The sequence below is a fragment of the Acipenser ruthenus genome, chromosome 2 (assembly GCF_902713425.1).
Source record: "Acipenser ruthenus chromosome 2, fAciRut3.2 maternal haplotype, whole genome shotgun sequence".
Lineage (NCBI taxonomy): Eukaryota > Metazoa > Chordata > Actinopteri > Acipenseriformes > Acipenseridae > Acipenser > Acipenser ruthenus.
The window spans coordinates 56,902,090-56,974,178 of NC_081190.1; the positions used below are offsets into that span (position 1 = coordinate 56,902,090).

General features: G+C 40.8%; 1 protein-coding gene across 2 annotated transcripts; it reads right to left on the minus strand.

Moving 5' to 3' along the window:
* Positions 1-2,753: 2,753 nt before the first annotated feature.
* On the minus strand, positions 2,754-27,564 carry LOC117408570 (vascular endothelial growth factor receptor 2-like). Of its 2 annotated transcripts, none has more exons than XM_034013685.3 (30): positions 27,217-27,564; positions 25,124-25,220; positions 23,494-23,708; positions 21,639-21,760; positions 19,636-19,804; positions 18,890-19,029; positions 18,172-18,340; positions 17,838-17,955; positions 17,536-17,711; positions 17,280-17,436; positions 16,362-16,491; positions 15,448-15,556; positions 14,414-14,761; positions 13,187-13,333; positions 12,930-13,061; positions 12,266-12,372; positions 11,741-11,876; positions 11,092-11,196; positions 10,890-11,003; positions 10,603-10,691; positions 10,152-10,308; positions 9,391-9,488; positions 8,746-8,868; positions 7,848-7,959; positions 7,652-7,751; positions 7,364-7,469; positions 6,287-6,432; positions 5,620-5,701; positions 5,261-5,346; positions 2,754-4,839 (listed from the first exon to the last, which is right to left on the minus strand). In XM_034013685.3, exons 1-30 carry the CDS (start codon positions 27,311-27,313, stop codon positions 4,623-4,625), a joined length of 4,104 nt encoding a protein of 1,367 aa, XP_033869576.3. In that variant the 5' UTR covers positions 27,314-27,564; the 3' UTR covers positions 2,754-4,622. The 2 variants fall into 2 exon arrangements, with proteins under 2 accessions (XP_033869576.3, XP_033869575.3); XM_034013684.3 differs by having other exon boundaries at positions 5,620-5,704.
* Between the last annotated feature and the right edge of the window lie 44,525 nt (positions 27,565-72,089).

Genomic DNA, 72,089 nt, shown 5'->3' on the forward strand with positions numbered 1-72,089 from the left:
TGCCTTTCGGCTGTTGATCTAGGCACAGAGGCACTTATATCCCTCTGGGCTGTCCATCTCCCGTGAGTGGTGAACTGGGCAGCAGACCTCCTCTCGAGGCAGGGTCCTGACCCGTCAGAATGGTGACTGCACCCTCAGGTGGGATCGCATTTGGTAACGCTTCGGGGATCTCTTTGCCACGGCAGAGATGACCCATTGCCCCCTGTGGTTCTCCCCCCGCAGCTACAGAGGTCCACTAGGCGTCGACGCCTTAGCCCACGAGTCCCCCAAAGCACTTTTGTACGCTTTCCCGCCGATACTGCTGCTCTCTGCCTTCCTCAAGAAGGTCAGGAGAGACAAGGCGACAGTTCTCCTGGTGGCCCCCAGATGGCCCAGGAGATTCTGTTCAAACCTCTGCCAGCTGCTGCAGGGCCAGCCCTGGGAGATCCCGCTGTGCATGGATCTCCTCAGTCAGGTGAAAGACACCCTCTGGCACCCAGAACCGGGCAGACTCCAACTGTGGGTCTGGCCCATGAATGGGACAGTCTGTCCGCCTTAAGACTGTCAGTCGCAGTCGTCGGTACACTGCAGAATGCTAGGGCCTCCTCCACAAGAGCATTTTACGCCTATAAGTGGAAGTATTTTCAAAAGTGGTGCATGACCATAGGTCATGACCCCATTTATTGCCCTATAGCAACTATTTTGCAGTTTCTGCAAGATGTGTTAGAGGCGGGCCGAATGTAGTCTAGACGTGGTACTGGAGGCTCTCACTAAGGCTCCGTTTGAGCCTATACATTCCAAAGAGTTGAAACATCGCTCTATGAAGACAGCCTTTCTTAGCTATCACCTCCTTTAAGTGGGTCAGTGAGCTACAGGCTCTGTCAGTGCACAGTTCCTGTATGCATATTTGGGACAATGGAAACAGGGTATTGTTGCAAACATGAACCCTGCTTTTCTCCCTATGGTGATTACGGCTTATCACTTGAATCAATCAGTGGAACTAGAGGCTTTCCATCTGCCTCCTTTTGCAAAGGAAACGGACAGGAGATTGAATTCCCTCTGCCCTGTTAGGGCATTGATTGTGTGGATAGGACGAGAGTGCTGCGTCAGTCTGACCAGCTCTTCGTCTCTCATGGTGAAAGGTTAAGCCCTCTCAAAGCAGTGACTGTCGCATTGGATTATGGACACAGTCTCGACTGCGTATACTAATGCTGGCCTGGGAGTGTGGTCGCGCACTCTACCAGAGGTGTGGCTGTGTTATTGGCTCTCTTTTGAGGTGCCTCATTGACTGACATTTGTACTGCGGCTAGCTGGGCTATGCCGCATACATTCACCAGGTTCTACTGACGCTACACAAGGGTCCTTGAGGTTGTATGCAAACACCACAAACACTAGTTGGCGGTAGCGAGGCGTCCCTCGTATGCTGTCCGCTCACGCTCCCTAACGACGGCTCCGGTATACTTTCCCAAAAGTATTGGTTGGTGGTCATCTTCGAATTGAAAGGGAACATTAGGTTACTTACCATAAACCTGGTTCCCTGAAAGACGACCACCAAACCTTGCGAGGTCGTATCACTTGCATTCACGGGCTCGATGCAAAAGAGGAAGTGAGCTCAGTGGAACGACTACTTATTCCCGCAGCAGGCAGGACTGAGGACGCCACTCCATGGAGGGGCCTATTGGCAGCTCTGACATAAAATGTTCAGTGAATACCTACCTAAGGCAGGCATATCCCAAAAGTATTGGTTGGTGGTCACTTCTCTTTCAGGTTACCAGGGTTACGGTAAGTAAACTAACGTTTTCTTTAACAGTTACTAAAGAACTAATTATCAGTTAGTAAAGTTAGTCTTTCTTTTCCAAACACCATTAACTGCCTCTTAACTGGAGAGGTCAAATGTTTATCTTCCCACACAAATCCAACCCATCAACTTAGGGAAGGTCCCATAGGACATAATCAGTGTCAAATGTACTCACGCTGGAGGCCTAGCTGCCCTGCCTGAAACAAAACACACATCTTTCTATTGATTAATTTACCTGCTGGTTTACACTATTCCTTATGGTTCAGATTTGGGGTTAAAATATCAACCCCTGGAGGGGTTCAGACACACATAAAAGCCACAGCAAATTAAATGAGTTCAATGACTTCAATGGATAACACAGAAAATATAACTGAGGGATAATTTTAAAAACAATAAAGAGTTCTATACATTACCAGTTGACTTGTAGTATTTCTACAAAACATTTTTTTTATCTACAAATCTGTCATTGATGTGGGTTCAGTATTTATTTCCATGTATACCTGCTCAGTGAATGAAACCACAAACTTGAGGATTCTGTTCACCCACCCTTCCTGAACCCAGAAAAATATTTGCCTATGCCCAACTCTCGCCTAATATGTTGTCTCCAAGAGCTGTTGATAAAGTGGCTAAGGATCACATAGAAAATTGCACACCTCAGTAAGTGACAAAAAGAGAAATATGGGATTAAAGGGTACTTTTCCAAGTAGTGCTTTTTAAAATGTGTTCAGTGTTTTAAAAAAGGGCTCGTACATGTGTCACAAAAGTCAATGAAATGTTAAGCCAAATCAAATACAAAAGGTTTGACCAGCAAAGGCATTCATTGTATAAAACTAGTTTTATTTCCCACGTTTTAGATTACATAAAAACATTTTAATACTGTTTTGTTCAAGAAAGTTTAGGCACTCCAGTCTTTTTTTTACGTGACACTGTTTCTTTAAAAATATGTGAAAATACATGTGATTCCTACAACAGATGCCAGTTAGTAATTTTATCTTTAGTTTATTTTCACAGAATTAAAATCATGAGAAGGGACTTGTTCACTGTTCCCTGTGCTATGAAGCATGTACTTCTAAAGTATATTATTTTTCAAAAGTAATGTGAACAGTTTTTATTAGTAAAAGTCCCCAAATTGTCCAGTTCTGGATAAATGTGCACTTTTGTATTTCCAGTTTCTTATTTTTCTTCTTTTTCATGTAAAAAGTAAATCAGATGCAAACAACATTAATGTATTTCTAGGCACTTGGAATATTAATCATATATAAAATATTGTGCTTATACTTTGTTTTTTTCACATAATATATTACATTTATTTAAAAAAAGAACATGTTGCAGTATAAATATGTGCCAGATTATGCATCATCGCAAAGCATACATTAAGTAATATACTACAAAGCTGCAGTTCTATTTAGAAGAAGAAGAAGAAGAAGAAGAAGAAGAAGAAGAAAAAGAAGAAGAAGAAGAAGAATTCTTTTTACAGAAAATGAATGGATAAATTCAGTGTTTTCTACTCCTTAATGCTTCTTGAGCTCCAGATTCAGTCAAGAGTAAACCTGGGAGGATGTCATGTATTTTCCTGGAAAAGACCAGTTCTGAATTTTCGAATACAAACCTGTTAAATAGTTTCTAACAAATAAAATGTATGAGAAAAAAAAAAATAGTGCTCTGCTGCTGTGAGGTTTGCACAGCTTATTTTGCTGATAGAAATAAAAACAAAAAGACATTTATAGTAAAAACACACTGTCATTCTTCTTTACAGTCTTTAGCCCTTTTGAGCCTGGAATCGGAAGACTTGTACAGATCCATCTGCATGGACACAGTTTGCATTCACTTGATAAGACACCAAGGGGTAGGTGTACTAAGATGGGCCAGTCGCAGCGCAAACATACCACAATTTACATTTTTGTTGCGACACAGCAAAATAAACACTTTGTCGTATGTACTAAGAGAAAATATGTTAATGAAAAGAGCCGCACTGTACTAATTTAAATATTTGTTGTGTCTTCTTAGCAAGATCTCTAGCATTATACATTGCGAGGGTCATGCGACATATATATATATATATATATATATATATATATATATATATATATATATATATATAAATGAAAGGCAGTTTAATCCCATCAGGTTCAATAGTGAGGCCCCCTCCTTCACACTCATACAGTAGCCCCTCACTAAACCAGACATGTTTATTAGACATATAAAATTCAACATGATCACAAAATAGATCATGGTCCTATACAGATGCTCAGAATGAGCTGGAAGGGGTTAGTGGCACCTGTGTGAAGTCTATTGCCCCCTAACACGTTGGGGAAACCAGACATGTCATAGAAATTTGTTTTCAAGGCTTGTAAGTACACCCTACCATTCGTGAAAATTAGGTACTTGGGTGTTTGCCTCAAAAATGCATTGAGCACAACTGGCAATGCACGAGAAAAAATGGACTGGGAAATGCCAGTAACCATTGTGACTGTTTAAAAATGCTTTCAAAAGTTCTTAACAAATTGATGCAATTGTAAGTGTCACAATTGCCGGGAGCTTTCGTACCTCTCATTATAATATTTGACAACCGCCCATAATGACATATTCATCTAAGGTTGAACCGCAAAGTAAAACTGCTGCCGCAAAGCATTCCCTAAAAAGTTGTGAATAGCATTGCTCTTGTTTAGTACATTTCACCCAAGATTTCCGACTCGTTTGCAACTGGTTTGCGACTATTGTGACCGGCGCAGCACTTCAGTACACCTACTCCCAAGTGGCAACAGTTCATCATCCTTTGCAATGTCTTTCAAAAGACTACAGTGAGCAGGCTACACAGCAGGGCCCTCTGATTATTCTTTTCCTTCTACACCGGAGGCGCGCTGTAGCGAATGACAGGGCTGTACTTCACAGGCTGCACGCAGCCGGATTTAAGAGCTTCCTGCTTGTGTAAGAGTTCTGTTTCCTCATTAGTGTACATGGCTGTGTCTGTGTCGTCAGAGTGGTATCCTGACTGGTAACCGCTCGTCTGGTTGGAGGTTTCTGACGCCACTGATTCTTTGCTCTTGCAGGGAACCATGGGGCTGTGGAAGGAACAGAATTTCAGGAATTAAGGTTGGTCATGGAAATGTCATGGTATCTTTATTTCTATCCTCTCACTCTTAACACAAATCTATGTATATAAACAAACCATTACAGTTTATAGGATAATTATTAGAATGTTATATATAACCTATATGATTCCATTTAACATTTTTGGAATGTTATTTCCATTTCATCTCTGTAACAACTATTAATACAGTAGTCAGTACATTATAAATACAATTGTGAAGTGAAACATTAATGAACAAAGTCATTAAGTCAAGCAGTTACTTCATGTATAAAGATACGTTAGTCTGAAGTCATTTGTGTATGACAGTGCGCATAATAAACAGTACCTTTTGAATAATTGCATGGATAACCTTGACTCACAGGACAAAAATCTGTTTGGAAGCCTGCACTCACCTAAAGGTCAGCGTTTGGTTTTGCCGGTTATCCAGAGTTTTCAGTTCCTCAGATGAAAGTACCATTCCACTGTCTGTCTGATTGTCCTGTTGATATAACAACCTTTTAGCAACAATCTTTATGTCTGAGGCCCTGCACAGGGGTTGTGTTGAGTTGGCAAGGACAGAGTTAATCTCTCCCTGCCAACTCCACCTGAGAATGTGGCTGGAAGTGAATAGTGGAATAATTGATGATTAATTAAGCTCCAGCCACAGCTGTAAACAAACTCTTTGTTAGAGAGAGGGAGGCTGGGTGTGTAACCTGTGTGCTGTTTTTGTGATTTGTGGTTCAAATGTAAGAAAAATCAAAACCAGACTTACAGTTGCTGTTTGTTCCACAGGGACATCCTCAAAGGTTTTAACACTCACGGGCCGGCTTGCCCTTTTACCCCCATGTTCGTACCTGCTACAGAAACAACAAAGGACAGTGTTGTTTTTCAGCCTGAATAAATACTTCCCTGTCAGCATTTTATTTTGTCAAATTGAATTAAAAAAATTCCTCTTCACATGCATAAATATCATTGCTAGTAAAGCCATCTAGAAAAACAGGGATCTAAATCATATTTTCTGATATTAAGCAAACAAAATGATTCATTTGATATGAGCTCTCTAGATCAACAATGGATTAAGTAAGTAAGCTTTTTTAAAAATTTGTTGTACAGTTGAGTGACCACTGTTATTCTAGAAAATATTCAACCTTAATTATTATTTTTATCAGCAAATAAATACATTTGAACTAATTTAATCAATTTATTTTCTCAAGCAATTGTTTGCTTTTTTAACAATGTTTTTTTTAAGCTGAACATGTAATATGTTTATTCTGCATCTGGCGGGGGAGGGGGGGGGGCAGTATTTGTTCGTGATATTTTTTATAGTAATTTTGATCCTCCCACTTAAACACACAAATCCAAACTGTCTTTTTTCCGTTCCTTCTCCAGCTCCCTTCACACTGTGTAAGCCTGACATGATTGTAAGCTGATGTACGTACCTAAACCCTGGAGCATTATCATAGTGGAATTTTGGGTCACAACATTCTTCCTCTGCAATGCAGGAAGCCGGTGATGTGGGGAGCGACAGACCAGAATCTTCCTCTAAGTTCTGTGACGTGGTCAGAGGAATATAGTCTTTCCCGTCCTAAGATACACCCAAAGACGTTAATCACTTTTTCAAACAAACTGTGCTAAAAAGGCAACTTATAAATAAAATAAAAAGAAGGTTTAAATAAAAATGTAGTGAGACATACATTAATCTGTGGTTGTATTTGTGGTATAACTGTGGTATAATTTTAGTGCTGGGACAAATATCCGAATATTTGCACAAATATTTTTTGACATGTATTCAGATACAAAAATCAGATATTCGTATTCGCTACAAATGACAAAAATACCTTGCTCTTATTTACCGTCTCACCAAAATTTGTGCGACAGTTTTAAAAAATGGCAAATGAAAAAGAGCTCCATGTGATATGTGAGATTAATATATAAAAAAGCACACATTCAACATAGCAGCTCTTGAGCCTCTATTTAAAAGTTTTAGACAGCAAAAAGTAAACACACCAGATTATGCGTGTGCACACATAGTGATCTCTATGCAAGGCCATCTGGGAAGGCCATTTTCTCTTTATATGTATGTCTTCCTTGTTCTTTATTTGAAAAATGTTCCAGACTATTTTCTTAGAACGTCTTTACTCAGCGGAAAGGTGCCCGGCGAATCAGTACAAGTTCAAGGTAAATCTAGGTTCAAGGTAAAATCATTTTCTAATAGAGATAGGGATCTACCGTGTGATAGTTGACCTTGACTTTTGTTAGCGCCCTCGCCTTTGGCTCGGGACGCATAACTCCTGTTGCAGTCAACTATCACATGGTAGAGCCATCATCGATGGGCACTATTGCTTAAATAAAAACCTCTTTCATCTTTTTTTCAACAAACTCAAAATTAGACATTAATCCAACATCATACAGCACTATTTAATGGATATAACAAAATTAGTCAAATAATGATGGCACATAAATAAAAGGGAATGTACAATATATTTCTGTTACAATAATTATGATGTAGCTGTTACCTGTTGAGCGTTTGCTTGAAGTAAGTTTCCTAAATGTTCAACTAACTCAGTGAATGTGGGTCTGTCCTTAGGGTCCCCAAGCCAACAGTCCAGCATGGTCTGGTAGCTGAAAAAGAAAAATAAGATAGCATACTTAGTGTGTAACAGGCACACATTGGTAAGAATGTATATATATATATATATATATATATATATATATATATATATATATATATATACTTTCAAGACATCTGCATGATTCTTTGATTTATTATTTATGAAGTACATATTTTATTACTTTATACTTACATTTCAGGGGTGGCAAATTCAGGTGCCCTCATTCTTGTGCCTTCTTTTAATCTCCTACAAAATGCCTCATCAATTCCTACTCCAGGATAAGGTGATGCACCTGTTTGAATAACATTAGAGTACAGGTAAGCTACTGATAAACTTAGGGTAGGTAAGGAAAGGATTACTGAGTCTTACAGTGAAAATAATTGTTTACCTAAAGAGAAGATTTCCCAAAGTAACACACCAAAAGACCAGACATCGCTTTGTGTGGTATAAACTCTGTCAAAAATAGTTTCTGGAGCCATCCATTTCAAAGGAAGCCGAGCCTGTTAAAATAATGCAAAAAATCAGCTGTTAACTTGACAGCTTTTATTCAGTAACCTTAAAAACAACAAACATTTTCTGACAAAAGTGCTATATATCAAAAGGTTTAAGCCCCTTTAAGAGTAAGTAGCGTGGTTCCGAAAAATATAGCGTTACACGTCCCCACGTCCTGCTACAACTGTTTAAATAACGTGTCTGTAATGTTTCTTTTCATTGTTAACATCCAGACAACTTTTTACACTTATAACTCTAAAGTCTGTTTCAAAGCTCATTTCAGAATTTCCACTCTAGTACACTGGGTTTTATGATCTATCCTCTAAATCACTGCAGGAATAGCGATTAAAAAAAAAAAAAAAAAAATGTGCCCAGGCTTTTCTGTTCCGTACGACATCATGGATCGTTATTGCGGTGTTACCTGTTTGACAATTTGTGCAATAATCCTTACACTATCAGTGCATTAGAGCAGACTTTAAAGTTGTCAGGATGTTAACAATGAAAAGAAAAATGGCAGGTACGTTATTTAAACAGTTGTAGCAACAAGTGGGGACGTGCAACGCTATATTTTTTCGGAACTGCTCTACTTACTCTTTAACTTAGTTTCTTTTAATTGTTGAAATGTATTTTTAAATATAACTGTAACAATCCTTTGAAATGGTTAATCAGATTTGAGCACCTATTTTAGAAGGATATTTATAAATTCCTACAAATATGTAATAAATGACATCCTATCTGTGAGACTACATCAAACTCTTCATCTAATGAATTTGGGGATTTTATCTTTTACTTACATCTCCTTTGCGGACATAATCAGGGTCTTTGTAGACATCACGGGCCAGTCCGAAGTCACAAATCTTTACCACATTGTTTTCTGACAGGAGTATATTGCGAGCCGCAAGGTCCCTGTGGATACACTGCAAACAAGAAGAAAACATGTGCATGAAATTCCTAGCTCATATCTAAAGACAAACTATCTAGTACTGATGGAAAAAAGATAAATCTGTACACTCGGTCAGAGGTGGAGGTCCCACTCCCAAATAGAGATACAACATCAACAGCAGTGTTGGTTCCTAAGTGCCCTGGGGAGCTTTCTGTTTACACTGAAACACAAAGCCTCTTCAAATGCAAACACGCGCATGTTTATCAAGTAAACAACCGCAGACTGAAAGAGGGGGGCTCAAAACAATGCTATTAATCATAGAAGTTTATAACTTCATTCAGCTCAATTTGGATATGAGAGACAGGCAGACAGACTAGTTACACATATCCAGACTAGTTTTCTATATAAACAACATTTCCTTGTTCATCTAAATGTATTGGCAGTTTTCATAGTTTAAATAATTGTTTATTTTATGTATTTATTTTACTAAATTCTGCAACATTATGTAGACCATTTTATATTTTAATGAAAAGAGTATAAAGTAATATGAAGTTACCTTGCGTGATGACAGGAACTCCATTCCCCTGGCTACCTGGAAACTGTAGCAAATCAGGTCCTGCATTGTCAGGGGAGTCTTGCAGAGGTTTTCCGCTCCTATCAAAGAGAGGGCAGAGTGACTCCAAATATCAGGAAACACACTGAAACACTGGGATTTCCCTGACTCAGTGGGCTCTAAAAATAATTGGGGACTTATCATACATTTATTTTTCTATTTATTTATTTGTTTATGTATAACTAATATTATTAAAATCCATAGAGAATACATGAAGAAGATGGTTCTGTCAACATAGACCACAAGAACATTGTGGCAAAAGAAAGTATCTGAAAACACTGGTGCTTGACTGTAGGCAGAAATAATGTAATGGCATTTTCTCATACTTCACATATAAGGGGTAAATGCCAAAGCCGCACTTCATTAACAGATATATTTATGATATTGTATTCTATAATTATTTTTTATTTGTATGAGATTCCTATTTACAAGCTTCTTTTACGTCTAAAACATATTCATGACTATCAAATATTAACTACCTTTTGGGTTAAGATTTTCCATAATGTGGAGTTGCATATCCTACACTTTCACTTCTGATTTTTACACTGGTGTAGTGGTGCAGAGATAGGTATGTGCTCTCTCTCTCTTTCTCTCTCTCTCATTACATTTTTCGTTCTGGCATTCATATCTATGTACAGCTTTCCACATTTGAGTCAAAGTTAAAATCCCAAACTTAAAGGCCAAAGTAACAAAACTGGCCCTACCCTCTTCTTCTTCCAGGTCACTGAGCGATCTGTCCTCTGCAAATCCTAAGCTGCCAGAGCTCTGGCTGCTTGCAACAGTGTCCAAGCGATGTTTCATTTCAACACTCAACTCGTTCATACTCATGGTTTTTGCTTGCTTCAATCTGAGGGCTTTGCTCTGTTGTAGAACAATATAAATTCCTGTTTATTTCTGTTCATCTCTATATTTAAAACAAACGTTAATGAAAGTGTGATTTCTAAGATATTGCCCTAAAATGCTCCATAATATCTGTAATATCCAAATATGCATTAATACCTAAATATAAAGGCCCTTTCTTTCTTTCACTAGAGCAAAATATTAGGGGGGAAACTGGTACATTTCATTCATGCAAAAAAGTCCAAACACATTTTTACAAAATCAAAACTAAAGGAAGCAAAGTTTCAGTTCTAATCTTGACAAAGTTTTCTTTACCTTGTAGGGAGTATATTCCCCTCTTTTGCTTCTTAAGTAGTTTGACAGGTTGCCATTCTTGCAGCATTCTACGATCACCATCAAAGGACCTGGAATAAACAGAACAATAAAGTTATGAAATGGACACCACTGCACTGCAGATGTATAATTAAATATGTGTTTATCCATTCTACATTTACAGGGTCACTCTCACAGATGACTTTCATTTTCAAGTGTGCCTGACACTGACGTCATGCATTGTATTAAACAGTGGTTCAGTGAATCATTACTATAATGGTGGTTCTCACCTCCTAGTTTGGTGCACGCTCCAAGGATGTTCACAACATTGAGGTGATGCCCAATGTGAATGAGTATCTTTAGCTCAGACATCAGGGCTCTGTACTCACTTGAAGTGGCTCCCTCTGAAAAGGTGAGTAGGATAATGTTATTACAGAGTACATACACTACATCACACACTACTTCATTCTTGGAAGTCTCTCATTTACTTACCTTTCAGCATCTTTACAGCGACTGTTTTACACGTAGTGGTTTTATCAATGCCGAAGGCTGCAGCCTCCACGACTTGACCAAACGCACCACGGCCAAGGGGCTTCCCTGAGAACAAAACACAGCAATCATTAACCACTCCAACACACCCTATGCATTTATTAGCCCAACTATGTGCATTTATCCCTCTAGGGCTAGGATGAAGCAGTTAATTAACTTAAACCAGCAATAATTAGTAACCAAACTTTTAATAAAATGTTACTAAGTAATGTTGTCACTAACCCTAACCCTTATCAAGTTAATTCCTAGATATAACCAAAATACAATGTTTAGGTGCAGGAACATAAAGAATTAAAAGCAAACATGAAATAAATGATCCTCTGAGCTACAACAAGCTGGGTATAGTAATTTATACATATATACTAGTACTAATGTAAATTTGGTAATGCAGTTAGACACATATTTCCTTAGTAAGTTTTTGTTAGTAAGTTTCGTTTTGTACTATTTACAGTATATTATGTTTACATTCAATAATCACCCTATGAGAATGTAGAGTATACTATATTAATGGATTACAAAAGTACATCATGGTACAATTGCTATTGCACATACTTGAAATATCCTATATAAAGGGAGTAGTTTATGGTCTTACCTAGCTTAAGTCTATCTCGGGGGAATTCCCATTTGCTGGCATCGTATGTCAGTCGCTCGCACTGCTCGTCCATAGGTACTTCATCGGGATCGACAATGATTGACAAGTAGCCAGTCTTTAGTTCCCCTCCACTGGACTGGAAGACAATGAGAAGTCTGGTTACATAAACTGTACGTCTTGGTATGCAATGAGAAGTCACGTTCGCTGTTGTTCAACAGGCTGATCATTCAACGAGCAAGAATTGACTAAACAAATCAACCCCTAATTTTACCAGCTGTTTAAAACATGCATGCCTGAACTCACAATTATTTTAATTTCATTTTAATAAGCCAAAGAGGTTGTTCAATTAACACAGAATTACGGGATCCTTAGTAAGCCATGCAAGAGCTCAGTGGTATGAAAAGAAAAAATGTGTCTGTTGTTTTAGACACAATGAAGAGAAAAAACACAAAGGAGCTCCAGTCAGTTTAAATCTATCATGCGGGATAACTTGCTCATGGGACAGCAATAGAACCGTTTCATTACCCTCTTTATGGTTCGGATGATGAATACTAGAAGCAGCCAGAAGAACATGGCAATCACCCCACTGCCAATAAGGATAACGAGCACCACGTTTGTCTTCTCCTCTGCACCTGTACAAAACAACATATCCACTTATTAATGACCTAGCTTCTAAATCTGTTTGAATCTAATCTGATAAATGCCTCAATACACTTATTTAGCAGTGCATATTTCTCATGTTGTCTCATGGAGGTTACACTTATAGTAATCCATTCTTTATTTCCATATGATGAGTGCACGTAAATGGTCGACATTTTTGAACACAAGCTAATTCATCCTCATGGTTTTGTCCTGACCGAGTCACATTTTTCAACTTTCAACTGAAAATCTTGCTTTGATTTTCCAATTAATTGCTTGTAGTAGCTTATTGTAAGCCACCGTAATTGCCATATGTGAAGATCAATGCAGTATTTGAAATAAACACAAAAGTGAAATATAAAGACAACTGAAAACATTAAAGCAAGTGAATGGACATGATAATTAAAATGGTAGATGACAAAGAAGGTTTAAACGTTTGATCTATTAAACATACATTGACAGCCTTATTATTTTAGCATTTGTATTCCTCTGTGGTCCTGCTTGAAGTAACTGAATATAATACTGGGAGAACTGATAGAACGTACAGTACCTTCAACTGTGAGATAGGCCTGTGTCATGTGGCATCCCTGGTTATTACAGGCCATGCAGATGTATAGGCCTCTGTCTTCCTTCTTGACTCGCTGGATTGTCAGAGTTCTGTTCTGTTGTGTGAGAACAATACCTAGGAAGAAAGATACACACAATAATTCACACTTCATCCAAATATGGACGTCTTCAAATAAAAACATTCTGCAACTGATATTCATGCACTGGCTGACACAGATAAATATGAATTTAAATTCTTACCAGAGTCCTCTATCAGTGTCTTATTATTTTTCATCCATGTGATATTTGGTGTAGGTGTCCCACTCACGTTGCAGGTCAGTGCAATTGTTTCACTGATATTCACACTCTGGTCAGTCAAATTTCTCAGAACTGCTGGGGCCTGTAGATCTGAAAGAAATCAGCATACTGTATTGTAATACATACTGAAGCATTAACACAGTAGAAACTCACAGAAGTTGCACAATGATACTATGTTTTTACAGAAGTTTATGACACTTCATAGAGATTGATTCGAGTGAAAAAGACAACCAATACTTCACAAAAATAATTTCAGTAGTTCGGGACAAAACACCAATCACACAATAATTTGATTTAAACTATTTATTTAAGAAATGCAAGGTATATGATAGCTGTGGAAAAAATAACAATACATTACTTCTATAGAAACGTTTTTTTGGGATCAAACCTTTGAGGACTCACGCCTGGCCGTGAGGACGAGGCAGATACCCCCCAATAGGAAATTAATCTAATTTTAAGAGGTGGAGATGGGGAAGGTGGTGAGTTTCGAATGAATCAAAACGCATACAAGGGGTAAGTGGAGAGGGTATTTATAATGCTTGCAGGAATTAATTGCTGACGTGTAAATTGAATGATTCAATTGCTGGTGTGGAGATTGGTGCATGCCCCTCCTCCCGGATTTTAATTATAAATTTTATTTATTTTTACAAATTATTTCAATTATTTTTATTTTTTTTATTTTAGCTTTTCTCTTCACATATTTTTTAGAAAATTAAGTCTACTCATGATTAAGACTCTTTATCAAAATGCGTTGAGATTTTGTGAGATTTTGTTTGTGCTTTTTTGTTTTTTTAAAAATATGTGAAGAGAAAAGCTAAAATAAAAAATAAGAATAATGGAAATAATTTGTTAAAATAAATTATTTTTGTGAACTGGTTGTATTTTTCACTTGAATCAATGTATATTAGCCTGTTTGCAACCAATACAGGCAGACTCTATCTTCTCAACTTCATAGAGATTAAAATGATACAGATACAGTAAGGCTGTTTACATTCATTAACTCATGGAATTCATATAAAGTTCACAACCAACCTGAGCATGTTGTTTTTCCAAAATGTATGAATTTTCATGAAATTTCATGGATTCATAGAAAACCCCATTGTCATTTCACCTCAAATAAACTCCCTGGTCCTTACATATGAATCATTGGCCTTGTGTACATCTCCTCACCTTTCACAGAGAGTCTCTTGATGAGGCAGTGCTGCACTCCAGTGTTTATATTCTCTGCCTGGCAGATGTACACCCCCTCTTCCTGACTAGAGATGTTCTTGAAGCTCAGCTCTAGAGTGATGTTCTCCCCAGTCAGGTGTGAGCTGGTGGTCCCATTCAGACTCTCCTCAGGAAGGCTGAGGTGTTTACATGGTAGCACAGCGAGGCCCCTGTGCTGGAATGGTAAGATGTTGGTTTTCATCCTGTACCACTTCAGGTTCCTGTAAGTCAGCCTGTCTGCTTTGCACTGCAGAGCAACATTGTCCCACTCTATGGGATCAGCAGGCAGCATGTTCATTTCCAGACCCCCTAAAAAGTAACACATAATACATTTATTTTTACCAAGGATTCCCACACTTACACCCATTCTATTTCCATAGATTCTGTGCTTTAACTATGTTTTACAGTTGTATGTTTCAAAGGAGGTTTACCTACAGAAATGCAGAAAATGTATGAAGTAACTATTTCTCCAAGACACATTTTAAAACCATGGCACATAAGAACATAAGAGCATAAAAGAGTAACCATATGTCAACATACAGTTAATTCAAATCAGCAATTCAGTTAATTCAAGTGTTTCCTTCAACATTTTAGTGTGTAATTAAATTAATTTATTTAAAAGATTTATTTAAAATAACATACAAAAACGCATGTTCCTTTCACACCAATATTTCAATAATGTTTAACAGAACCATTACCAAGAGCTCCTTAATGTGCATACTTCTTCACTAGCTATTATTTTACAGTATGTTGGTACATTATATTTGAAATGATACACCTTATTTAGACTTAAATAAATTATTACCTACTCATATACAAAGTTCCATTTCAGTCCTAGAAAAATGTTAGTAATGCCTGCCACTGGTTTTGTTAACAGAAGTTTAACTGTGTAATTACACAGGACTAGAGTTTCAAAGTTTAGCACTGTCCTGCACTCCCTTGACACACCATGAGATTGCTTTAATGAGACGCTGCAGCCGAGACAACTGGCTTACTTGTTACATGAAAGAAGATCACCCTCTCATCTTGCCCGACTTTGTTAGTGGCCAAACATCTGTACATAGCAGGAGCATTTGCTGTTTGAATCTTCAGTGTGCTCACTGTCTGCAGGCAAGGAACAGAAAAAAAACCCTCAGCAACATGAATCTTCTTAAAAATAAATTAATCAGCTTAAATATGTGTATACATTCAAGATAATTGCATCAGAGTTGCGTCGAACTACATATTGGCACAGAAATATCATGCAAAACAAGCATTTTCGTAAAAAAAACAGTCAGAAGAACAGACAAGGGTGGCTCATTCGAGGGTTCAGGAATGTAATTTCCCTCTTTGTTAAAACGATGAAGTAGACACATGTTTTGGTAAATGCTTATTGTTTTACATCAGAATAATAATAGTTTTGAGTTTTATATCCGAATTCCAAAACACATTCGTCAATTTGGACTTTATAGTTCAGGGGTTAACCTTTAAATGACCATGAAACTGGGTCACTAGTCCCAGTATGTGCCTAAGTACAAAAGGCTATGCTATGTTGCATGCATTCATAACATTTCTTTTCATAACATAACATCTCCATAAAAACTGTATTTCACTATATTACTCTATAAACTGCCATAACAATTTATAAGCACTGTACAATAATCATTTATAAATGCTTTGCAAATACTTAATATAACTTTAGTAAAAGTAAAACAAACAAATCAAATTAAATGACAAACATTTAAGCAAGTCTTTCTTAAGTTTAAACATTTGTCATTGAAGTTTACTTTAATATAACTACATATACCACCACTGGGTGTTTTATGTTTATGGATGAAATAACAGCATATCTCGTTTTTAACTAGAAGAGCATGGGATATGATCACTGTGGACAAAAGGAACAGATCTGCTTCAGTAAAGCCTAACTCACCTTAGCCACTCCATCTATTATATCTGTCCGGGTCACAAGGCTGTCAATCGGATTCTTGCCTGTGTCATTTGTAATGTCCCTCCAGTCTTTACACTCATAGAATTTGAACGGTGTACGATAAACTCCTTGACTATTAACCAAAAGAATACAAAGTACTTTAGTGGTGAACCTAAAATATATATCAAACGTACAGTATAAAAAACTTTAACACAAAAAACTAACTTGTTTCTCTCTCTGCCTGCCGGATTATTAGAAGGAAGTGACTGTTTTGGGAAGTAAAATACCAATTTATGATTGAAAGAGCTTTTCAACAGATGTACTTTAGAGGAAGGTAAAGAGACAGAGAAATCTTAGTATTTCTTAAAGACTTTCCTAGGGAAGGTGGGCCCAGACTACTACAATCGGCAAGGCACAGGAAGCAGCAAGTAGTGGAAGCCAGTCGACAAAAACAACAACAGGAAAGCAGAATGCTCAGGACTGTCATGAAGGAAGTTGGGCCGTGTGTTAGGCCAAGATAAGGCCTGCCTCGAGGGCTCTCAGCAGAGCATCTCTCTCTCACTCACTGTATTAATCACAGCGCTTCCGCTGGGATGGCTGCAGAGATAACAGCTAGCTTGTAGAGTCAATCAGTGCATAACACAAAGCATGTCGGCATAACAGAATGACAATATACAGGGTGGTTACTTTGCCTCTTTCTGTGGAAAAAAAGGATTAATTGCAGAGCAGTGCATAGATGCCTCTGTAGCCATCAAATATGGTATACACGTTATTGTTTTAACTGATTCATACTGTATTGTGCCTAATGAATACAATAATGCTGTCATGTACCAGAAATTCACTATATAGCGTGCAGATCCAAACTGGAATATTTATGAGAAAGTTGTGAAGCATTTTCATACAAATGCATTTCATACTCACGGGTAGTTTAAGGGGCAGTTCTCTTGTGATATCCACTGCCACGTCATCTTTACTGGGGATGGAACCCCGCGAGCTGTGCATCTGAGGGTCAGGCTGCTGCCGTACTTGTAGAAATCAGTGTCATGAGCCACTTCCTTCTCATAAATGTGTGGAGCAACTGAATTGGACATAGCAGAACATTAAAATGTATGAGAAAATCCAGATTCTCAGTCACTATATGTAAACACAACCTATGACTGTGAATATCAAAACATACCATTCACCACAAGCTGAAATGTCCGGCTGTGCTCCTCTTTGGTAGCTGGGTTCCTGAGCACAGCAGTGTAATTCCCAGCATCCCTCTCAGTAACATCATGGATAGTCAATGTGTAACCATTGCTTTTAATCCTGTACCGAGGTTCATCTCTGTAAACTGACATCCCATTCTTATACCTGAAGGATAAGGAAAACAAAGATTTATTGAGCCAACTATCTATGTGTTTCCCCAGTTATTAACCATATATTGTTGTGTTTTCTTTAATATATATTGTATCTGAAAGTCTGGTTAAGGTACCTTACCATTTCACTTCTGGCAGAGGGTAGGCAGTAAAATTGACTGGTATTCTTACGAGACGATCTCCCAGCTTTGCCTCAATGATAGAGACAGAATTATAATCAATAGAGATGAAAGGCTTTGCTGGAAAAATAGAAAGAAAAGTTTGCTGACACAATACAAACACTCACACAACAGGCAGATCAGGCTAACCTTGGTAAGGAAATGACACAACCCAAGGGTGAAACTAAGCAAGCGAAAAAGTCAAACTAAGCAAGTGAACAAGTGCTGATTTGTGATATGGCACTGGATTAGAAATTATAAATAAATAAATAAATAAATAAATAAATAAAAACTCACCATAAACTTTCAAGGTAGTTTTGTTTGTCTTTTCCATGCGTCCACTCGATGCGGTGCAAATATAATCCCCAGTGTCATTCAACGTAACGTTCAGAACAGTTAGGGTGCTTGATAGTTCTAAAACATTGAATGACTTTTTCTTATTGGTGTCATTTACAGATCGGTTCTCCTGTATGAGAAAAGAGGTTATACAGCAGGTAATGTTTAAATAGCTGAATATCTTAGCTCAAAGCTATGCTGCTTTTACAGAAAACAACCCTTTATACCGAGATATCATAACAAGCAGTTCAATTCTTTAAATTATGGGGCTAGTAAGAAGCAAAAGCATATATTAACAGAATATGAAACACAGGGTCAATGATGAAACAGTAGTTTGGTTATACCATTGACACAAGACTTATACATTGCATATTGCAAACTAGTCCTGAAAGCGACACACACTGTTTGATTTGAAATTTGGCAAGGCAATATCATTTTATTAATTTACAGTCTTTTGTGGGCAGATGGATTCGATTTACCAAAAAATGTACACTATGTGCAGCTTTTTTTTTTTTTTTTCTCACTTTCAAATATTTTTCTATTATTTCCCTGGAATTTTTGTACAAATGTGTAATAAATGACTCTATGAAATACACAGAATACAAATACAGGTTGAGTACATAAAGTACAAGAAAATAAACAAAAAGGCAAACAGTCTGGAGCATGTGCCAGTATTTACCTTTGAAGCTGGATATTTCCATTTAAAGTCGATCCCCACATTAAATTCTGTTTTAGCAGTGCAGTTTAACACCAACTTATCTCCTACTGCTAACTCCACCTGGTGTTGAGGGGTCAAAGAGAGCTCATGAATCTTGTACCCTACAGGAAGGAAATGCATGCGCAGATAAGGAATCGTGTTAAATGGGTCACTGAAAGATACTCTACCAATAAAACCCACCAGTAGATATGATGTTAGGTCAATTTTTGCCTGCATACTGTAGCTTTATTTATGTATAACCAATGTTTAATCAACTGTATTGTTATATAAAAAAGAAAGAAAAAAGAAGACGCTTATATTCCAGATTTAATATATATTTTAGATGCATTCCTCCTTTCAGGATTGTAGCCTTTAGCTTGGCTGCTATGGCACCAAGGACCCTGTCAGACGCAGAAAATGAGATAAATATACGCTTCTTACTGAGGAAACACACAACATTACATTTAATGTGATCCTCTGTAAACCCAAAGGGGTTCAATTAGGAACCTAATAAGGACCATGTTTTTTTGCATTCCTGTATACCAAACACCAACATTAAGTCCCTAATAAATCCTGGCAAACAAGTTAAGGAAGGCAAATAAACTGAATTTCATTAGTAAAGGCAGCCAATAGTGAAGATGCAGTATTGTATTTTCACCCTAAATCTGAATAACCAGACTAGCTTTTCCTTCAAATGAATCAGTGAAGAAACATAATGGACTGCTTACCAACAACTGTAAGCATGTATAATTGGGACTGGTAAGCTTCACTTTCTATTGTCGTTTGACAAAACACCATCCCTGCATAGCTGATTAAGTAACTGGGAATAATGAATCCTCTTCGGCTATTCCAGTAAATGGTTTTCCCATCTGGAACAAACACTTTTCCAGGGTATTTCTGAAGAAAAGAAACAAACAAACAGATAAATCCTCTTTGATGTTAAATATGTTTCCTTGATGTTAAATACCTTCTGATTAGATAATCGAGTAATTTCATCTCCTTTTCCAAAATGAAAGCGCATTACAGATCTGTTTATCCTGACTTGATAATAATATGCAACAGTTATGTGAAACCATTGTATACACTTTTATTAGGTTAACAAATATGAATACGGGATAAGCCGCAGCTTGGTTTCTTAGCATTTTACAGCAGGGGAATTAGCTGGATAGCATCAACCACCAAATAGGTGGAATTCCCCTTTGCTGGTTTTGGTATTGTCCTCGGACAGCAAAAAATGCTCTGAGGAAGACGGGATTTAAGTCAGTTTGGAGTCCGAGGACAATAACCCCCTGTCTTTCAACAGCATGGACACAATAAAATGTATTTATTGGAAGGCAGCCTTTTGAGTGCTCTCACTTTCTTGCTTCTCGGATGAGTCAGAATAGTGGTCTTCGTGGGTAAGCAGCTTGTTTTGATGTATTGTCCTCAGTGATTGAGCACCTGTGATAATTGTATAGTTTACCTGCTGATGCGCGGAGGCGCACTTTTGATATATATGTATGCAATAAGGCCCGACTGGGTGTTCGTATACGTCGAATATATGGATGCCTCGGGGCGTTGTGCAGCACGATGTATATGGACACCCTGAAGGGCCTTACTGCATGCATCATAAATCAGAAGCATAAATCATGTTTAGGGCAAATAAATTATTTTTATTATTATTAAATATCCTTACGCCAATAAAGTAGTCCCAACTTTGAACTACACACTAAGTTAAGCAGACTAAATTAATTTTATTGCAAGGCAAAAGAAAGTGCATCTGTATTTTTGATATTGTGGACATTGCCATTGAAAAGATACACCAGGGGGCGGAGTTGAGACGGCACTGAGTTACTTTTTTTCCCTGTCACTGACAGTGCAGACACACTGTTATAGCAGAACAGGCGGGAGGAATAAAAATAAATACAATGATGTCTCAGATTTCAGTAATTTTTCAAGGTATGTGTCTGACAGGGGTGGATAATGTGCAGAAGTGTCTTTTTGTGTTTTTCTGTAGCGTTTACAAACCGCTAAGAATACCACATTTAAAGTGACAAAGTCGGGGTGAGTGAGTATAAAGACCATGATTTATATATAAAAAAATTCTGTTTTGCTATCTTTCAGCTCATTTCATTGTTCTTCATCTAAATCGGCATGGCTATTTGCTACTTTTAGGATTTTTTTGCTGGTAATTGGTCACTCAGTTTTATAGTAATATCTGTACATCTGTACCTGTAAACACAATGGCTACCGTTACTTTAAATTCTGTGAGACAGCGCAGTGATTTTGAAAATGTGACAAGGCTCCAACTGTCCATATCCATCGAGGCTGCTGCTGTGTGGAGAGCCCAATTGATGGTGTGTTCAATCGTACTAAAAGGTACTGTGTAAAGCCTTTTTGTTTCATCTTTTAAATCTGTGTGTTTTTTTCAGCCGGTAAACAGCTTAGTTGTCCAGTTTATTATAATAGGTTCCTGACAAACGTTTAGTTAGTGCTCCGAAGGAACTAGGTGTTATTTTGTTTTGTTTATTTTGTATTATTTATTAAAAGTACACTGAATTACAAAACATACTACAAAAGAAAGATGCTCCAAAACGTCATTATCACTGTTTTCTGACTTTCTAAAATTCAAACAAATGCAACTCGATGAAAACAAATATGACGGGAGGGATATAACATTATTACTTTTTACTAGTATGTATTCCAGTCTGCATAAAGTCTGGTAAAGGAAAGATGCAAAATGCCCTCTTACCGTATATAATGTCACATTGAGATCTTCTACAGATCCTAAACATGGTACAACCACTGGTGTATTTTCTTCTATATACACAACCTCAAAAATGGAAGGTGAACTGACAAACGGTGCTCTGTAGTCTGAAAGAAATACAAATAAATTACATATATATTGAAACCTACTGCAATAAAACAAAATAAAATGTAATTAGTACAACACAATCCAGTTTGCTTTTATATAGCACTCTTCATGCATACCAGGGCGCTTGACAATAGCCACTGGCCAATCACTCCAGCTCAAAAATAAGATAAGAACTTAAATAAATATGCTTTTAAATTTGATTAAAAAAATTAGACTGTGCCAGCATTCCTAATGACTCGGGACGGAGTTCCAAAGGCAAGGAACATAACAACGCAAGGCCCTTGACCCTCCTAATTTTAGATACATTTTCGGGATTACTGTAAATTCAGCATTCACTGATCTCAAGGTGCAACTAGGAGCATAAAGTGCCAACAGTTCCTGTAAATATAAAGGCCCAAAACATTGAAGGGCCTTACAAGTAGTAAGAAGAATTTTTAAATGAACCCTGAATTTAACAGGATGCCAGTGCTATAATTTAAGAAGCGGAATAATATGTTGTGAACGATGTGTGAGAGTGAGTACTCTGGCTGCTGCATTTTTAACCAGTTGGAGCCAACGTAATTTAGAATCGAAAACACCAGCAAACAAAGCAGTAAACTTATCTAACCGAGAAATAATAAAAGCATGAACCAACATTTCAGCCTTTTTATCTGATAGAATGGATCTCAATTTGGCAATGTTCCTCAAATGATAGAATGAGGTCTTTATAATAGAGCTAATGTGGGCATCCAAACACAGTTCTGAATCCATAGTCCTAAGCTTTTCATCGTAGCGGATGGTCAAAAGATTACCATCAAACAAGATTTCAATACAGAGGGATTTAACTAAACTTGAGCCTGGAGCCCACTAATAGCACCTCTGTCTCATTAGAATTTATTTTTAGACAATTTACAGCCATCCATGATTGAATTTCGCTTAGTCGCTGAGATACAGAGACCACCATCTCTGGTTTAGTAAGAAAATAACAATATATTCACAATGCATTTATAATATAACAAAAACTATAACTTATACATTCAAAAGTAGTATTTTAAGTGTGATATAAAACAATAACAATGTTGTTCATGTTCAGGTATGTATAATCCAAGAAGAGTTTGTATACCGATTGAATGAAAATAATGCACTTTGAGTTCCTTCTGTAATGGCCAGTAATAAAATATTAGAATATTAATATTTCTGGGCCAAGGACACCACAATCAGGAAATTGACCCATTTATTTCATTATGAAGCCAGTCCAGTTGGTAAGACAGAAGGAAGTGCTGCAGGCACAGCTTTACTGTGTTCAACTGGAAGCTGAAAAACAGGAACCTAGTAGAGGTTGAGCTCAGCATGAGGTACCCTTTCATGTGGTTGAACTGCCCTGCCCATGGCTGTAAGATGCTCATTTATACAGGCACTGATAAGGGTCTCCTGAGGTTTAAAATAGAACATCTAAGTTGTAATAAAAGCAGTCTAAGTAACTTTTGAAACACATATTCATAATATTCATAGTAGTTAATTAATAGTGCTGATATTTGATATCTGATATCAGTCAAGTTCTTTTTTTTTTTTGTTCAGGACATCAAATCTACAACACTGAATATACTAGAACAACCAACTGGAACACTAATTTTAAATCTACCATAACTTCTAAAACTCTCAATTGGATGTCCTTTCTCTCAGATAATAACAATATCTGAGATCACAAATAACCTGCAAACTTTTTTTTAATATATCATATAAAGAAGCCTACCTTGGATAAAGACATAGACGCTAGCAGAAGTTTTCCCATCTTCAACAGGTAAATCTCTATAGGAACATCTGTAATCTCCAGTGTCATTGGCAACAGCTTTGGTGAGAACAAGCTTCTTGCAGAAGAGACCTGATCCGCTACAGTCAGTCACTGATATCCTGCGTTCGAAACTGCTCCGATTCTTGGGCCATGTCCAGTACAAAACTTGATGCCCCCTTATTAAAAATAGATTATTAAAACAGATATGCATTTTCCAATAATTCCAATATATTAATTTAACAATATCTTAATGCAACACTTTTGGGATTCAGAAATATCTAACAAGAGAGCAACATCTCAGGATGGTATCTTCTCAGTTACTGTAAATATTCAATTATTTCACAAGCTCTATAATGAAGCATGCATGGCACATACATTACTCTAGGTAACTTACTTTATTGTATACTTACTGCTTTATCTCACGCATACAGGATAAGGTTTTTAAGGTTAATATATATATATATATATATATATATATATATATATATATATATATATATATATATATTTTTTTTTTCAATAAAACTTCAACAAACCAACAAATACAGTGCCTTTCTCATTAGCTAAATTCAAGCTTCAAAAATGCCATAGCAATTCTCACTGCTACCCTACATTCTTTTGACACTTTTTTTTTACATTGTATGATGTGAAAAACAACACCTATAATGAGCTACAGGTAGTGGACAAAAAAATGAAAAAACCTGGGTAAATGAGGGACACCAAGTATATTGAAAGCAAGGGCTTCCACACAGGTGTGGCTCATGCGTTAATTAAGCAAATAATATCCCAGCATGCTTAGGGTCGTGTATAAAAATGCTGGACAGGCCTGGTTGCCTATAATTATGGCTAGCATGGCTGCAAGAGGAGACCTCAGTGACTTTGAAAGAGGGGTGATTGTTGGGGCGCGTTTGGCAGGAGCTTCAGTGACCAAGACAGCTCAACTAGCTGATGTTTCACGAGCATCGGTGTCTAAGGTGATGTCGGCATGGAACTCCGAGGGAAAGACATCATCAGCAAAGGGCAACAGTGGGCAGATGCGCATACTCCAGGATCGTGATATCAGTGCATTCATTTGAAATGCAAGGCAAAACAGGCGAGCAACTGCAGATCAATTGACTGCAAATTTCAACCTGGGGCGCGAGCAGCCAGTTTCATCAAAAACGGTCCACCGAGAACTCCACAGAGCGGGATACCATAGTGGCCCAACACCCTATTAAGTGACTTTACATTGGTGTTTCCATTTTTTTGTCCACTACCTGTATATGGGGTAGAACTAATACTGAAAACATGTTTTGAGAATTTTTGAAACATTTTCACTCGACAAGTGAAACAATTCCTGCAACTTGTTTCCACCCTTATCTCAAACACCTAGCACATAACAGATTCTCTATTTCTCATGCTTATTGTATTTAAGAAGATGAAGAATGCAGCCAATTAACCAAACCTAAACATTATGGTCCACTATCAAAGATGTAGTAATATAATTCACATTATTTTACACTAAAACTTATAACAGTACACCCAAGTCCATGGAAAAATCGTCAACTACTGTAGTTTTAAATCAAATAATAAAACTTGAACGCTCCCATACCTGCAGGTAAGATCTAAAGTGTCGTTGGCATTTACTTTGTGTACCTTGTCTTGGATACTAAGGCTTGGTGGATCAGGGATATATTTCAGATTTATTCCTAAAACAAAAAACACACATCACACATCAGGGAACCAGCAATGTCATTACAAATAGTGATTGTTTACCTATAGTTTGGGAATTAACATAATACATGTAGTGCCTGTTAATTTTTGATCTGGTGGCAAGTTATTTTATGGTTTAGCAGCAAATCCTCCCATTCTGTCATAACAGGAAGAGAAGGCAGATGGCCCCACATTAACTCAATGGCTTTGTATTTTTCTGAAATTGGGGTGGAGTTCCTGTTTTCTGGTGTTGCCAAGTGCAAGAGCTCCAAAAAGGATATGTAGTATTGAAACAGTAGACCTTCAACAAATGATGTTTGCCCCTTGGGAAATAGGCAGATATTTTTTGTTCAACAGTATTGAATAACTGGTCATATATATTAACTGGGTAATAGGCATTACAAAGTAATTTATGTTCATTATCTATTATTTCCAGTGTTTCTCAGAAATAAAATGTATTAAAGATAGGATTACTTTTAGGGTTTAAGTTATATTTGGTAATTGATGCCTGGTAACAAAGCACTGACAGAAATGCACACTTACTGAGCATGCAATGAAAATAAGAAAATAAATATTTCAAAACTGTTATTAAATTGTAAATTATCAGGATTGGTCTTTGGATGATGTTAAACTAAAAACAGTATTGTTCACTGCTTCACTTAATGTATTAGTAAGTTCACATCTAGTCTTAACAATGTAGACCCATTATCTCATGCAACTTTAAACTTCAGAAACCACTTCTGGTGCAAGACTGAGAAGAGTTACTTCATTACCATTGTTCACAGAAAGTTCCAGCTATCACACTTCCCACTCGCCAGTACACCCTAATCACCCATAACTAATATGAAGAGAATAGAAGAAATCTTTCCATGAATTGACTTGGTTTCTTACAAATTTGACTTAGCCTCTGGCTATTTTTGTAGTCATTTACTTGCAATAATTAACAAATCTACCATTAACCAAAGAATGTTAAAACGTTTTAAAATTCTTAAAACTGTATATGACTATCACAGCAAACCGTGTAAGTAATACATATATTATAATATTCAAATAGTGCTAATTAAGTAAAAAAAAAAAAAAAACATTTAAAGAATGGTAGGTTTTTGATCACACAGTATATGATAAACTGCTATATTTTTGGGTTATGCTGTGAATGTGTTATTTTAATCTTAACATGTTGTTTCTATTCAGAAAGACGTGTTTTTGTCAACACATTTGCTTTTAAAGTGTAAACTATCAGTAAGTCTTTCCTAATTTCCAATGAGATAACATACCTACTCATCTACTCATTACACTCACTCTGCACTGCTGTGTAGTATATGTTTAACAATAACAAGCCATGCCTTATGCAGTCACTGCGCAGGTCATCACATTTTCTCAGTAAAAGTTACTCAGCCATAACCAACTAGGTTTTTTTTTTAATTAATTTCTGTTGTTCAAAAACAATATATCATTCTTTAAGCCAGGATTTGTTATCATTTAACATTCTTATACACCGACTGTGACTATTTGGTGTTGCATTATAGTTTAGCAGAGTCGCGTACTGACAAATATATAATAGTTACAACAAAGTACAAAAAGTTTTTGGGGAGTTTTTTTTTTTAATTTTTTTATTTTATTTTGTATTCTGAAAACACACTTATCCAAATAAATACAGCTGCATTAGTCTAAATCATGCCTTGTATTAAAGTAGTTTACTGATAAATCGTAGGCGTGGTTCTATGCATTTTGTTTCATACCTGTGCATGCAGAATAAAAGTGGTATAGGCTACATTTGTATTTACTTTTTTGTTTAAGGTTACAAGCAGGATGTTCAACAGAAACTCATTTTAAAATGTACCGTATATAATATGTTGCTATGCTAATATACAATTTGACAATTACTGTTTAATGATACCATTCACAATATAATAATTTTATTCTTTTGCTGTAACTATTGTAACACATGATTTAAAAAAAAAAAAAAAAAGCTTTGTAATAAAGTTGCTTTACCTGTCACCTGATTCTCGCCAAGAAGAATGAACACGAAGGAAATGACAAAAAATATATCTGCCATAATGTAATCCAAAAGAGGGGGGGATCCCAACATCAAGTTGACCAGATAGCCCTATACAACTTAAGTGAATATTTTGTTTCCAGTGGTCTTATTACAAGGGTATCTCCATTTAAAATGAAGAATTCCTCACAACAGCAGCCCACGCAAACACTGAAGATGCTTTAAGAGTTCAGTAGTGCCTGTCAGAATCAGTGCCTCGCTACAAAGACAAGGAGTACGTGCATCCGTTTGAACCTGCTAATAACGTTCTGCCTTGTGGAGTTTGTGGTACACTGTCTGAACAAGGGCAGAGATTCGTCTCCTACTGGAAATGAGCAGAGGAGGAGCCTGAACAGCTGGAGTGCCGACCCTTAAGTGGCGTTATTGAGCTACAACCTGCAGGCCTGAATGCCGTTACTTTGCAGAATAATGATAACCAATAGTATCATTTATTTTGCTGTGACTTACCATTCATTTCGTTCCCATAGACGGCATAAAAATAATGATTTTTAATTTTATGAAGAATTCTAACATTAGTTTATTATTATTATTATTATTATTATTATTATTATTATTATTATTAAAACAACCTGTCATGGGCTAATATTAGGACAATTTGCGCAGAAAAAGTTGGCTATAAGTCTATAATTCAAACTGTTACAGTTTTTTTATCCTTTCCCTTATAAACATATACCATGTCCCAGTAAAAAAAAAAAAAAAAAGAACACAATCCCTTAATAAATTGTAGTACAGTAAAATGCAATATTTTGGAAAATTTTGGTAAAGCATTAGGTCTATCATGTAATACATAAAGCATTGGCCTAGCCTATATGCTTAACATAATTTAAATTATCACTGTAAGCTTTTTAAACACAAAGCTAATTATTACATTTAATATAAATAGTATATTATTTAATATAACCCATACTGTTAAGTTTGCTATATTTTATAGAGTGTTTAATAAAAACGTTAAAGCATTGTATTAAATTAAAAAAAACAAAAACAAAAAAAACGTTCTGTATATATTTTGTATCACAGCATTATCAACAAGATAATAATAAAACCAGTAGCTAACGATTATCCAACAGAAATACATCGTGTCGGCATTTAAAAGTGTGTATAAGCTGCGGGAGATAACGCGAATATTCTGTCGACAGCTCCTGGTCATCTGACTTCGACTCCCTCCTGAAGTGGTCACGATCTCAGCGGCTGCACAGCTGGAGACAAACAGCTTAGTGAAAGAGACAAACACGTTGCAGTGAAATGAATGGGAAATGTTGTTTGTCAAAGTAGTATCTTAGGACGGGACAAAGTCAAATCAAAAAGTTTAAAGTCATTGTTTTTCCGTGGACCAAGAAGGAATGCAATATTGTTTTTGAAAAAAAAAAAAGTTCTTCTCAGGAACAGTGTCTCCAGTGGTTCTTTGTGTAGCTTTATTCACACATTCTGTATTTCACCCTATTCTCATAAACATAGCGGTTTGCCAGATACACCAGAGCTATCTAACTAGACAATAGCACAAAATAATGGTACCTGAAAATGACAAATTATAATATTTTCTGTTTTACCTTTCAGTATTACTTAATATGTCATTATTATTATTTATTTATTATTATGATTTATTTCTTAGCAGACGCCCTTATCCAGGGCGACTTACAGTCGTAAACAAATACATTTCAAGATTCACAGTACAAGTAATAATACACTTAAGAGCAAGATAAATACAATATGTTATAAATACCAAGCAGAAACAAAATTAACAAAAAAAATCTGTGATAACTGGTTTGGTCAGTCAAGTACAATAGAATATTTTTAATGTTATCATAAGCGGTATGAATTCAAATTAATTTGAAATTGTATGTTTCAAAATTCACAAAGTCAATCATTCGGCTCTGTGGGTATGACGCATGACTGAATAATATGAGGTACACATTCATTTCTAGTGCATAATTCAGCTTATCTATATTCTACAACTTCTTATGACATATTTATGACATATTTATGACATAAGGACAATATTTATCAAGTTCTTAACACCAAAATTTACCATTTGTTGAAAAAGAATGTTATTTATACAGAAACACTTTGCCTTAATAAAATAAAAATGAGACACAATTGGGTGTAACCTTGATAAATCTTTCACAAAATGCCAAAACGGGGTAGAGACTACAAATAAGCAGTGTTTAATTATTACTTGCAATTTGCTTTGTCTGGTCTGCTCAACAAGATTAAGAATACAAACACAAAATAGTTTTAAATTCCTGCTTATTGGAACTTTCAACACTATCTGGTCAATATCACTATCCCTCTGGACACTATCACTCTTCCTTAAATGCGCTTTACTTGCTCTTATCTGCTCCCTATTTTACTGCATTTAATCCTGTACTTTAGAGTACTGTAATCTGTCACAAGTGTTATTTAATCTGTAGTATTTTGTATTTAATTATATTTACACTGTTATCTGCTCTGTTATTGAATCGTATTTTGTCATATACTTGTACTTGCCCGAACCAAAGTCATTGTATTTTATCTTGCTCTTAATTGTATTAATACTTGTACTGTGATTTTTTAAATGTATTTTTGTTTACGACTGTAAGTCGTCCTGGATAAGGGCGTCTGCTAAGAAATAAATAATAATAATAATAATAATAATTCAATAACAATTTACTGCTTTTCTTTTTACTCTCAGGTCAAATTCCTTCATTGGAATTAAATGTTTAACCACTGTGCACACCTGCTGGTTGCGGAAGGTGATCTGAGGGTTCTTAACATGTGAGGGATTGTCAGTTTTCACCAAAGGGGACGGTCTTGAAACAACACTGTCCTCAAGAAACTGGGCTAAGACCATATGATCCCAATTCACATAGTTGTATAGACAGATGAATTTTATGACCTGGGTCATTCCTTTACAGTGATATTACCATTAATTAATATTGATGATAAATTCCTAGTTTACAATACCCCCCCCCCCCCCCCCCTTTCCTGTCTTCCAGGACAAATGCAACAGTTTACTGGTAGTGGGGAAAGATATGAGTAGCATCTTATATGTGATCCTCATTCTACTGTTGGCATTGTTGAAAGAACTGATTAAGCAGTTAGTGTTTTGTTTCCTTCTGCACTTTGTGTTCATGAATTGTAAGAAGCTCTGGTTTCTGTGATATTGCCCCTTGCTTACTTGCATGTTGGCTCTCAAACAATTCATAGCACTGGAACTTCAAAGCAAGAAATTAAAGCAACAAGTGGTGGCCATAGCTATTGAGCCTCTATTAATTTCAATATTGTTCCCATGAGTAGCATGCAGTATCTGAAACCACAAGGTTGACAATACTTATGGGGACCACTGTTTAGTATGTAGAGTCCCTGTTTGGGAAAACAGGAGCAAAATCATTGGGCACACTGAAGCAGGAGATTCAAATAATCAAAATTATGGTTCACAGCTCAAATCCCAGAAATTAAACGATAACTGCAGCCCTCGAAGATACGACTCCAGAACTGAAAGTCACTATTTGTTTAAATAGTCTTGTGGAAGTGTGTTATTAAAATAGTCTTGTATAGAAACAAAACACAATTGTGTTCAGTCCACGAGAGTGTGTTGTGTTGTCACTCTTCCAATGCACATCATTCTTCTAATGTCAGTCACTGTTTGGGTCTGATCAAGGGAATTAGCAGGATAACAACTGGTAAGATTTACTGAAACACAAGTAGCCAGAACATAAATATATCACACAGCATGCTTTAGCTCACTTTGCCAGGTCTCCCTTTCTTCCTTTAAGGATAGTTAATCTAAACACCCAGTTGGGCCTTTAGGCTTTTCCTGGGCTGGTTTGTACTTCAAAGTCAGAGAATCTTACACAATTTAGTATTCGTATTATAAATCACATATCAGGGATCAACTAATCCCAGTGAAGCATTTGACAAAATTCCAGTACAGGTGTCATCCCATGCATGAACACCACATCTAATTCCAGTGTTTAAAAACACTATGTAACACAATTTTTGTTCCTGGGTAGTAAGTGTTATTTCCTAATTGCTTATGCCTCAAAAGTATAGAAAATGGCTATTATTCCCCACAAACTTTGCTTTTGTGACCAGGTGTGATAGGGTACACCTCGTCCCTGTATTATTATTTGTATATTTCATATTATTATTATTATATTTGTATTTGACGGTAGGAAAGCCGTGTTTTTTTTATTGTTCGTTTTGTTTATTAATTTAAAAAACCTGTGTGAATGTGGCTGGAGCCTCAATAAGGTAATTGTTTTATTGATAATTAATTAAGGCTCCAGCCACAGCTTAAAAGAACGAGCTCCAGGGTAATGGGGAGAGATTTTCCTTTGAGTTAGAGACGGGAGGACGGTTTAGAACGAGATCATACATCCGAAGCAACTGCTACCACTGTACCACTCGGTATTTGTTTCTTTATGTATTTTTGGCCATCGAGCCCTTTTGTTTGGTATAGAGTGTTTTGTTTATTGTTTGATTTATTATTAAAACCCGAGCGCAAACGCGTCTCGTTTTCCCTACCTACCTTTGCCTTTGTTTTTGTATTGCTTCTTCCTGGTCCGGGACGTCAGTACTGCAACCGCTCTGTCACATATGGTGTCCTGCGTGGGATAAACGCCTCCAGGAGCCGGACCAGGAATACAAAGGGCGGTTTTTTTATTATTTTTTTCGAAAATTGTTTTTTTTGTGGAAAAGTAAATAAAAAAAAAAAAATAAAAAAAATGGAAGGCTGGAACTGGAGAGACGGCTGCAGTGAGCTGGAGGATCTCCTCGGCAGGTTGGAGGACCAAGGTTGGTGCCTTGCCTGCGGGGTGTATGGGCACACGGTGGCTGTCTGCCCCTTCCAGGAAGAGGAGGAGGAACCAGCCCAAAGGAGGAAGGTGAGCAGAAGGAGGCAGAGAGGGGGAAAAGTAAGGAGGAAGCAGAGGGAGCCAAGGTGGTGCACCATGTGCATTGCTTATGGGCATGAGGACGAGGACTGCCCAGAGCAGGAGCCAGGGGAGGAGGAGCCCGAACGTCCTGCGCCTGAGTGGGAGGAGCCCGAACGTCCTGCGCCTGAGTGGGAGGAGCCCGAACGTCCTGCGCCTGAGTGGGAGGAGCCCGAACGTCCTGCGCCTGAGTGGGAGGAGCCCGAACGTCCACATCCCAAGAGGGAGGAGTCGGTGCGTCCACGTCCCGAGAGGGAGGAGTCGGTGCGTCCACGGCCCGAGAGGGAGGAGTCGGTGCGTCCACGGCCCGAGAGGGAGGAGTCGGTGCGTCCACGGCCCGAGAGGGAGGAGTCGGTGCGTCCACGGCCCGAGAGGGAGGAGTCGGTGCGTCCACGGCCCGAGAGGGAGGAGTCGGTGCGTCCTGTGTCCGGAGGGGAGGAGCTGAAGGCCCAAACCCCTATTTTTTTTTGGGAGGGACGAGGGCGTGAAGCTCAGGCTCCACAGCAGCCGCTGTTTTTGCTGCTGAAGGGAGCCCAGCGGAGACGCCCGCCACCAGCCCTAACCCCGCTGGCGAAGGAGCCAGCAGTGCCACCGGAGGGAGAGGAGCAGGAGCTGCCTCTGCCTCCACCACCCGAGGGAGAGGAGCAGGAGCTGCCTCTGCCTCCACCGCCACCACCCGAGGGAGAGGAGCAGGAGCTGCCTCTGCCTCCACCGCCACCACCCGAGGGAGAGGAGCAGGAGCTGCCTCTGCCTCCACCGCCACCACCCGAGGGAGAGGAGCAGGAGCTGCCTCTGCCTCCACCGCCACCACCCGAGGGAGAGGAGCAGGAGCTGCCTCTGCCTCCACCGCCACCACCTGAGGGAGAGGAGCAGGAGCTGCCTCTGCCTCCACCGTCACCACCCGAGGGAGAGGAGCAGGAGCTGCCTCTGCCTCCCGAGGGTCCGCTGCTGCTGCCTTCGCCTGGGGTCGCCAGGGATCCTGCTTCGCCTGGGGTCGCCAGGGATCCTGCTTCGCCTGGGGTCGTTGAGGGTCCTGCTTCGCCTGGGGTTGCTATACTGTGGCCGGAGCCCCACGGAGGGGAGCTGCCGGCCATGAAGAAGGGGGGGGGAGGTCAGGAGACCAGTTCCCCTCGCAGCAGTTTCGCTGCCGGAGATCGTGTGGTCGGAGCCCCACGGAGGGGAAATGCCGGCCATGAAGAAGGGGGGGGAGGTCAGGAGACCAGCTTCCCCAGCCGCACGTTTGCGGCAGGATAGTGTGTGGCGGGAGCCCTGGAAGAGGGAGCTGCCGGCCACGAAGAGTTGGGGGGTGCCGGACCTCCCACCATGGCCACCCCCATGGACACTGTGCTTCCCCCTCTTCCGGGACGTTGAGACTGAGGGGGGAGGTGGCCATTGAGGCCATGTGTGCTACGCACAAGGGGGGGCGTGTGTGATAGGGTACACCTCGTCCCTGTATTATTATTTGTATATTTCATATTATTATTATTATATTTGTATTTGACGGTAGGAAAGCCGTGTTTTTTTTATTGTTCGTTTTGTTTATTAATTTAAAAAACCTGTGTGAATGTGGCTGGAGCCTCAATAAGGTAATTGTTTTATTGATAATTAATTAAGGCTCCAGCCACAGCTTAAAAGAACGAGCTCCAGGGTAATGGGGAGAGATTTTCCTTTGAGTTAGAGACGGGAGGACGGTTTAGAACGAGATCATACATCCGAAGCAACTGCTACCGCTGTACCACTCGGTATTTGTTTCTTTATGTATTTTTGGCCATCGAGCCCTTTTGTTTGGTATAGAGTGTTTTGTTTATTGTTTGATTTATTATTAAAACCCGAGCGCAAACGCGTCTCGTTTTCCCTACCTACCTTTGCCTTTGTTTTTGTATTGCTTCTTCCTGGTCCGGGACGTCAGTACTGCAACCGCTCTGTCACACCAGGACAGTGATATTTTGAAATTTACCTATTTCCAATGAGAAAACAGGCGAATTTGTGTCTTTTCGTTCACATAAAGTCAGAAAAAAACAACATATGAATCCAAATTAACATGTATTTATACTAAAGTAATACAAAAATGACTACAAAAGATTTAGAAGTGAGTAGTTTTTCAAGATTTACGATTATACTGTAAATCACTTTCACGAATCAGCCCCCAAATGTAGTCTCCCATCATGTTCTCGTTATACTGTCCTTGGTAGCGGCGTTCAAAGTCCAGTATATCCTGGTGGAAGCGCTCGCCTTGCTCCTCCGAGTACGCTCCCATGTTCTCCTTGAATTTATCAAGATGAGCATCAAGGATATGGACTTTGAGGGACATCCTACAGCCCATTGTGCTGTAGTTCTTCACCAGAGTCTCAACCAGCTCCACATAGTTTTCGGCCTTGTGATTGCCCAGGAAGCCCCGAACCACTGCGACAAAGCTGTTCCAAGCCGCTTTCTCCTTACTAGTGAGCTTCTTGGGGAATTCATTGCACTCCAGGATCTTCTTTATCTGTCGTCCGACGAAGACACCGGCTTTGACCTTTGCCTCAGACAGTTTAGGGAAGAAGTCTTGAAGGTACTTGAAGGCTGCCGACTCCTTATCTAGAGCTCTGACAAATTGTTTCATAAGGCCCAATTTGATGTGCAGTGGTGGCATCAGCACCTTCCGGGGGTCCACCAGTGGCTCCCACTTGACGTTGTTCCTCCCAACAGAGAACTCGTCCGCTTGGAAGGGTCAACCGTGCAGAAGTAGCAGTTGCTTGAGTGGTCAGTGAGTTCCCGCAAAATTCTTGGGATAGCGAACTTCATGGCTCTCTTTTCCCCTCTGTACCATCCTACAAAAATACATTTATTTCACCCATGAATAATGTGTACGAGATTCTCGCAAAATTTTTCATATATCATATATTTTTTCAATAACATTGAAAATTGTAAAACATTTTAAAATTAAAAACTTTTACAATTTTAAAAATTTTAACAAATTTTATAACATAAAATTCCGAGCCATAATTGTCCATCTTACCTTCCAGAGTTTTTTTGCAGTGCTCGCAGGTGAAATGAGGTGCCCAGGGTTTGTCTTGACCCCCGACAGGCATGCCGAAATATGCCTTGTAGGCCTCACACATCTTAGCAGATGCTTCCACGGAGTACTTTTTCGCTCTTGTCTTGATAAATTGGCCGCAGACATAGCAAAATGCGTCTGCCGGATGCTTGCAGCCTCTTGATGCCATCTCAGAAAAATGCAGATATGTATCCACTTAGGCAGCTGGAACTAAATTGAACTTGTGGGCTTAAGGCCCCTGTATTTATACTACTATTTATATTACTGGAAAGTTCTAGAAAGTTCTAGAAGTTACTCCAAGTTTACTCAGCACTGAATCTATCTGGAATGTTCTGGAAAATAGGTAAATTTCAAAATATCACTGTCCTGGTCACAAAAGCAAAGTTTGTGGGGAATAATAGCCATTTTCTATACTTTTGAGGCATAAGCAATTAGGAAATAACACTTACTACCCAGGAACCAAAAAAAAAAAAAAAATTTGTTACACGGTGTAATAAACCGATTGCTTTTGAAAAGTTAAAAATGTATTGCTATCGTTTCAGTTTTGTCTGTTCAGATGTTTATTTATTTACATTTTCTTGTTTTGATTTGTAAAATAAATGTTCATATATATAATATGCTTCAGTTGTTCAGATGTTTATGTGACGTACTCAATAAAAAAAAAAAAAAACTAAATGACATCTGACCGTTTCTCCTTTCGTTTTACTATTTACTATTGACAGCTGTGGGGCTTCTAGGTATGAGTATATCTCTGGTCCTTCTAGTGTTAAATGTCTAAGAGATACAAATGGCAAAATCATAGACGAAGAAAGAAAAATAGCAAATATATTAAATGATTTCTTTTCACAAGTTTTTACAAAGGAGGATACAGACAACATGCCCCACATGTCAACCTGTTCCTATCCAGTTTTAAATAACTTTAGCATAACAGAGGCAGAAGTGTTAAAGGGACTAGGAACTCTTAAAATAAACAAATCCTCTGGGCCGGATGAGATCCTCCCAAAACTACTCATAGAAATGAAAGAAGTTATTTACAAACTGCTAACTAAGATCATGCAACAGTTTATTGACACAGGGGTTGCACCGACAGACTGGAGAATTGCAAACGTAATACTGATCCACAAAAAGTGAGACAAAACTGAACCAGGTAACTACAGACCAATAAGCCTGTCTTCTATTATATGTAAACTTATAGAAACTATAATAAGATCCAAAATGGAAAATTACCTATATGGTAACAGTATCTTTGGAGACAGTCAGCGTGGTTTTAGGAAAGGGAGATCGTGTCTAACTAACCTGCTTGATTTTTTTGAGGATGTAACATCAACAATGTATAATTGCAAAGGATATGACATGGTTTATTTAGATTTCCAGAAAGCTTTTGACAAAGTCCTGCATAAAAGATTAATCCTCAAACTAAACACAGTAGGGATTCAAGGAAATGCATGCACATGGATTAGGGAGTGGATAACATGTAGAAAACAGAAAGTACTGATTAGAGGAGAAACCTCAAAATGGAGTGAGGTAACCAGTGGTGTACCACATGGATCAGTATTAGGTCCTCTGCTATTCCTAATCTACATTAATGATTTAGATTCTGGTATAGTAAGCAAACTTGTTAAATTTGCAGACGACACAAAAATAGGAGGAGTGGCAAACACTGTTGCAGGAGCAAAGGTCATTCAAAATGATCTAGACAGCATTCAGAACTGGGCAGACACATGGCAAATTACATTTAATAGAGAAAAGTGTAAGGTACTGCACGCAGGCAATAAAAATGTGCATTATAAATATCATATCAGAGATACTGAAATTGAAGAAGTAATCTATGAAAAAGACCTAGGAGTTTATGTTGACTCAGAAATGTCTTTATCTAGACAATGTGGGGAAGCTATAAAAAAGGCCAACAAGATGCTCGGATATATTGTGAAAAGTGTTGAATTTAAATCAAGGGAAGTAATGTTAAAACTTTACAATGCATTAGTAAGACCTCATCTAGAATATTGTGTTAATTTCTGGTCACCTTGTTACAAAAAGGATATTGCTGCTCTAGAAAGAGTGCAAAGAAGAGCAACCAGAATTATTCGGTGTTTAAAAGGCATGTAGTATGCAGACAGGCTAAAATAATTGAATCTATTCGGTCTTGAACAAAGAAGACTACGCAGTGATATGATTCAAGCATTCAAAATTCTAAAAGGTATTGACAATGTCGACCCAGGGGACTTTTTCGACCTGAAAAAAGAAACAAGGACCAGGGGTCACAAATGGAGATTAGATAAAGGGGCATTCAGAACAGAAAATAGGAGACACTTTTTACACAGAGAGTTGTGTGGGTCTGGAACCATCTCCCCAGTAATGTTGTTGAAGCTGACACCCTGGGATACTTCAAGAAGCTGCTTGATGAGATTCTGGGATCAATAAGGTACTAACAGCCAATCGAGCAAGATGGGCCGAATGGCCTTCTCTCGTTTGTAAACTTTCTTATGTTCTTATGTTCTTATATACTGCGATTTTTGCAGGCCCTTTTTGATGAAGGGAAATCTCCCTCCACACTTAAATATCGGCTTGCCATATTAAAATGGACTCAATCTCCCCGGGAGCTCACTTCCTGGTGGGACAGTTTTTGAAGGGTGCGCAGAGGTTAAGACCCCCTAGAAAGGGCCTTGTTCCTCGTTGGCGGCTCCATGTAGTGCTGGACGCACTTACAAGACCGCCATTTGAGCCCCTACATTCAAGACCGCTTTCCTGCTTGCTGTTACCTCCGCCAAGCATTTACAACTGTGAAAGCCTAGAACTAAGGCTACTCTCCTCACTAATTCTGCTTTTCTCCCTGAAAGCATTTCTTTCCATCCATATTAAGTGGGACTGGAGGCCTTCCATTCACCTCCTTTCCAGTTTGACAAATTGAGAAAGCTCCATATGCTTGGCATAGACCAGTCAGAGCACTGCCGTATTATGTTGACCGCACCCAGCGTTGACGGCAGTCCAAGCAATTGTTTGTTTGCTTCGGGTCTAAGTTCCACAGACAAGCCCTGTCTAATGAGTGGCTGTCGAGGTGGATTTTAGACACAGTCAGGATTACATATGATCTAACCAACCTCCCCTACCGGAGAAGGTCACTAGTCACTCCACAGGATGCTTTGCAACCTCTTGGGCGTTATCCCAGGGTGCATCTAACAGACATTTGCAATGCTGCAGTATGGACCACGCCTCATACTATTACCAAATTCTACCGACTGAAGGTCGTAGATCAGCAGAACCCTGACAGCCACACCTATATTGTCCCAAAAATGTATTTATGCCTGAATGTATCAGTATACCTCACTCACAACCAACATTCAAGTCCTGGAGAAAGCACGCTGCTCTCCAGTAACATTAACCTGTAGTTCTGTTACTTAGAATAGCTTGGAGTTGCTTAAAATACTACTACTTTTCTTAGTCCTGTAGGGTTTGACCTGCAGTATTTTTTGTTCAAGATCTGACATACAGCCTCCGCATGTGATTATGTTCTGTATTGTCTTTTGGATTTGCTTTGTTCCTGAATTAAACTGTTTTGATTGAAGATTACCTGAAGAAGAAAATGAGCTTTACATGGTAGTAGATGTTAGCATATTAGTGGTGTATCAACGTGATGTATTTTTACTATAGGCTTTCCTACGGTTTTGTAGTTTGTGTATTTTATCCCTTCCCCCCCCTCCCCCCCCCCCCCCCACCCCCACAACTGGAAATTGGACAAATTGCACCCTGTATGTTAGTGACGTGGACTTGAAATATATTAATGTTGTATACAGTGCATTTTGAAATATACAATGGCTGTGTGTAACAGTTAGGTTTATTAGAATAAACTATGATGAGCTACTGTTTTATTTTCTCTGCTGGCTAGTGGAGAAATGTGTTTAACAGCCAAATTGGGGTAAAATGTTAAGATTTGAGAAGTGTTGTCTGTCAGAATACAATAAGAAGATTCTACTTTTTCTGGGGGCTTAAGGGGGCCTCCAAGCCTTCTGCCTTTTTTTGGCCACCAGCCGCCACTGCCTTTCCTGTTCTAGACCTTTGCTCTACAATAATTTAAATGATTGTGCAAGTGTATGATGCCCTGAATATGAAACGAAGATATGGTGCTCAAAAAACACACTTGTTGACCAGGATCAATTCACTAACTTTTGTTGTCATTTCAGATCCAACCTCTTCATGCTGCACATCTTTAAGGTTAGTTTTAAAACTTTAAGTTTAGTAGGCCTAAGCTTTTACTTTAAAATACATTTTCAGATTTGTCTGCACAAATTCTCAGGCACATATAATGAATATACTGTTGCATATGTATTATGCTAATTTGGAAGCATTTCTTAATTGCACCAATACCTTCCAGTGCTTGTTTTTATACTGCTTATTTTTAACTGGCTGTTCCTCACTGTATGTTTGTTGAGACATTAAGTCAATCTTATATAGAGCTTTTGGTAAACAATGTTAACTAAGATCTACTTTAAAAAGATCAAAGAGGTCCAAAAATAGGAAAAATACAATATTTTCATCAGCCACATAACTTTGTTTTCATCCAAAATAATAAATAGAAGCTTCTACAAAAAGCTGACAAAACAGGATGTTTTGATAGTGTTACCATTCATCTTTTCTGCAACAAAAACCATTGTCACCTGTCACAAAGACGGCCGGAGTGGGTGGCGTCAGACCAGACAGGAATTCAAACACAGACAGTGGTTGTGATGAGCTGAGTGCAATGGCTGCACTCAGCGTTTATTAACAGAAAATAAAAGGGTTTTAAACACAAAAACACAGGACACGGCACTTGTAGCCAAAATAAAAAGACAGACAAAACGGACTAACACTAAACAAACGGTGCACGGATAGACAAACAAACACGGTGAGAACAAACTTATCTTTACGATCTTTTATATTTACTTTACTCCTCTCTCTCTCTCTCTCTCACCCGTTCTCCTCTTCCGAACACCCAACCCTGACTGAACGAAATGTGCGTCTATATATACTATTGTGCTGGGATTCAATTACTAATTAATTATTCACTTGAATCCCAGCACGTGAATTAATTCTGTGCAACCCCGTGCTCGCATATTACATTTAACCAGCACGTGAAGTGATTTGTGCTCTCCTCGTGCCTAAATACAAATCTACAATTTAAACACACGTGAAACACAGACCTGTTTATATCCCGTGTACCAATCTATACACCGACATTAACACACGCAACATACACAAATGCACACAGGGACGGGGCACATTGCCACATATACCCCCCCTTGTGCGCAGCACACATGGCCTCAACGGCCACCTCCCCCCTTAAAAATCCAGCAGTCCAGGACAAAGTCTCGGGCTGGGAAGGGAGGCTTCCAGGGGCCCACAGGTGGCAATGTTGCCAGTAGCCAGGCTGCTACTGGCCATGCTGTCAGCAGACGTGCCGACAGCTCCCAGACTGACTCCTTCAGCAGGGGCAGTCCTGGCAGCGGAAAGGCTGCTTGGGGGATGGTCTCCTGACCTCCCCTCTTCTTCGTAGCCGGCAGCTCCCTCTTCCGGGGCTCTGGCCACAGTCTCTTCTGCAGCACAAGTGCTGCAGTGGGAGCAGGTCTCCGGACCTCCCCCACGATCTCCGGCAGCGAAACTGCTGCAGTGGGAGCAGGTCTCCGGACCTCCCCCACGATCTCCGGCAGCGAAACTGCTGCAGTGGGAGCAGGTCTCCGGACCTCCCCCACGATCTCCGGCAGCGAAACTGCTGCTGGGGTTGGTGGTCTCCAGACCTCCTCCCCCTTCTTCGTGGCCGACAGCTCCCCTTTCTGGGGCTCCGGCCACCGTACTCCCCGTGGTGGAAGTACGGGAAGCAGAGACAGCTCCTGCTGTTCTGCTTCTGGCGGTGGTGGAGGCAGAGGCAGCTCCTGCTCCTCTGCTCCTGGAAGTGGCAGAGGCAGCTCCTGCTCCTCTGCTCCTTCCGGTGGTGGTGGCGGAGGCAGAGGCAGCTCCTGCTCCTCTGCTCCTTGCGGTGGTGGTGGCGGAGGCAGAGGCAGCTCCTGCTCCTCTGCTCCTGGAGGTGGTGGAGGCAGAGGCAGCTCCTCTGCTCCTGGCGGTGGTGGAGGCAGAGGCAGCTCCAGCTCCTCTGCTCCTGGTGGAGGTGGAACCAGCAGGTATTCACCCTCTGCTGGTGGAGGTGGGAGGGGCAAGAGGTCCTCCCACTGTGGTGAAGGTGGAACCAGCAGGTATTCACCCTCTGCTGGTGGAGGTGGGAGGGGCAAGCAGTCCTCCCACTGCGGTGGAGGTGGAACCAGCAGGCATTCACCCTCTGCTGGTGGAGGTGGGACCAGCAGGTATTCACCCTCTGCTGGCAGCTTGGGTCCTAGGGCTGTGGAAGCCCCGTCTTCCCTCTCTTCGGGCTGTGGACGCACCGACTCCTCCCTTTTGGGCTGTGGACGCCCCGACTCCTCCCTGTTGGGCTGTGGACGCACCGACTCCTCCCTGTTGGGCTGTGGACGCACCGACTCCTCCCCGTTGGGCTGTGGACGCACCGACTCCTCCCTTTTGGGCTGTGGACGTTCGGGCTCCTCCCACTCAGGCGTAGGACGTTCGGGCTCCTCCCACTCAGGCGTAGGACGTTCGGGCTCCTCCCACTCAGGCGTAGGACGTTCGGGCTCCTCCCACTCAGGCGTAGGACATTCGGGCTCCTCCCGCTTGGGCTGTGGACACTCAGGCTCCTCCCGCTCGGGCTGTGGACGTAAAACCAGCAGGCATTCTTCCTCTGCTGGTGGAGACGGGGACAGCAGGCATTCTTCCTCTGCTGGTGGACCTGCTACCTGGGCTGCTGTTCCACTTATAACTGCCTCCAGGTAGCTGAGGACCAACCCCACACCTTCCTCCCAGGTGCTTACGGTCTGTTCCCTCGCATATGCCTCCCATCGCTCCCTATCCATAAACTCCAGGAACTGGACGACTACTGGGATAGACTGGGCCTCCAGCCTAGCATTTTCCAGCATCCAGTCCCGCATTTTGATGGTGTCTTCTGCCATTTTTTTTTTTTTTTTTTTTTAAATCCAAACTGCGGTTCCTGCTCTGGCCTGAGTCCTGGAGGCGCTGTCGATCCCACGCAGGACACCACGTGTCACAAAGACGGCCGGAGTGGGTGGTGTCAGACCAGAAACAGGAACACAAACAACAGAGAGATGTGGTTTGGTATAAGCTGGGCGCGTGATCGCGCTCAGCATTTAATAAACAGAAAATAAAAGGTTTGAACAGACAAAAACACAGGACACGGCACTTGTAGCCAAAATAAAAAGACAGACAAAACGGACTAACACTAAACAAACGGTGCACGGATAGACAAACAAACACGGTGAGAACAAACTTATCTTTACGATCTTTTATATTTACTTTACTCCTCTCTCTCTCTCTCTCTCTCTCTCTCTCTCTCTCTCTCTCTCTCTCTCTCTCTCTCTCTCTCTCTCTCCGTTCTCCTCTTCCGAACACCCAACCCTGACTGAACGAAATGTGCGTCTATATATACTATTGTGCTGGGATTCAATTACTAATTAATTATTCACTTGAATCCCAGCACGTGAATTAATTCTGTGCAACCCCGTGCTCGCATATTACATTTAACCAGCACGTGAAGTGATTTGTGCTCTCCTCGTGCCTAAATACAAATCTACAATTTAAACACACGTGAAACACAGACCTGTTTATATCCCGTGTACCAATCTATACACCGACATTAACACACGCAACATACACAAATGCACACAGGGACGGGGCACATTGCCACACACCACATTGCGCTTGTGCATCCTCCTGCATAAAAACAAAAAAAACAGGAGGGTATGCACAAAGATATATGTAATATAATAAAGATATGCATGGTGTAATTCTCAAAATACAAAACTCAAGTATACAAATATAATCAAGAAGCTGACATAGTGCTTGTTATTGTGAACAGTTACCCGAGTTATGGAAAACTGTTATACAACAGAGCTGGTATATTTGCAAGTATGCGTGCTAGTATTACTTTTATACATTGGCTGTTCAATTGTTAAAGTATAGGTAAAAGTAAAAGCATAGAGCCGCATAGATATGAAAAGGGTGACGAATATATTAGCAGTGCCACAGGGTTATAGCAGGATTGGGTTTAACTTACAGTAGGAGGAAGAGAGCAGAGAAAGCAAGGTCCTGGAACATTTGAGAAAGACTGCTTCATCATGTACATCAAGAAGACTAACAAAACATTCGATTAACATTAAAGCAAGGAGCTAATTAATAGCTAAATTATTATTTATTAATGTTTTATGCAAGAGTAAATCATGGTAATGTTTTGTTTGAATTGGACAGTATGGACAGTAGTATTCATAGCACCTTCATAAATGCAAACGATCTGACAACAACATGTACATTAATACTCCTTCATAACCACCTTGAAAACAGTCATAACATCACTATAATATGTTGCCATAATATGTGTTCCTATGATACTGCAAAAATTATATTATGTGATAAAAATCGCAATAAATAAATGGCGATGAGTCACAGAAATGCACTTCAAATGCTGAATTTCCAAATACAGAATTACACACATTTGTATACAGTGTTATTTGGCCTTTTTGATGATGTTATGAATACTATATAGTGCCTCATTCAGCTTATATGAAAAATAAAAAGGTAAACTACTGTGCACAATACATTAAACTGACTTATTTAGACCCCCGTCAGGGCATTAGCTATTTTCTGGAACTTTGCTATAGAGCACAGACTGTTCCAGGACATAAGAAATCGTGGGAAGATCCGGGGTAATTGGCACACACATTGATAAGCAGATAACTGGCCTCACAGACAACCTGTTTGTTAACAGAATGAAAGCTCTCTGTGTCCACAGAGGGACAGCTGTCACCAGCAGGTGCCTACAGTGCTGATTTCTTCACCTGGCACAACCACAAAAGTTGTCCTGGGACAAAATAGACTAGCTGTGTTCGGCACTTTATACTACCCATGGTTATCATCACAGTATACCCTCCTAGCTATACCATTATTATTATTATTATTATTATTATTATTATTATTATTATTATTATTATTATTATTATTATTATTATTATGTAGCAGGATAGCATCAAGAATGAGACAGAGGCTAGACACTGCAGTTAAAGTGTGTTTGCACACATTTATTTACACAAACAAACAAAGAAAAAGGCACAAGGGCCAAAACAAAAGGTTTAGACAAAACAATATAAACCCTTTCAATAAACACACCTTGTTGGTTCAGGTTGAGTAGCCGCCTTCACTGAAACACAGCACACAATATCTCCTCAACACCAACCACAAACAAATGATTTTTCCTTCCCCAAACAAAGGATTTTTATATACCTTAATTGGCTCCAGCCACATTCCCACATGTATTCTGGCAGGGAGGATTTGAACATACTCCCTGCCATCCCTATATTTACAAACAGAGCCGTAACAAGTGTGGGGTGAGGGGGGCAGTTGCCCCAGGCGCAAAGCCGCGAGGTGCGGAAAAATGACTGAAATGCATTGCCACTCGAAATAATTTAGTTTTGCGGTTCTCAATGTTTTCACTTGTCAGCTGTCAGCACCCCCCTAGCCATGAAGATTGCATGCGCCTCTGCACTAGAAAAGGGAATGTGTCACTTCCTTAGCAACTGTCTTAACGATCCACGAACCTGGTTCTACACAAATCAACATGATGTCACTAGTTTGTTATTATGGCATATCTGTGACGTTCACTTCCCCTGCGGTGTGTATGATTGTTTATTTATTTATTCGCGCCTGCAGTCTTCAGGACGAGCACTACTAGAAACGTTTATTTAGAGTCTGAAATGTAAATACACGTTTCATAACACGTATTAAGAACCTACGTAATACAGGCAAAACATTACGATAGGATATAGACAAGAAGTATGAAATTAATTTAGAAAATGCAACTAGATAAACAGCCCTTAAAATTCACCATCTTCAACTACAAGATGCTAAATGTGGTACCAGACTTTATTTATTGGAATGAAATTGAGAACAAATTACCCACTGTGGCAAAGTGGTTTGCAGTGTGCAGGTGTAGAGGTGATGTGATATGTAACAGACAACAAAGTTCACGGTCCAAACAGATCTTTATTTGTAATCTGTGGTCATTGTGACCGTAACTAATAATCCCAGGCAATACACAGCAATGTGTATGGCACTGTTTTAAACAATGGGTTACAGTCCCAAAATAATAAACACAGTATAGACACACACATGATCACAAGTCCAGAGTGAGTGCTAACGTGCAAGTGGTGAAATACAATTTATTCGTGTACAGTTGTGAAGTGTTGTCCAGGTTGGTGCTGGCCTTAAGAGACAGCTCTCGGTACGTGTTAGCTGTTTAATAACAACAAACGAGTGTAATTAGACACGACAAAACAAACAAACACTAAACACTCATGGTACGTTTTGGTTCTCTCACAACCATAACAAAGGAGCAGATCACTTAGCCACGTCCCCTTTTGTACCGTCAGTCACACCCCTTGGTTGGCGAGTGCAACCGTTTCTCCTCCAATCCGCGGTTGGCACATCGCTTCCCTTCTGGGGTGATGACTTGGTGTACCGTGGCTCTGCTCCCTTTCTAGATGGCCGACTTCCACCTTTCCCTGTAATGAATTGTCAGACCATCCAGTCCGGTGTACTCTGTTCCCTTTACACAGCGCCCTCACAGGTCAGGAGGGAGATTTATAACCAAGATTCATTCTTTCTCTGTCACACCCACCCATTTGCTATTTTTAAAAGCACCATTATAAAACAAGTGTATTTGATAATTACGTTGCTCTTATAATGCGTTAAAATATGTATGTATAAAGAAACACAAAAACTAGTTATGTGCTACTGCAAACATCGTACAGCAATATCTAATCTGTTATTTTTAATGACCTTCTTAATTTTTTGTTTAAAAATATCATACAAACCTGCATGGCTCGTGCCAAATTCTACATAGTTTTGAATCTTTAGGGAAACAGGAGATTTTTCTTTTTGTTCACTTTATAGATGGAAATGCGATTTTATGTCTCTGAATATGCTTCATGCCATTAAGTCATTGCAGTGTCCATGTTTGTGTTACGATTATTTTCAATCCATGCTTTTTTACAGTACCAATCAATGATTATGAGAAAAAGCCACACATGAACTTACTTAAAAGTTACAAGGATACTATAGAGATATTAAAGGATTTTGTAAGGGTTAATGTGGCTGCTAAAAATCAGCAACACTGCTCAAATTCCACAAATGCGTGCAGTCACTGATCAAGTTTTAATTTGATCAGAAAAAAGAAAACAATTTAATTTTCCTTTTTATAAGCACATACTGTGAAGTCAAAAACTAAACTCCAGCCCTGACTAACAAAAAATGACCATACGTAAAATAAACTCATTATCATTGATTGGCACTGCGTGGATTGAATATAATCTTAGAGGCAGGAAATATAACCTTGCAGTTAACACGTTTTAACAAGTTCCTTCCCATTTAAAGTAATATATTGTTCTCTTCAAACATATTAAAGTCCCCCTCTGGATTCTTCTGTGTGGTTTGGCGGGCAGGTTGGTCCCGACCCCAGTGCTTCCCCCTGGAGATGGAGAACTGGCGACAGGTGACCCTGGCGACAAGGATGAGGTGTCGGGAGTGCAGGTTGGCGGCTGGGCAGATGCAGCAGTAGGCAGAGGTGCGAGCCCCTGGGTCAGTGGAGTGACATATGGGCCACCAGGGGGAGCAAAGCAGGACACCAGGTGACCGACTGTGCCTAATGATGCAATGACCTGTGAGCTAGGACCAGCAACCAGTGGTCTGGATACAAATGCTGGGTGTCTGGGATCCCGGGTCAAGGGCTCTGACCATAGGCTGTGACCCCTGGGCTTTTGCAAGGGGAGCCTGTTTAACCCCTGTGTTTACCTCTGGGCTTTTGTAAGGGGGTGCAGGTTTATTGGTGACCCCTGGGCTTCTGTGAGGTTGCGTATATGCACTTATTTAATTTTCTAGTAGAATAAGGGGAGGCAAACAGGAGGACAACTCGATTGCATAAACTCCCATATTGCTTTGTTCGTGTACTTTGTTCGTGTTTGTCCGAACTGGAGGCTCTGAGTACAACACAGTCAGCTTCGCAAAGAGGCCTTCAAAAGATGGATCAGTCAGTCTGTGTTACCAAAATGGTCTGATAACTACCATTTTGCTCCCATATTTATAGAACTTTTTCTCTCCCTTCATGCGTCAGAAGGCTTAATTAAGCCTAAACATCTGGTTCGTTAGACAGCCCTTATCTCTAAAATTAATAATATACTTTTTGGTACCAGGCTACCCCCATATTTTCTAAGACAATGATATATGAGGTTTTCCTTAAAACTAATAACATACTCTCCAGTGCAATGAGAATCCTATTACTCACCTAAGATAAGAATATAAACAACCTGCCTCTTTAAGTTAAAGCACCTATGTCACCTGGATGGCTTGTGGGTGACGTCAGAACAGGAAAGGAATGGACACAGACAGTACTACGGGGTATGAAGCGCTGGTGTGCAGATTTATTAAACAAAAAGGTTTAATGAAACAAAACACATTTCAAATAAAAAGGCATGATGGCCAAAACAGACAGACAATAAACACACACAGTGAACAAACACAAAACAAGTAACGTGCTAGTTTAAAGCCAGCACAAGTAGGAATTGTTTTCTATAGTATTTAATTTCACTCATGACTCGCGTCTCTCGTTCCACCTGTGAACCACAACCAGCCTCGTTCAGCCAAAGCTGCAGGTTTTTATACATGTGACCGTCTCCAAATTAGTAATAAATTAATCCATCTGGAGACGGTCACATTCTGCACGAGTTTAGCATGGATGGGGAATTTTAACCCCATCCATGCTGTAAAATAATTAACAATAAAACAACATGTTTTGACACACTAAACAATACATTTTAAATAATAATAATACAAAATAATACAAAATAAACAAAATACACACAGGGGCAAGGTGGACCCCATCACAGCCTGTTTTGTCAGTAAGTTTTGTCTTGGTTTCTAAAACATATTTTCTTTTACCATGAGAATCCTAGTACTCCCACAAGATAAGAATATAATAGTGAGGGGGGCCCTTGTCAAAAGCTGCAACTGCTGATAAGGAATGTGGCTACATGAGGTTGTTGAATCATGTCAGTGTTTTCTCATTCACTAAACACATCACTAAGCAAACACAGTGTTCTTTGCAATAATATTTCTGCTTGTAGCTGTCTCAGCATAATCTATATTCATACAGAGTTTTTACAATAAATTTCTTGCCTTTAACAGTTAGTCATCTTCCAATGGTCTCTTGACCACAGTACCCAGTTCTCTTCCCAGATATCAGGGTGCTTTTCTGGCTGTGCTCTGAAAGGCTCCTTAAAAGCAACCACGGGGTCGGGATCCAGCGCTGAGCATCACAAGTGTGTGTTACAGTCTCAAGCACCTGATACCTGCAGGGGACCTGAACTCTGGTAGCGGGTCTCCCGTCTTTGCATTCTAGTTTTCCCAAATGAGTCAATTTCACCTGGTGAGCCTCATTACATCCCATACATTAAATTCTCCTTACATTGTCTGATTTAACATTTAAATGAGAAAACGATAATCCTTGTGGATCATCACATTCAAACATTATTCTACAATGCTTACCATATGGGAACAGGCAGGGCATGGTTTTGGGTCTGCTTGTGGCAGCATAGTTCTACACTTTTGACATCCACACATTAGTCTGGGCGTATGTATGCCCCCCTTTTCAGAGAGTCTCCCACAGGAAGTAATGGTTCTGGACTGATAACTGTTTCGTTCAAGCATTTCAATTTGATCACAGAGGGCTATTTTATTAGGTATCCCTTCCATCTACAAAATCTGCGTAGACCAGAAATCACTATTTTTCATGTCAGAGGTTTCCCAAGCCTCAGTTTCTTCTACTTCATCAGTGGGGAACCCGATGAGAAATTATCTATCTAATTATCTAAGGACTATATACCATAGGCTGCATAGGCCTTCCATTCAAAAGGAACTAATGCCTTATACAGGAGAGAAGTGTGACACAGGGCACTCCGAGTGTGACGACGCTGGTAGCACTGTCGAGCACTCCAACAGTGGCACCGCTGGGCACTCCAGCAGTGGCAACACTGGGCATTTCAGCAGTAGCAACACAGGCAGTGGCAACACAGGCAGTGGTAACGCAAGCAGCAAGGCTGGGCAGTGCGGAGGTGGCGGATGCGCAGGGCACTCCGGCACTAATGACACTGGCAGCGGCTCTGGGTACTCCAGCAAGGGCGGCGGCCCTTGGCACTCCGGCAAAGGTGGTGCTAGCAATAGCGACGATGGACCCTCCGGATGCAGACGTGCGGACGTTGTACCCTCCAGATGTGTAGACGCTGTATCCTCCAGATGTGTAGACGCTGTACCCTCCGGAAGAGTGGACGCTGTACCCTCCAGATGTGTAGACACTGTAACCTCCGGACGTGCGGACGCTGGACCCTCCGGACCTTCCGGACGTGTAGACGCTGGACCTTCCGGACGTGTAGACGCTGTACCCTCCGGACGTGTAGACGCTGTACCCTCCGGACATGTAGACGCTGGACCCTCCGGACGTGTAGACGCTGGACCCTCCGGACGTGTAGACGCTGTACCCTCCGGACGTGTAGACGCTGAACCCTCCGGACGTGTAGACGCTGGATCCTCCGGACATGTAGACGCTGGACCCTCCGGACGTGTAGACGCTGGACCCTCCGGATGTGTAGACGCTGGACCCTCCAGACCTTCCGGACGTGTAGACGCTGTACCCTCCAGACGTGTAGACGCTGAACCCTCCGGACGTGTAGACGCTGGACCCTCCGGACGTGTAGACGCTGGACCCTCCGGACGTGTAGACGCTGTACCCGCCGGACATGTAGACGCTGGACCCTCCGGCCGTGTAGACGCTGTACCCTCCTTACACTAACATATTAGTTACTATAGCTAATATTAGATTCAATGTCAGATCTTTCAACACTTGTTTAAAATGACATATTAGATACAGTAGGGTTACTACTGAATTAAAGCAATTTCTAAGGCTCTGAAGCCGCCAGTTGACGCTCGCCTCGGAGGCTGAAGGCTGGGGAAGCCTATTGTTTTTGTTAGGATTATTATTATTATTATTATTATTATTATTATTATTATTATTATTATTATTATTATTATTATTATTAGGCTTCCAGGCCACAGGGCTGGGAAGCCTATTGTTATTGCTGGGATTCTTCTTCTTCTTCTTCTTCTTAATTGAACATATGTCGTAGGTCACATGGTTTGGCCGCCATATTGGATTGAAAAAAAACATTTTGCCTAAATGTAAAAATTCATCTTTCAAAACCATTTATTGCAGAGTGCTGAAAGTTGGTAAACTTGTTGAGGGATAGTCCAAGATTAACTGGTATTTGTAAGAATCTGAGGTTGTGTGGTAGCGCGGCCATGCTGCATGACGTCAAAATCGCACGGTACAGACGTCATAATCACAAAGTACAAAGATCTTTGTCCTTAAACCGCTAGTCCGATTGAACGAAAAAAATTAGCACACATGATCCTAGTGTGGTTGTCTTTAAAGGTTGTTCAAGGGAAGTTGCTACAATAAGAAAACATGGCGGCCGCGTTGGATGACATCATCAACATACAAAACTGGCTATTTTTACAGAATTGCGGATACACGTTTTTATAATCAATTCGCAAATCAAACCACGTACTATTTAGTTCTACAAGTCATTATGTGACACCAGCGTGGAACATTCGCTATAAAGACACAAATTCAATATCACAAAATCATTAATTCAAGACGAACAAGGCAGCTTATCATGTCGTGGCAATAAATTGACAGTTTTACTCCATTAAAAGAGATGTAACCTTATCTTATTTAGTTGAAAGAAGGCAACATGGCGAACAATAATTTGTTCACAGTGCTGCCTTTATGAACGCCTTGCCGCGTTCGTTTACCGTCTTTCTTCAAAATCTCCAGTGCTCGTGTTATTCTGCCATCCTTAACAATTGAAGGTCTTTCTTCTTTGGATCTTACTGTAAAATGTATTTCCCTCATGTCGCATATAATATCAGAGTCAACTCAAACCATTATTGAACCAGTAGGTGCCTCATCCATCTGTGGTTACCATTGCAATGCCTTCAGAAAGGGACTCCCCAGCATGGTGAGTTGCCATGGTAAAAAGCAGCTTTGTGAGGCACTCAAGGTTTGTGTGTCACGCAGCAGCACTACATTGTTCCAGCTTTCTGCCGTCGTGCTTTTGTTACTGGTGAAAGCTAGTTGAGACTTTTAAATGATGTCACTAGCGCTTCTGTGGACTTAAATGTATTCAATATGTGGATTGAATGTATTTAATATGCTTAAATGTGTTTATATTTCTCAATTAAATTATCTGAATATGCAAAATGTTTTTTTTAGCCTTTGGGAATTATTGATGAGGCCATGCCCCACTTCCACAGCTGATGCATTTGAGACCAGAATACACACACACACACACACACACACACACACAAATATATATATACTGTGGACTGTGGATGGTAAACGGAAGTATTTAATTTTTTTATACGACACAGACGACACAGCTCCTTCATTATAGTAGACATGAACTGCGTCCCCTGATCAGTAAGTATCTCTTTTGGCATACCCACCCTTGTAAACACTTGTACTAACGCCTGAGCTATGCTTTTACAACTGGTGTTTCGTAAAGGAATGGCTTCCGGATATTATTATTTATTATTATTATTTATTTCTTAGTAGACGCCCTTATCCAGGGCGACTTTCAGTCGTAAACAAAAATACATTTCAAGAATCACAGTACAAGTAATAATACAATTAGGAGCAAGATAAAAATACAATGACTTTGGTTCTAGCAAGTACAAGTATATGACAAAATACCATTCAATAACAGAGCAGATAACAGTGTCAGTGATAGTTACATCAGGATATAATTAAATACAAAATACTACAGATTAAATAACACTTGTGACAGATTACAGTACTCTAAAGTACAGGATTAAATGCAGTAAAATAGGGGGCAGATGAGAGCAAGTAAAGCGTATTTAAGGAAGAGTGATAAGTGTCCAGAGGGAAAAAAAGAGGAGTTCTACAGGTGCTGTCTGAAGAAGTGAGTCTTGAGGAGGCGCCGGAAGGTGGTCAGGGACTGGGCAGTCCTGACATCTGTAGGAAGGTCATTCCGCCACTGCGGGGCGAGGGTGGAGAAGGACCGGGCTCTGGAGGCAGGGGAGCGTAGAGGAGGTAGAGCCAGTCTTTTAGTGCAGGAGGAGTGGAGAGGTCGAGTGGGGGTGTAGGGAGAGATGAGGGTCTGGAGGTAGCTGGGTGCAGTCTGGTCAAGGCATTTGTAGGTTAGTACAAGAGTCTTGAACTGGATGTGAGTGGTGATCGGGAGCCAGTGGAGTGAGCTAAGCAGTGGAGTTGCGTGGGAGAAGCGAGGCAGAGAGAACACCAGGCGAGCAGCGTTCTGGATGAGCTGGAGCGGACGGGTGTCGGACCCAGGGAGGCCAGCTAGGAGGGAGTTTACCAGGGCCTGGACCAGGAGCTGGGTGGCGTAGTTGGTGAGGAAGGGTCGGATTCTTCGTATGTTGCTCAGGAAGAATCGGCAAGTGCATGCCAGAGTGGAGATGTGCTGGGAATAAGAGAGGCAAGGGTCCAGGGTGACTCCGAGGTTCTTAGCTGAGGAGGAGGGAGAGAGTGTGGTAGATTCCAGAGGAACAGAGATAGAGAGATCAGAGGAGGGGGAGGAGGAGGAGGAAAAGAAGAGGAGGTCAGATTTAGAGAGGTTGAGTTTGAGGTGAGGCAAGTGCATCCAGGAGGAGATAGAAGACAGACAGGTAGAGATACGGGAGGGGATGGTGGAGTCAGAGGTGGGGAAGGAGAGGAAAATCTGAGCATCATCAGCATAGAAATGGTATGAGGAACCATAGGATGCGATGAGGGGGCCCAGGGAGTGGGTATAGAGAGAGAACAGGAGAGGACCCAAGACTGACCCTTGGGGGACTCCTGTAGAGAGAGGGCGAGGAGTGGAGGTTCCTCCACGCCAGGTTACCTGGTAAGTGCGGTTGGAGAGGTAGGAGGAGAACCAGGCCAGAACAGTGCCAGAGATTCCGAGGTCAGCGAGAGAGGATAGTAGAATAGAGTGATCGACAGTGTCAAAGGCAGCAAAGAGGTCGAGGAGAATTAGGACAGAGGAGAGAGAGGCAGCTCGGGCAGAGTTTAGTAAGTTGGTGACAGACAGAAGGGCGGTTTCAGTGGAGTGAGCAGAGCGGAAGCCAGATTGGAGAGGGTCGAGCAGAGAGTGGTTGGACAGGAAAGCAGAGAGCTGGCGGTGTACAGCCCGCTCGAGGGTTTTGGAGAGGAAAGGTAGGAGGGAGACAGGATGGTAGCTCTGGAGGGAGGTGGGGTCGAGGGTAGGTTTTTTGAGGAGGGGCGTGATAGAGGCTTGTTTGAAGGCAGAGGGAAAGAAACCAGAAAGGAGAGAGGTGTTGAGAAGGGAGGAGATGAAGGGAAGTAGAGCAGGAGCAGCAGCTTGAAAGAGGTGAGTGGGGAGGGGGTCTAGGGCACACGTGGTGGGTTTGTGATCCTGGAGCAGGGACGAGAGGTCAGAGTCTGAGAGGGGAGAGAAGGTGGAGAAGGAGGGTGAGTTAGTAGGGGATGCAGTGGGTGTAGGGGTTGGAGCAGGAGGGGGTGCGGGGGAGGGAGAGGTGTTAAAGAGTTTGCGGATATCTGAGATTTTAGAAGAGAAGAGGCAAAGTCATCAGAGGAGGGGGGAGGGTTTAGGAGGGAGGAGAAGGTAGAGAATAGTTTACATGGGTTGTTAGTGGAGGCTTGGATTACAGATTGGAAATAAGTACATTTAGCAGAGGAGAGAGTAGAGGAGAAGGAGGAGAGGAGAGTGTGGTAGAGGTCTAGGGCAGCAGGGAGTTTGGTTCTCTTCCATTTCTTTTCAGCAGATCGCAGTGTGATTCTTGCTGAGCGGAGCACAGAGGAGAGCCAGGGCTGGGGAGAGGAGTGGCGAGCAGGTCGGGAGGTGAGGGGACAGAGGGAGTCGAGGGAGGAGGTGAGGGAGGAGAAGAGGGTGGAGGTAGCAGAGTCTACAGAGAGTTGTGAGAAGGAGTCGATAGGAGGGAGGTGAGAGAGAGCAGTGGAGGCAAGGACAGAGGGGGAGAGAGAGCAGAGGTTACGGCGAGAGGTGACAGTGGGGGTAGGAGGAGCAGGGAGAGAGGGGAGAGACAGAATTATCTAGTGGCATAGTCAAGAATTACTAAAATATATTGGTAGCCAGCTTTAGATTTTTCCAGGGGACCGACTATATCCATGGCTATTCTTTCAAAAGGAACATTGATCACAGGCAATGGAATTAGGGGGGCCGGTTTCGGCTTTTGACCCGATCCTAACTGGCAATCTGGGCAGGCTTGGCAAAACTGTTCTGTTTCTTTATACACTCCCAGCCAGTAGAACCTTTTTAATATCTTTTCCCTGGTTTTGGTTATCCCTAAATTTCCCCCCAGTAAGTGGCTATGAGACAAGCACAACACCAACTCTTGAAACTTCGTGGGTTCCAACAACTGTTCAACCCAGTCTCCCCCAAAAGACTTGTCCACATGGTAAAGTAAATCATCTTTAATAATAAAATGTGATACACGGACATCCTCTCTGTTTTCCCAATAACTATAATCGCTAGCCACCACCTGCCTAAAGGCATATTGTAAATTTAAATCTGCAGCTTGCTGCTGTTTAAAATCTAAAGGAGAAAGCTGCAAGTCCTTGCACTCTCTAGGCTGACACAGTTCTGGGTCTTGGGGAAATTCTATAATCTCAGTACCTATGTCTGATCTCTGAGATAGGTCAGTACATTTCCCAGTCCACTTTCCCCTGGGGAGTCTTTGTGGTTTAGCTTGACCCCTCCGTTTTTGAGTATGTGATTTACGAGTTTTCCCTGGTTCCCCACATACATCCTGGTCAAAGGGAAATAATTCAGACATCGTCTCAGATTCTATAGTAGAGGGCTCTAGTTGCATCCCATAATTACAGGGTAGGGTAACCAGGGCACAACCCCCATTTTAAGTTTTACCTCTTGTGACCCGGATTTAACCCCTACTAGAGTAGCGGGATAGGAAACATCTCCATGTATGCACACAATCCTTACTTCAGAGTTATCCAATATCTTACAGTTTTTAACCAACCTGGCTGAGTCTAAACTTTGGCCGCAACCTGAATCCAACAAGGCTAAAGTATTGTGACCCTCTCTTTCTATAGGGATGAGGAACTCCCCAGTGCTATCAGTGACCGTAAATAAATTATTTACCGTATTGACCATGTGACAGTCCATTTGCTCTATTTGCCCTCTATGAGGGCAGGAGCGGGCTATATGTCCCCAACCATGGCATTCATAACATTGAACATCCTTAGCACTAAACCTTTTCACATCATCTATTCATTTTCTTTCCCCAGCCCAAGGTCCCTTCACGGTCCCAGACCGCTCTTCGGTGTCCCCTGACCCAAACTCAGTCTTACCAGAACTTTCCTCACGACGGGGCGAAAAATATCCAGTGCGGTCATATGGCGTTCGACCAAAGTAATTAGTTCATTGGCAGTTTGGGGATCACTTTGGGCCACCCACCTTCTCAAATGTGGCGGCAGTTTCCATAAAAAATGATCCAAAACCAACAGTTCGACAACCATCTCCTTGCCAGGTGAATCAGGTCAAACAACTGTGAACGGCACTCTTATGGCGGGGGTTACACCCGCTCTGGCCAGAATCTCTAATTTTAAGACTTTGTAATCCTCTGCATCCTTTGGTTCCAGGTCAAAGTAGGCTTTTTGTGCTTCTCCACTGAGGAAGGGGACAACAATCCTTGCCCACTGTTCGACCAGCCAAGTCTCGCGCTGAGCCGTCCTCTCAAACGCCAGCAGGTAGGCTTTCACATCATCTGCTGAAGTCATTTTCTGAAGAAAGTGACTGGCCCTTATCGGGTGCTGAGCCGCGCAGCTGCTGGCTCTCTGATTGGCTGAGCGGCACCCAGCTGTTGAACCATGGTGCGCCATTTGAGGCGATCCTGTGCGGCTTCTTCTGCGAGGATTCGTTTATTTTATTGCAGCACAGCAGTGGCTTGCTGCTGTGCAGCTGTGGCTTGCAGAGCTCTCTGTAGAAGCTCTTAAATTTATATATATATACAGTGCCATGAAAAAGTATTTGCCCCTGTCTGATTTTCTGCATTTTTGCATATTTTTGACACTGAATGTTATCAGATCTTCAACCAAAACCTAATATTAGATAAAAGGGACCCTGAGTGAACAAATAACACAACAATTTGATACATATTTCATTTATTTATTAAAGAAAGTTATGCAACACCCAATGCCCCTGTCTGAAAAAGTAATCGCCCCCTTAATAACTGGTTAAGCCACCTTTAGCAGCAATAACTGCAACCAAACGCATCCTGTAGTTATTCACAGCGCCGTGGAGGAATTTTGGCCCACTCCTCCATGCAGAACTGCTTCAACTCAGTGACATTTGTGGGTTTTCGAGCATGAACTGCTTGTTTCAGGTCCTGCCACAACATCTCAATGGGGTTTAGGTCTGGACTTTGATTAGGCCATTCCAAAACTTTAAATTTCTTGTTCTTCAACCATTCTGATGTAGACTTGCTGCATGAGCCAGCTGCGCTTCAGCTTCAGCTCATGGACGGATGGCCTGACATTCTCCTGTAGAATTCTCTGATACAGAGCAGAATTCATGGTTCCTTCAATGACGGCAAGGCGTCCAGGTCCTGATGCGATTTAAGACTTGGGTTCATTAACTGGAGAACAGTAGCTTGTTCAGGAGCGGAGACAGGTCTTTTCACAAGAAAGAGATGGTTTAAAATATCCAAAGCGACCGCTGGTATGAGGTTCTTACTGTGGAATGCAGTGTTTGGTTTTCACCAGACATAATGCACCGTCAGCCAAAAAGTTCCACTTTTGACTCATCTGTCCATAGAACATTGTTCCAAAACTCGTGAGGATCATTCAGGTGCTTTTTGGCAAACTTGAGACGAGCATTCATGTTCTTCTTAGTGAGCAATGGTTTCTGCCTTGCTACTCTGCCATGAATCCCATTTTTGCCAAGTGTCTTTCTGATGGTGGAGTCATGAACACTGACCTTAGCCGAGGCGAGAGAGGCCTACAGATCCCTGGATGTTGTTCTAGGGTTCTTTGTGACTTCCTGGACGATTTTACGCCTTGTTCTTGAAGAGATTTTGGCAGGACGACCACTCCTGGGAAGATTCACTACTGTCCCAAACTTTCTCCATTTGGACAATATGGCTCTGACTGTGGTTCAGTGGAGCCCCAGAGCCTTAGAAATGGCTTTGTAACCCTTTCCAGACTGATAGGCATCAACAACTTTTTTTCCGGAGGTCTTCAGGAATTTCTTTTGTTCGTGGCATGATGTGCCTCTAGAACCTGTGTGCTGACAACTTCACTCTGATGGTAAGGGCCAAAGTTAGTCAGATTATATTGGGCAGGGCTGGCCCAAATCAGGCCTGGTTGTTAACCAAAGTACTCAAACAGCTGACCCTAATTATCCCTTTAATTGGGTTGAGTTAACTAGGGAGGGGCAATAACTTTTTCACACCTGAAGATTGCATGTTTGATTACCTTGCACACCAAACAAATGAAAGAAGCACCAAACTTTGGTGTCATTTTGTACTCTCAGACTCCCTCTATATACTACTACAACCCACAAGAAAATCTGACCAAATACAATGTGAAAAATGTGCAAAAATGCAGAAAGTCAGACAGGGGGCAAATACTTTTTCATGGCACTGTATATAAAGGTCATGGATGGAACACACATCTGAACCCATATATGCTCTATTCAAAAATTGCCTTGACCATGACCTTTGACCTCTCCTTAAGGTCAAATGCAAAACTAGCTAAAATCAGGGTAATGGTTACTATGAAACACTTCTAGCAACCCATATATGCTCCTATGGTACAATATGCTACACAGATCAGTAGAGGCCAATGGACTACTATGCCAGATGTGAAATACGGTCATAGTACGCATGGTCTGGAGCTTGGACACGGTTATTGCTGCTTGCAGCTATATTTATTATAATTGTTGTTGTTGTTGTTGTTAAAGATAGGCACAGTCCTTTTTATTGTATTTCACACAGTGACCATCCCTAGATGTGTTTCCCATTCAACAAGTAACAGAACCACTACTCTAAATTGGCTTACCCCTCCTTTTGGACATTACTTATGTTTCACTACACTTCACTTTGCTATTGCAGTGTTATACTGCACTAAACTATTAAGTTTTCTTTTTACATGAACACCTGTAAGTCACCTTGGATAAAGGCATCTACTAAATAAATACATTCTAATAATAATAATAATAATAATAATAATAATAATAATAAAAATCATGCACATTGACAGTTAATATGAATGAACAACACATTTCAGGGTAGATTTTTAGCGGCGTTCAATTTAAAGAATGTTTGCAGGAAGATTCCATGCTGTCCTACATGCTGTAACAAAAACGTTGTATTATTTCCACTCTTCAGGATCCAGGCTTAATGGCGATATAATTTCCAGCTGAAACAACAAGTCTCACTCATTGCAGGGGACCTGTGATCTTGGGCCACACTACAGAAGTAAGCCTTGCCAAAGGTTAATCTCCTGGAGAGCCATCACCAGCTAGTCCGGTTTTACCTTTCTCATCATGGTACTGACATTTTGTTTGAGATGGATGTAATTTCACTTTTGGGATCTCTGAGGATGGTCTAGCAGGATTATCCAGCTGGGATGTCTCACCTCTCTTCCAATGGGTTTATAATGTGTCCATTTCTGCAGCTCTGGTGGGAGTCAAGCAGGAGAAGGTGAAGTGCCCTGGTTCACAGAACGAGTCCCTTTAGCTCTAGTGATTTGAAACCAGGAACACCTTGCTCATAAGGATTAGTGTTTAACTCTTTCAAACAAACTTTAGATTATTATACAGTAGAACAGTGGTATTCAATTACATTCTCTGGCAGGCCAGATAAGGCAATGTACAAACCTTGGGGGTAGGGTTGCCACCTGTCCGGGTTTGACCCAAACAGTCCAGGAATTGGCATCTGTGTCCGTGTGGCAGGTAAGAAATAACCCACGACAGGGTGTGTGGTAAGACAATTCTTACCGCACGCCCTGGGTGGGTTATTTCACTTATAAAAAGGCTACTTTTTTTTTTTTAAATAATTATACAAACCAGCTTTTTTAAGGAAAACATTAGATATGTACTATGTATCCTTCCACTGAAAAAAATAGTAACTGAATACATATATTTTGTACTTTTTTATTTGCCATAAACATTACATTGAACATTCCCATTTACAGTAACATTTTCGAGATAAAATGGCATTTGGGAATTGAAAGCAGACTGATTTCCCGCATCTGAGGGAGGATTCACGGTACAGCTAAACACTGCACTGGCACTTGACATCAAGGGAGGAGCTTCTGAGTGTTTTTATTATTATTATTATTATTATTATTATTATTATTATTATTATTATTATTATTTTGTGTGTACGTGTGTATTATTATTAAGTTTTGCGGTGTTCAAGAGAAGCTGACCAATAATTTCAGAGGCTGTTTTCACATCGATGGCCAGTACCAGCATAATTTCCCTAGATTGTAAACCAGCATTAGATGATATGTGGACTAAACAACTTCTGTGTCAGTTTGCGCAGTGCCTAGGGTTGCCACCCGATCGGGTTTCACCCAGACAGTCCGGTTTTTGGCTTCTGTGTCTGGGTGCCAATTAACAAGCGTGAATGTCCGGTTTTAAGTGAAATGCATGCATAAGCAACAACAACAGCCTTTCTGCTTAAAGGATTTCCAATATCATTAAAAAATATATTGTTTAGTACTGATCTATACATTGTACTTTTGTGTTGTTTTATGTTAAGTATGTGAAAATATGCGCTGTTCAATAATTGAACGTCAAATGTCGCGTAGCTAAGCGCTGCACTTCTGTGTCGTGTTTTGAATAACGTACATATCCACCTGATGTAAGAATCCAATAGCAGGGGCTCCCAAGTGGCGCATCCAGTAAAGGCTCTCCACGCGGAGTGCAGGATGTGCCCTATAGCCTGGAGATCGCAGGGTCGAATCCAGGCTATGTCACAGCCGACCGTGACCGGGAGTTCCTAGGGGGCGGTGCACAATTGGCTGAGCGCTGCCCGGGTAGGGAGGGCTTAGGTCGGCAGGGGAATCCACGGCTCACCATGCATCAGCGACCCCTGTGGCCGATAGGGCACCTGTGGTTCTGCAGTGGAGCCGCCAGATCTGTGTTGTCCTCCGGCACTATAGGTCTGGTGGCATTGTTGTGGATCTACAGTGCGAAAAATGACGGCTTGGCAGGAGCACGTTTTGGAGGACGCGTGTTGCAGCCGCCGTTTGCGAGGGGTTGCGAGCGGTGAGCCGAGGATACAGATAATAATTGGGCATACTAAATTGGGGAGAAAACCGGGGTAAAAAATTGGCGACGACTAAATTTAAAATAAATAAATAAATAAAAAATAACACTATGTAACACAATTTTTATTCCTGGGTAGTAAGTGTTATTTCCTAATTGCTTATGCCTCAAAAGTATAGAAAATGGCTATTATTCCCCACAAACTTTGCTTTTGTGACCAGGACAGTGATATTTTGAAATTTACCTATTTCCAATGAGAAAACGGGCGAATTTGTGTCTTTTCGTTCACATAAAGTCAGAAAAAACAACATATGAATCCAAATTAACATGTATTTATACTAAAGTAATACAAAAATGACTACAAAAGATTTAGAAGTGAGTGGTTTTTCGAGATTTACGATTATACTGTAAATCACTTTCACGAATCAGCCCCCAAATGTAGTCTCCCATCATGTTCTCGTTATACTGTCCTTGGTAGCGGCGTTCAAAGTCCAGTATATCCTGGTGGAAGCGCTCGCCTTGCTCCTCCGAGTACGCTCCCATGTTCTCCTTGAATTTATCAAGATGAGCATCAAGGATATGGACTTTGAGGGACATCCTACAGCCCATTGTGCCGTAGTTCTTCACCAGAGTCTCAACCAGCTCCACATAGTTTTCGGCCTTGTGATTGCCCAGGAAGCCCCGAACCACTGCGACAAAGCTGTTCCAAGCCGCTTTCTCCTTACTAGTGAGCTTCTTGGGGAATTCATTGCACTCCAGGATCTTCTTTATCTGTGGTCCGACGAAGACACCGGCTTTGACCTTTGCCTCAGACAGCTTAGGGATGAAGTCTTGAAGGTACTTGAAGGCTGCCGACTCCTTATCTAGAGCTCTGACAAATTGTTTCATAAGGCCCAATTTGATGTGCAGTGGTGGCATCAGCACCTTCCGGGGGTCCACCAGTGGCTCCCACTTGATGTTGTTCCTCCCCACAGAGAACTCGGCCTGTGGTAGTGCACCTTGGTGTCCCTGCTGTCCCAAAGGCAAAGATAGCAGGGAAACTTGGTAAAACCGCCTTGGAGACCCATCAGGAATGCCACCATTTTGAAGTCTCCTATGACCTTGATGCCATCTCAGAAAAATGCAGATATGTATCCACTTAGGCAGCTGGAACTAAACTGAACTGGTGGGCTTAAGGCCCCTTTATTTATACTACTATTTATATTACTGGAAAGTTCTAGAAAGTTCTAGAAGTTACTCCAAGTTTACTCAGCACTGAATCTATCTGGAATGTTCTGGAAAATAGGTACATTTCAAAATATCACTGTCCTGGTCACAAAAGCAAAGTTTGTGGGGAATAATAGCCATTTTCTATAGTTTTGAGGCATAAGCAATTAGGAAATAACACTTACTACCCAGGAACCAAAAAAAAAAAAAAATTGTTACATGGTGTTATCGTTGTTCACAGCTGTAGATAGGCTTCTAAAGAATTGGCCTGCAGTGAAGTTGTACTTCATTCAACAGGGGGAAGAAAGCTGTCCAGCACTGATCTGGGATTTCGTGAAATCTCAAGAAGATGGGTTAAATCCCGACACAGATCTCTCTGTCCATGAGTGCTATCTTTTTTTTGTGCACAGCTACATGAATGCATTTCAACCAGCAATCCTGAAACTGGAGAGTTCCACTGAGATCTTCGGCGTCAAAATGAAATGCTGCGCAACCTGAAGTCTCGCATTTTAGAACGTCTTTTTGGCTTCAAAGTTAACCAAGCGCAAGTATCTACCATTAAGCAAACAAGAGGCCTTCACAAAAAATGCTTTAGATGTCTACCAAAGAAGCGCAGAGTACTTGGAGAAGTGGTTTAATTTCGGGCCAGATTCATACCTACAGAAAATTGCCATTCTCAGTTTGAAGCCTGAAACTACATTCACCTTTGAAGATCTATGTGAGATTCCAAGAATTTTTGATGTACATATAGATGGTGAGCAGCTCTTCAACGAATACTGCATCTTGAAAGAAGCACTACCAAAACTGGATCCTGATAACGAACTCTCAGTGGACAAGAAATGGAGGAAGTTTTTTGACAAATCCGACCCTTCCTCACCAACTACGCCACCCAGCTCCTGGTCCAGGCCTTGGTACTCTCCCGCCTAGACTACTGCAACTCCCTCCTGGCTGGCCTCCCTGCGTCCGCCACCCGTCCGCTCCAGCTCATCCAGAACTCCGCTGCCCGCCTGGTGTTCTCTCTGCCTCGCTTCTCCCACGCAACTCCACTACTCCGCTCACTCCACTGGCTCCCGATCACTGCTCGCATCCAGTTCAAGACTCTTGTACTAGCCTACAGATGCCTTGACCAGACTGCACCCAGCTACCTTCAGACCCTCATCTCTCCCTACACCCCCACTCTACCTCTCCACTCCGCCTGCACTAGAAGACTGGCTCTACCTCCGCTACGCTCCCCTGACTCCAGAGCCTGTTCCTTCTCCACCCTCGATCCGCAGTGGTGGAATGACCTTCCTACAGATGTCAGGACTGCCCAGTCCCTGACCACATTCCGGCGCCTCCTTAAGACTCACCTCTTCAGACAGCACCTGTAGAACTCCTCTTTTCCCTCTGGACGCTTATCACTCTTCCTTAAATGCACTTTACTTGCTCTTATCTGCTACCTATTTTACTGCATTTAATCCTGTACTTTAGAGTACTGTAATCTGTCACAAGTGTTATTTAATCTGTAGTATTTTGTATTTAATTATATCCTGATGTAACTATCACTGACACTGTTATCTGCTGTATTATTGAATTGTATTTTGTCACACTTGTACTTGCTTGAACCAAAGTCATTGTATTTATCTTGCTCTTAATTGTATTATTACTTGTACTGTGATACTTGAAATGTATTTGCTTACGATTGTAAGTCGCCCTGGATAAGGGCGTCTGCTAAGAAATAAATAATAATAATAATAATAATAAAATGTGATGCACCAAACCTCTGAAAATTATAGAATGTGCTTTTGCAATTCCAGTCAGCAATGCATTTGTGGAACGAGTGTTCAGTGTTATGCAAAATCTTTGAAGCGACGAAAGAAATCGAATGTCTTCAAATCTGGTCAAATCGGAAATTTGCATCAGGTTTAACTTCAATGTGTCTTGTGCAGACTTTTATGACTTTGTACTGAAAAACAAAAAACTCCTGAAAGCTGTAGGTATGAATCTGGCCCGAAATTAAACCGCTTCTCCAGGTACTCTGCGCTTCTTTGGTAGACATCTAAAGCATTTTTTGTGAAGGCCTCTTGTTTGCTTAATGGTAGATACTTGCGCTTGGTTAACTTTGAAGCCAAAAAAACGTTCGGAAATGCGAAACTTCAGGTTGCGCAGCATTTCGTTTCGTACTGCTTACCTCAGAGTTTTCTTTGTTCTGTTCTATGACTAAATACCACAGTATATTTTCCATTTTTACTGTAATTCTTAGTGACAGAGATGAAAAAAACATTGTTTGTTGGGTGATTTAAATGCTGTTTCAGTTGTATGTTGACATTTATACCTACAGAAACACTGTTTAGATAATTGTTACTATTAAGGTGTAGTAATATTAACAGATCAGGTAAGTAAGTTGGGCTACGATGTCATAGCCGTGCGGTAAGACAATTCTTACCACACGGTCATGTGATCTTGTTAAGCCAATCACAGCACTTAATTTATCCAAGGCATTTTATAAGAATTAACAAGCCCGGACGCCTAATGTCCGGTTTTAAGTGAAACACATAAGAAACACCAACCTTCCTTTAATATTTTCATTGACATACATTCGTTGCTTAAATGAGTTCCACTATCTTATTAGAAATGTACTGTTTAGTACTGATCTGTAGAGTCTACTTTTATCCACGTTATGTAAACAATCCAGTTGTTGAGGGGTTGCAGTCGTGTGACTCCAGCAGGCTAGACTCCATACTGGCGGTCAAAACAACCATGGTGGCTAATGCAAAAATGGTATCTTCCACAGCAAAATGTTATGTATTTAGAACGTAAACCAAAAGTTTCCTGTTTACAAAAAAGAAGAAGTAAAAAAATGGAATAAAACACCAGGGCTTGGTCATAGTAATAGACAGTGACACTGTAACAGATATCCGTGTGAATTGCTAATTTTAAGAAATACCAGAGATGCTTTCCTGACTTTAAATTTACTTTCCTGGTGTGGCATTGGGCTTCCTGTAACTCTTCATGATGCACATCCCTAGGCAGGGATGCCAAAGGAAATATAAATGCCAAGAGACATAGGGATGTCCTTTTATTTAACAAACAAACACTAAGTCCCCCAAACTCCTAAACACTTAGAAGGCAGTGTGGTCCAGTGGTTAAAGAAAAGAGCTTGTAACCAGGAGGTCTCCGGTTCAAATCCCACCTCAGCCACTGACTCATTGTGTGACCCTGAGCAAGTCACTTAACCTCCTTGTGCTCCTTCTTTTGGGTGAGATGTAATTGTAAGTGACTCTGCAGCTGATGCATAGTTCACACACCCTAGTCTCTGTAAGTCGCCTTGGATAAAGGTGTCTGCTAAATAAACAAATAATAATAATAATAATAATAATAATAATAATAATAATAATAATAATAGAACCACAGAGCACACTTCTTGCCTCCAGTCACATAAATTAGAAAGATATAATGATAAGTGCCAGATACGTGGAATCCATGACCCCTACTGTGCACCCCCGGTGAGCAAGCACACTTTGACGTGATTTGACCAAGTTTCCTTTTTCCTTTTAAGAAAACTTACATGTTACCAATTAAGAAAATATACATTTTCAATAGTTTGTTTCAAAATACAATACTTATATGAATGATATAGAGTATCTCTATGTTGTTTGTATATAAATGTTTAACATCTTTCGTTAAATAGACTCGCAATTAAAACAATATATGACATATTTGGTATAGAAGAGTATGATAACTTTGTATGGGGACAAAAAAAAAAAAAACTTTGTTCCACGAAATGTCAGTAACTGGGATCTAGATTTTTTTTTGTTCCTGTAAAACCAACTTCGGCGAGTGACAGCGAAACGGTTAAGCTAAGAGTGGTAAAGGACTATGTTGTGCCAAAATGACCATAGCATTAACAATATGTAAAGTACATGCATAAAGAGTTCTGTTCTTTCAAGTAGCCTAAAATTACAGGTAGATGAATGCAGTTTTCATTATTGTGAACACACTTAGCGAAGTCAGGAAACTGTGGGAAGGGTTGCACCGCAGGAGCTGCTGCCTGTGTCTGGAATACGGACTATCGGCATTGTCCAGGGGATCTGCAAGAAGCTTGCAGCGCACCCCCTCAGTGCCAGCATAGAGCTGGGCAACAGTGGCAAACTAGACTCGAAGGCAACCTCTGAGCTAGGTTCTGTCACGGTCAATGGCACTGGTTCCCCTTGCTCCATCTCAGTGGGGAAGGAGTCATCCCAGGAGGCCGCTAACAATAGCGTGTCCTCCTCCGCCATCAATGGCTGTGATTCAGGCTCTGCTTGGGCTACCGTGGGAAGCTCAGTGGCCAGGTCTGGTGCAGGTAGCAGTGGGGCCGGGACCTGTATTGGTACCGCAGGAACTTGCTGCCTAGAAAGAAGCTCAAGGACCTGTGTCATCTACTCCTTCAAATAAATAATGTCCCACATTTGTTTCGAACGCTTCACTCTTCTCTCCTGGGGGAGGGGGAGCGGTTGCGAGGTCTAGGCGCAGGAGCCTGAGCCAGGGAATCTCTTGCGAGGGGCTCTGCGAGAGCTGAAGGAGCGGGGGTGGGGCCTCGAGTGCTGCTGACGGCTCGGCCATGGAAGACTCAACATCTAACCCCATGGCCCTGTTGAGCCTACGGCGACGTATTTTGGGCTGAAAAGCCACGCATAGGTCGCAAAAATCCACTCTGCCCATTGCTCCTGAGCATGTTGGCCTGGAGTCGCAAGTTCATATCGCACGATGTGCAGGGGTGGAACCACTGGATGCTCGACATGGTGCTTGTTAATGTGCGTGCACTGGAGCTATGCTCGCCAAGTGCACTGAGCAGTATGCGTCTCAAGTGCAGCAAGCACTGGAGTGCTGTGCACAATTGGATCTGTGCTCACCGAGTGACACACACCGTGACAAGTGAGCAAAGCTCCGTGGGCACCGGGTGCATGGAAGCACTGGGGCACTACGCACAAAGTCAGGTGCGCACCGAGTGCACTAAGCACTGGGGGGCATCGTGTGCTGTGCTCACCACTTGCACTAGTCACTGAAGCACAGAGGGCACAATACACTGAGCACCGTGCGCACCACATGCACTAAGCACTGCGTGCACTGGTTGTACCAAGCACTGTGCGTATCAGGCACTGATTGTGCTGTGTATGGTGTGCACTACATGCACCGAACAATGTGTGTATCGTGCACCATGGGCAAAGAGTACCGTGAGCACTATGTGCACCGTGTACCGTGCAGCACCGTGCGCTCGTGCACTGGCGCTGTCGCAATCGGGCGATCACCGTGTGCACCGTGTGCACCGAGTACCATGCAGCACCGTGTGTTCATGCACTGGCACTGTAGCAGTGGGCACCAAGCACCGTGTGCATTGTGCGTCGCTGTGTCTGTGCACTGACGCTGTAATGCTGGGCACCGTGTGCCGTATGCAATGAGCACCTTGCGCACCGAGATACCGAAGTACCAAGGGCTACGCATGCAAGGCAGTACCGAAGCACGGGGGGGGGCAGCTATGTAATTGTGCCTACCCTAACTACGCGGTCACACACCTGGTCAGTGCGTATCATGCACCAGGGGGACACAAGGGCCGAAGCCGCAGTGGGCGAGTTGAAGCAGACAGCAAATAAATCACAGTAGAATAGATAGATAGGGGAGAGCACACTGTTTGTTTACAAGGCCCGACTCACTGAGGTGGGCGGGCCTACGCAGCCGGCAAGGTCTACTCAACAGCGGAGATGTGGCAAGGCCTAGCCCCGTGGAGGAGAGCACGGCTGGAAGAGTCACTCAACAGCAGAGATACGGCAAGGCCTAGTCCCGTGGAGGAACTGTGTACTCTCAAGATAGAAACAGACAACCACTCCCGGGTGACACTGCACAGGCAGTTTGCTCACACACGACAGTCAAATAACAAACAGCAGCCTACCACGCAAGCCGCTGAAAGACAGAAAGGTGAAAGTCGTTGATTCCAGGGAAGCAGCGAGCCAGCTTTCAGCACGAATGCAAGGGAAATACAATCGACTCGATTCAACTCGAGAAGCTCTTTTCTATCAACATGCTCAGCCCAACACAGAGGTTTTACCTTACTATCTTGAAAAGGAAAAAGAGAAATGGCTTCTGGAACTGAATGCATCATCCCAGGAAGGGGTCTATCAGCAGCTCTGGTGTAGAGAACTCAGTAATTACCTACCCAATGTACAGGAATATCCCATACATAATGTCGTTGGTGGTCGTCTTCGAATTGAAAGGGAACTGCATTCATCTTCATGCCATTTTAGGCTACTTGAAAACTAAACAGAAATCATTATTGAGTTTGATTGCAAGTTCAATTGCTAGATCAAGAGCACAATAATGTATATACGGCATTATTATTGATTTGTAACGAGATCTAGTGGTATTGTGTTAAACTGTATTACAGTATACTGTAGTTTTGATAGACCAAGGCTGACTGAGAAATATGTCCGTGTTTGGTCTGTGGAAAAGGTGGCAACCCTACATGGGGGGCACAAGACACTCATAATGTGCGTAGCGGTGGGAGGATTGTTTAAATGGTTATGAAAATCTGACTATCCAATCACACTTTACATAACAGAACATTGCAACACTACACTTTGCACCAATCATAATACATCTCAGAAATAAACACTTACAGTGATACAATGTCTGCCGCCATTTAATAATAAAAATAGAAAGCAAATATATTTGTCCTGATATTTTCCTGAAAATATTCAAAACGACAACTAATTATACAAAGCCCACAAAACAGCAAACTATTAATATTAATATTATTTAAACTATGACATTTAAAATTATAATTATATTCATGAGAAATTAATGGACATCTAATTTCCCCATCTTATTGCCTGAAATTGGCAGTCCCCCGCACAACTTCTTTTTTCGAAAAATTACTGCACAGTAAGCATTCAAGCTAACTAACGAAAGCACATCAATTAATCGCTTTATTTTCCTGTTGCATTAGCATTTTAAGCGCCTGATTTAAAAATGTAGCACCGTGTCTAAATATGTATCAACATGTTCTAAATCAATGTGTTTAAATGTAAATGAAAGGTTTCTAACTTAAATACATGGCATGACAGTAAGCAGAGGGAAAATAAACTTAAGTGCATATCCAACGTGCCGTTCTTTTAAGCCCAAATAAAAGATCTTTGACAGGCTCAGGTTTTTCAGCTAATTTACTGTGCTTGAATAGTTTTTTGTCTTGTTTTCTCTTGCTGTTTGTTGTTTTGTCTGTATGACTCTCGCTGTCTGGGTCCATTGACGCTGAATCACACTTTACCTCACAAATGTGCATTTTTAAAAGAAAAAGCGTAATTGTGGTTCTCTAAGTCAGTGGTGCGCAAGTGTTTTCTTAGCATACGTTTTGTTGTGCCCCCCGCTGACACACATATAAAACGTTAGAACTTATCTTTATATTTTAACAGGTTTTTTTTCTGATTTAATGTAAGTCGTGTATTTTTTTCCTAGATTTAACCACAAAAAGTCCAGATATAACTAAATACATACATGTTAAAAAAAACACATTCTTAAAAGTTTAGCAATTTGTACTTTCAGATATAATTTGAAAACTCACAAATTCCACATTTAAAATAATTGAATTTAAATATTTTGTTTACACTTAGCGAGTCAACATTTAGCTAACATTTCTAACAAATAAATCAGTGGAAAAAATACATGCTTAAAATCTTTTTTTTACACTTGGCGATTGAACATTTACTTATCAGATTGTTGTATTGGCTGTGGGGGATGGGGAGGGAGGCTGGGGAGGTGGAAGTAGGGGAGGGGAGGCTAGGAGTTGAGGATTTGGGGGTAGATAGGGAGCGGAATCTGCAAGCGAGAAGGAGTATAGATGTTAATTGTGGCTTGAGCTTTCTGATATGTAGTGTGCTCCCTCGGGCTCTCTTCTTCATCATTTTACATTTTTGTAACCATGCTCACTTCTCAGTTTATTTTTCTGTGTTCTGTCATTGCTATGCTAAAAAATTATGTGTGTTTAGTCTGTCAGCTTGACTCATGTATTCACCCCCTAATTCACCACGATCAGACAGGGTTTATGAAAGGCAGACTTGCTTCAGATAATTTGCGTCATTTGCTTCATGTTATAGATCTGGCTGAGGGATCACCCTCACCCTCCTCTGTTCTGTCATTAGATGCTGAAAAAGCCTTTGACAGAGTGGAATGGGATTATCTGTGGGCTGTATTGTGGTGCTTTGGCTTTGGTGCTTCCCTTTATTGATATGATTCTTTATTGATATGTACAGTACTCCAACTGCTTGTGTTTTAACTGGATCCATGATGTCTGCTCAGTTTCTTCTGGCAAGAGGAACCAGACAGGCCTGTCCTTTCATAAGAACATAAGAAAGTTTACAAACGAGAGGAGGCCATTCGGCCCATCTTGCTCGTTGGGTTGTTAGTAGCTTATTGATCCCAGAATCTCAACAAGCAACTTCTTGAAGGATCCCAGGGTGTCAGCTTCAACAAGATTACTGGGGTGTTGGTTCCACACTCTCACAATTCTCTGTAAAAAAGTGCCTCCTATTTTCTGTTCTGAATGCTCCTTTATCTAATCTCCATTTGTGACCCCTTGTCCTTGCTTCTTTTTTCAGAGCGAAAAAGTCCCTTGAGTAAACATTGTTAATACCTTTTAGAGTTTTGAATGCTTGAATCAGATCGCTGTGTAGTCTTCTTTGTTCAAGACTGAATATATTCAATTATTTTAGCCTGTCTACATATGACATGTCTTTTAAACCCAGAATAATTTTGGTCGCTCTTCTTTGCATACTTTCTAGAGCAGCAATATCCTTTTTGTAGTGAGGTGACCAGAACTGAACACAAAATTCTAGACAAGGTCTTACTAATAAATTGTAAAGTTTTAACATTTCTTCCCTTGATTTAAATTAAACACGTTTCACAGTATATCCGACCATCTTGTTGACCTTTTTATAGCTTCCCCACATTGTCTAGATGAAGACATTTCAACATAAACTCCTAGGTCTTTTTCATAGATTCCTTCTTCAATTTCAGTATCTCCCATATGATATTTATAATGCACATTTGTATTGCCTACGTGCAGTGCCATACACTTTTCTCTATTAAATGTAATTTGCCATGTGTCTGCCCAGTTCTGAATGCTGTCTAGATCATTTTGAATGACCTTTGCTCCTGCAACAGTGTTTGCCACTCCTCCTATTTTTGTGTCATCTGCAAATTTAACAAGTTTGCTTACTATACCAGAATCTAAATCATTAATGTAGATTAGGAATAGCAGAGGACCTAATACTGATCCCTGTGGTACACCACTGGTTACCTCTCTCCATTTTGAGGTTTCTCCTCTAATCAGTACTTTCTGTTTTCCTTGAATCCCTACTGTGTTCAGTTGGAGGATTAATCTTTTATGCGGGACTTTGTCAAAAGTTTTCTGGAAATCTAAATAAACCATGTCATATGCTTTGCAATTATCCATTGTCGATGTTGCATCCTCAAAAAAATCAAGCGATCTCCCTTTCCTAACCATGCTGACTGTCTCCCAGGATACTGTTACCATATAGGTAATTTTCCATTTTGGATCTTATTATAGTTTCCATAAGTTTACATATAATAGAAGTCAGGCTTATTGGTCTGTAGTTACCTGGTTCAGTTTTGTCTCTCTTTTTGTGGATCGGTATTACGTTTGCAATTCTCCAGTCTGTTGGTACAACCCCTGTGTCAAGAGACTGTTGCATGATCATAGTTAGCGGTTTGTAAATAACTTCTTTCATTTCTTTGAGTACTATTGGGAGGATCTCATCGGCCTTGCTGACAGAACTATTTGCACAGTTCTCTCAGCAAGGCCGTTATACTGAGGGTACATAGGGATTGACGTTACATGTTGAAATCCCCAAGTTTCTGCAAATTCTTTAAATTTTTTACTTGCATATTATGGTCCATTGTCAGAGATTACTTTCTCTGTATTCCATGTCTTGTAAATACAGACTTCATCAGAGTGATCACAGTTTCACTTGTTGATTCTCTTAACAGGCCTACTTCAAAGAATCCCGAATATGAGTCCACCATCAATACATATTCTTTGTTTTCAAAGCAGAAGATATCGGTGGAAATCATCTGCCATGGTCTGTTTGGCACCTCATGCTGCATCAGTGGTTCTTTTTGCT

What these genes read in the sequence shown, in the direction of transcription:
- LOC117408570 (XM_034013684.3), bottom strand. Translation starts at nt 27,313, where the DNA reads ATGTTGGGATCCCCCCCTCTTTTGGATTACATTATGGCAGATATATTT. An exon ending in TTGGGAAATCTTCTCTTTAG is followed by an intron (nt 7,752 to 7,847) that starts GTAAACAATTAT and finishes TTATTCAAACAG; the next exon opens with GTGCATCACCTTATCCTGGA. An exon ending in GAATTTGCCACCCCTGAAAT is followed by an intron (nt 7,470 to 7,651) that starts GTAAGTATAAAG and finishes TTTCTTTTTCAG; the next exon opens with CTACCAGACCATGCTGGACT.